General features: G+C 42.1%; 2 protein-coding genes and 1 long non-coding RNA gene across 5 annotated transcripts; all 3 read left to right on the top strand.

Moving 5' to 3' along the window:
- The first annotated feature begins 15,421 nt into the window (after positions 1–15,421).
- Positions 15,422–17,347, top strand: LOC112842205 (uncharacterized). The gene is made up of 2 exons (XR_003213928.1): positions 15,422–17,100; positions 17,232–17,347. It is a non-coding gene; the product is annotated as an uncharacterized LOC112842205 (long non-coding RNA).
- Positions 17,348–29,713: 12,366 nt separating this feature from the next.
- Positions 29,714–39,702, top strand: usf1 (upstream transcription factor 1). 2 transcript variants are annotated; one of them, XM_005465478.4, is made up of 11 exons: positions 29,714–29,854; positions 30,517–30,578; positions 30,691–30,740; positions 31,576–31,688; positions 31,907–32,020; positions 35,077–35,215; positions 38,073–38,160; positions 38,258–38,316; positions 38,392–38,486; positions 38,584–38,712; positions 39,050–39,226. In XM_005465478.4, the coding sequence occupies exons 2-11, from the start codon at positions 30,571–30,573 to the stop codon at positions 39,137–39,139; spliced, it is 885 nt and encodes a 294-aa protein (XP_005465535.1). In that variant the 5' UTR covers positions 29,714–29,854; positions 30,517–30,570; the 3' UTR covers positions 39,140–39,226. The 2 variants fall into 2 exon arrangements, with proteins under 2 accessions (XP_005465535.1, XP_005465533.1); XM_005465476.4 differs by having other exon boundaries at positions 29,720–29,854; positions 35,062–35,215; positions 39,050–39,702.
- Positions 39,703–39,757: 55 nt separating this feature from the next.
- On the top strand, positions 39,758–54,492 carry gkup (glucuronokinase with putative uridyl pyrophosphorylase). 2 transcript variants are annotated; one of them, XM_025898167.1, is made up of 19 exons: positions 39,758–39,936; positions 40,902–41,008; positions 41,092–41,136; positions 41,230–41,383; positions 41,477–41,548; positions 43,005–43,093; positions 44,205–44,361; positions 44,525–44,602; positions 45,227–45,318; positions 45,390–45,495; positions 45,570–45,649; positions 45,734–45,802; positions 50,135–50,195; positions 50,303–50,319; positions 50,414–50,471; positions 52,353–52,445; positions 52,528–52,588; positions 52,834–52,947; positions 54,329–54,492. In XM_025898167.1, exons 1-19 carry the CDS (start codon positions 39,880–39,882, stop codon positions 54,442–54,444), a joined length of 1,626 nt encoding a protein of 541 aa, XP_025753952.1. In that variant the 5' UTR covers positions 39,758–39,879; the 3' UTR covers positions 54,445–54,492. The 2 variants fall into 2 exon arrangements, with proteins under 2 accessions (XP_025753952.1, XP_003459809.4); XM_003459761.5 differs by lacking the exon at positions 54,329–54,492 and having other exon boundaries at positions 39,760–39,936; positions 52,834–53,934.
- Positions 54,493–72,089: the final 17,597 nt, after the last annotated feature.

Raw genomic sequence — 72,089 nt, 5'->3', positions numbered from 1 at the left:
CTAATCATGGCAGCACAGGAACAAGCTCTGAGTACAAGATCCATAGAGGCTGAGGTCTATCACACCAGGCAAGACCCCAGGTGCAGGCTGTGTAAAGATGCCCCAGAGACAATCCAGCACATAACAGCAGGGTGCAAGATGCTAGCAGGCAAGGCATACATGGAACGCCATAACCAAGTGGCCGGCATAGTGTACAGGAACATCTGTGCCGAGTATAACCTGGAAGTTCCGAGGTCAAAATGGGAGACACCCCCAAGGGTGATGGAGAATGACCGAGCTAAGATCCTGTGGGACTTCCAGATACAGACGGACAAAATGGTGGTGGCTAACCAACCGGACATAGTGGTGGTAGACAAACAGAAGAAGACGGCTGTAGTGATCGATGTAGCGGTTCCAAATGACAGCAATATCAGGAAGAAGGAACACGAGAAGCTGGAGAAATACCAAGGACTCAGAGAAGAGCTCGAGAGGATGTGGAGGGTGAAGGTAACGGTGGTCCCCGTGGTAATCGGAGCACTAGGTGCGGTGACTCCCAAGCTAGGCGAGTGGCTCCAGCAGATCCCGGGAACAACATCGGAGATCTCTGTCCAGAAGAGCGCAGTCCTGGGAACAGCTAAGATACTGCGCAGGACCCTCAAGCTCCCAGGCCTCTGGTAGAGGACCCGAGCTTGAAGGATAAACCACCTGCAGGGGTGTGCTGGGTGTTTTTTTTATATATATATATAATAATAATAATGGATTGGATTTATATAGCGCTTTTCAAGGCACCCAAAGCGCTTTACAATGCCATATATACATATATATATATATCATAATAATCTGGCAATACATATAATATTGGCCATATTATATTGACATTACCACAATGAGATGATTTTAGTCTCATGAACAACATTAGCTAATTGTTATTTACTAACTAAACTTTAAATGACTGTTCAGTACAGAAATGAAGCCCAACAATCATGTTTTACAGTCACGTGGTCTCAGCCTCAGATGCTCAACTAATCAAAGTGATGTCATGACAAAAATGAATGACCAACAAAACATTTTTTCTCCTTCATTTCTGTCAAACAATGCTGTATGTACCGTTTCTCGCGGTTAGTATCATGGTTGCTAGGCAACCTGAGCAGCACGACGAAGGCTAGACCGTCCCATTTCACAAGCCTCTCACTTCAGCACTTCTCGTACTTATAGTACGCACCGTACGTAGTACGCGCAGTGTGCGTACTTCAAGCATGCAGACCCTGAATTGGGACACAGCCTTAGATCTGTTAGATGCTTGGGTGTAGTATCCACATAAAACCAGAGACTCTCCTGCTGGTATTGATCTGTTGAAGAGTAAAGACATGAAAGACAGACTGTCTGTCTGTACTTTAAACTGCATTTAGAATTTTAAAGCATTTTTCATCTTCAAATTTTCACATAAATCGAAGATCCAGCAGTTCCAGACATTTTCCATCTAATTTGAACACAACAAATGATTGATCATTCCTCCATGTGTCCTGTGTCTAAAGCTTTCCATGGGTAAGTTTGACTGCTGAGCTAATATCTTCCCTTTGCCCTTACATTACTGTTGTCTTGTTACTGGGAAAGAAGTGTTTTCATTGCATATGTTGCACTTATGTTCTCTTATAAAGTTATACAGTATCCTACAAATGTGGCACACTACTGGCAGACAATCAAATCAACATTTAAAGTTGAGTCACACAAAACTACATAATTGACAGCAAAAACTAGAATCGTATGATAATAATCACCAGATTGTGACCGTGTAAGTCCTGAGACAGATATGGATGGTGTAACATTCACTCGGTGTCTTGGTGTTCACAGTTCATTGGCCGAGTTTGACAAACAAACTGTGACTGAGTTCTGCTCATTCTAGGAAATGTTGGTCTATGTTGTGCAGTCACTTTAATATAAATATTACAAAACTACGATTATACATGGGTCACTTGATCCCCACAATTTAAAACAACAACAACAATGGTACAGTCTAAACTGCAAATGGATTGAGTTAAAAACTATTCAAACCTGTGCTGTATCAAAAATGTAAACAAAACCTCAAAAAGTTCCTCCTCCTTCTTTTAAAAAAAAAAAAAAAAAAAAAAAAAAGCTTCCCATATCCTCACACTTCACAAAAAGATTCTAAGGTGTCCTTGGTCCGGCTGGCACCACAGAAGACGCTGGCATGTGTGGATCTTGTTGTTTTGGTTTTCTCATTGCATGGTAGAGTGTGATCTTGCACTATGTGCAGTAGATAATTAAACATTACCCTATAGAGCCATGACTCTTAAACTGTTGAACTACTTGTTGTGCCACAGAGAATCGGACACCTTTTCCACTGTTTTTAATAATCATGCAGACAAAGAACTTCACTGAATACGAAATGTTTGTTTTTAAGCAATGCACAACCTTCTCTCTTTTTTTACCACTTAATTTCTGTCAAACATGTTGCTGACGTGAAAATGAAAATGAGCATGTAGATTTTTCAAAGATGTTGTGTTTGTAACCTTTTCAGTTGGATAGCACTGCATTGTTTTCAATAACATTTTGTAATGCACTGAATGATTTGTTGAAATAGGACTGGAATTTGTCCTTGGGGAAGGAGATCCAGGAAATGAAGACATAAGTTCATATCCATTAGTCCTGATGCATTAATGTAATGACTGCAACACGTATATCACTTCTACCTCTTCTTAAAGGCAATAAAGAGTTCTTTTACTGATGGCATGAAGTTGGCTTTAATGTTAGTTGTAAGGTCTTGGGGTTGTTACAGCTTCACCTTGATCACAAACTACGCCACCGTCGAACTAAAACATAACATAAAATGCAATGGAATTGTAAGACGGGTGAAATAAAGACATAAAATGATCTATATAACATACAAACATACCTCGCTGGCTGACCCATGCTTTGAGGCAGAAATGAGCACTTTACAGATACTTTTAAGAAACAACTTTCTCTGAATTAAATTCTCTTTCTTCAACTTGCCATGCTCACACATCAACATGGGCGTGCATCTCCCTCAGGTGCACCAGTGGAACCAACATGCAGTACAATAGTTCCTACTTGAGAATTTTCACAATAAATGACTTGATGGCATATAAAATATGCATAGTGCAAAACAAAATACATTAACTGAAAGTAAGGCAGTAAAAACGTATTGTTTCCATTTCCAAGGCTGAGAGAACATGCAGCTGCACTAGCTGAGAACACCAACGTGTCACAACATGAGGCAAAGCTGAGAGTGTGAAATATCTGAATTTGGTCTTTTCATTAATTCAGTATTATTTAATGTAATTAATTTTTGGATTATGATATGGGGTATGCCAGTCTCATCCTTTGATCACACAGTCTGGATAGATATCATTTACAGGGTTTATTAACTGTTGATGGTTACACTGTACCTGCAGATATGTGCATATCCTTTTGTGTAGATACTTATGTTATTGTGCATTACATACAGTCCCTGTGTAAGCACCTCTTAAACTTATTTTTAGCTTTATTTATCTTATTCTCTTATCTGAAGAATCTGAAAGTAAAAATCTACAAGCTGCCAATGAGAGATGCCCAACTGGGTTTCATAGTTCTGGTAACAGTGAGAATAAAGATCTATCTTACCTTATCTTATAAATATGTCAGAAATAAAGTCAGCAAATAATGTGTATGAACAATATTTCAGTGGTTTCTATTAAGGGCTGTTTGGATCTGCTGTAAATGTCCATCCAGACACCACAGAACACAGAAGTGCCTCGCCAGGTCAAAGCTGATTTTTTAAACATAAAGGAAGAATGTGCAGGTGTTTATTTTTCACATTGTCTTTTGATGAATGTAGACCAGAGTCTGTCACTTCATGGTGTGACAAAATTATTTTAACCACCCAACTTTTCCTTGGGGAAATCAAGTGACACCAAAAAAGACCTTAAACATAAATAAATAAAAATGTGCAGCAGTAAATGTAAAGATAATGTTCAACTGTGGTACCATCAACACCTATGGATGCGCGTGTGCTTACTTAGTGCATGGAGAGCTTTATCTGTCACACACACACACCAAACTCTGGTGAAAGTGTCATCTGAGTTTGTGCCTCTTGGGATTTTGGTAGATTAAAAAAGTAAATAAAGTGCTACCCCTCGCTTTGTAGTGGAGGCATATAAGTGGATGTTATAGGGTGCAAAAGTGGAAATATATATTAGAAAGAAAGTTTAAAAAGAAAGTAAAAATACATATCAAGCGTAAATAAATCTAGAAATCTAATAGGAATAACTGAATAAATAACTGCCTACAAGAAAAATTAAATAAGTGTGGGTAGATGAACTTTTTTGCCACTTTATAAATTGCCTGTATTTTATGCATTTTGCTCAAAACCTTAAAGTCTCCATATAAAGCAAAAGCAAAAAAAAAACTTCTTCTGTTTTTAACAAGCAATTTCAATATCAATCCTCTAAATGCCGAGTGGGGGGCAATATGTGTGCACTGCAGCAGCACTTAAACTCAGTGTTGCCAACTTAGCGACTTTGTCGCTATATTTAGCGAGTTTTCAGACCCCCTAGCGACTTTTTTTCTAAAAAGCGACTAGCGACAAATCTGGCGACTTTTTCTGGTATTATTGGAGACTTATTTATGACGACTTTTTGACGTGAAAACGCGTGTCGCTCTTACTCTCAACAAGCAGCGGGTGCTGCCGTGGGCACCTCACCCGTGCCAAAGCGCTCACAGGCGGAGGATAGTCCTCCCCCAGCTGCTATCAGGGCAGGAGATGTTTACACCTATGCGTCCAAACTGCAAATGAATCGCGCATGAGCGAAGCCGCTGCTCCCGCACTGACTGTAACGCAGTCAGTTCTTCTTTTACTGTTATGCTGTTTTGTGGATCACAAGGTTTAAAACTACTTATAAACACACACACTCACACACACAAAGTAACTCCACCAGATGAGTGCCAATTTCGGGTCACTTTTGCCGGTCCAAGCCCGGATAAAGGAGCAGGGTTGGAATTGTGACATTAAAAAACAATAATTACTAAAAGAAATTTAATTTGTAGTTCTAAATAAATTCTAACTGCATTTAGGACGTTTTTTAAATCACTTTATGTCTCTTCCACGATGTTATTTCTCTCTCCAACAAGGTATGTTACAATTACATTAGCATGACCAATTATGCAAATTGGGCGATGACGTCATTTAGCGACTTCTAGCGACTTTTAGGACAGCCAATAGCGATTGGATTTTCCTTACTGAGGAGTTGGCAACACTGCTTAAACTCCACCCCAGCTGCTGCTTTCATCATGCCCGACCCTGCCCATTACACGGATTTTTTTCCTTTCCCTTTTCATTTCTGCCATCCAACTTTTGCAAATCACTCAAGGCAACCAAGGAAGACCAAGGGTAAGACACACTACACTTACACTCACATACATCACCCACTAATTCAGGCAGAGCTGTCCTGTGCGCCTATTCAGCCGACACGTGTGATCATGTGCACATTTCAGCTGTGACAACATCCAGCAAACATTTCTGCCTTGAGTTACCATAACGGGTCGGTCTTTTCCTCGTGGCTTGATTTAAAAATAAATAAATAAAAAAAATCACAATTAAATTTTGAGACGTAACTTCCCCTCGGCTCGACGCATCCCTCTTCTTGAATGTCACTTGCTCCTTGTTAGAATTTTTTTTGCGGCAGAAAGGCTTCATGTTATTTTTCTTATACTTCAGCCGAAACTATTCTTATAGATTGAATCAGACATGACTATACGTCGTACCCGGAGCAGATTCGGGTTAGTTTCAAAGAGCCAAAGTTGTGTTGTTCTGTCCTGGCAGCGTTTGAAGCGTTTGCACATTACCATCGCGCTCGTTTGTTTGCAAGTTTGTTTGCGGTTTTCTTTTTATGCTCTTTACGTGTCGTGCAGATACTGAAGACGCTTTGTGACGCAAGTATTGGCAAACCCAGTACTGAATGTGGATTTGTGTTCTCCTTGGGTTCTTAGGAGAACACAACATTTCAACATTTATGTTTAGGTCCTGATCGTACCTGTGTTTAAGTTACTGAGCCCCGTTTTCTCTGCATGCTATGTGATGCTGCAAAGGTTGTATTAATGAGGAGACCCTGAACCCCCAAACAAACCCATGAGCTACGATAAATGAAGGTGGCTGTAATAACCAGTCCCCTTCTCTCCGGTGCTCCACATGTTTAGTTCGGGTCCATTCTGTCTCATTAAAATTCTACATTATAGCCATTTATCTGCACTAATTACACACTGATGTTACACGGTGCTCTGCTTATCAAAGCACATTATACAGCATGTCTCAAGCAATTTTTTCCACACAATTTTTAAGTCTATCTAGCTAACAATCAGAGACAACTTGGGGATCAGTAAGCTGCCCAAGAATGGGCTCAGAGATTGAACCATCAATCTTCCAGTTTAATAGATGACCTGCTTTGAATTCCAAACACTCGCAACAGCAGTTAGCACAGCCGCATCAGGCACGATTTTTAAAAGTTTTTCCACGTTAAATTCAGCACAAGTTGCAGTAAATTGCTTGGGGAGATTACTTAGGAAATCCCTTTTTTTAAAATTTTGCAAAGTACTAAAGAACATATGTAGTAAGTTCTAAATGTCAGTTTTACAGCTTGAATTATTCCTTTTTGTTTATTGGCTCTCCTTCATGAAATAACCTTTGGTGCCATTTAAACTTTACCCAGATTATCTGAACATTGTAGTTCTTCACTTGGAGAAAAGCAGAGTATTGATGCACTACCCCTACGACAATAGCACCATTTGTATATTGTGTTTTATGAATTAGTTATCACCCCTTAGTTACCCACCTTCGAATAATTTATCGATTCTGTTTTTGCTATGAGCAGGACTGTGCCACGTAATATCGTCTGCAATAATACCAATATATATTTGTCATATCAGTGGGATGGAGTGCCCTTGTGCACAAAACAATAAAACAAGGCCAGAAATGTCTGAGAGTGAGAGCCACTGCACTGTCACCGTCTTCCACATGTAGTTTTTTGTGAGAGTGCTTCTACATCTTCTTCTTCAGCATGTAAGGATAGACTAGACTTGTAGCCATATACGGCCTTGTCAGTTCTCAGAAGAAGTGCAACCTTGTACTCATGTAGAAAGTACAGTAAACCTTAGCTGAGCACGCCTTGTAGCCCAATCCTACTTAACCACACTTGATAATGCTGATATTGGGTGTCAAATTAGATGTCACTGGGCTAAAGAAACAAAAGCACATGCATTTATGTTTTCCATGGCAAACATTGGATGGTCACAGTTTAAACCATGTTTGCTGGGTTCACTCTTATTTGATGGTTTTTATATTCCTATAAACTACCAAAGATGTGTTGTGACTGACTAAAATCCTTTCTTAATTCAAATTGTAAAAAACAAATGTTTTAAGGTAAAGACTCGATAAAATATCACTGATATGTTAAAATAATAAATAATATTACAGATACTACTTTTTTTTTTCAAGGCAACACCACCACCACGCTTTCTGTTTTCTGTCAAACACTAGATCTGGAAAATGCAAGTCCCAGTGGGTCTTCTCTTCCTCTTCATGGGTAAGCTTACTTCACTGACGTCTGAATATGTTAGACTATTTGAATGATCTGTTTAGACATATAAAATAATATATAGTACGTGTAAATCTAGGTACTAGTGAATGAATGTCTAGTTGTGATATTGAAGAAGACACTAAAAGCAGTCTGTTGCTCCTGTAACAATCTCATCAATCAGCAGAACAGCCCTTAATCATATGTGAGAGACTGGATTATGTCATTGCTAGGAAATGGCTCTATTCTGTTCTCAGTGCGTACGCATGTTGCTGTTGCTTTGTGACTGCAGAGCATTTCTATAAAAATTGGAAGTTTGTTTTATTTTCACACCTCTGACTTCGGTGTAATGTATGTGCTGTACCCTAGCAAAGCTCTCCACAGACATTAAATAAACTGGTTTGTTGCCAAATGACAATAAAAAGAAACGCATTGCTTCAGCTTTAAAGGTAATTTGAAAAGAATTTCACATATTTTAACTCTTGGGCTCAACAACCCATAAGAACCATTATTAGAAAGCTGAAAACATTGTTTCCAGTCATAAGGGGCGATCGTGGTTCATGGGGTTGGGAAGCTCATCTTGTAACCGGAACGTTGCCGGTTGATCCCCAGCTCTGTCTGTCAATTTTATATAAATGCAATCCATTGTAATCCATTTTATATAAATGCACATACATGCCATCTGAGGAGCAGGTGCATTGTGAGGTGCAGTGTGATCAGTGATGTTGTACATTGAGTGGGGGGGTGCTGTTGCTTTTATAATAAACAGTGTTATAATAAATACAGTTTAAAGAGTAAATTAAAATACCAGCTGAATGACATTTATAACAAAAAGGCAGAATATGCCTTATTTAGGCTTAAAACAAAATTTTATGAAGGTGGCGAAAAGAATGGTAGACTATTGGCAAGGCAACTGAAGAAGCAAGATAATTTAAATAATATATCTATGATTAAGAAAGACAGCCAAGTGGTAACCTCATCAAAAGAAATAAATTCAATTTTCAAATCATTCTATCAAGATTTGTATACTTCTGCTGGTGCAGTTAATGAGGGGGAGGTGAAGACTTTTTTTCAGGTCTACAATTACCTACTCTTTCTGAGGAACAGAAAACAAGACTGGATGCACCTATAACTGAAGAAGAGGTCAGAGCTGCGATCTCATCAATGAAAAATGGGAAATCGCCAGGCTTGGATGGCTTCCCGATTGAGTATTATAAGAAATATATTGATATTTTAGCTCCAGTCTTGCATAAAGTTTATCTTGAGGCACTAGAAATAGGCTCCTTACCGAGTACATTTAATGAGGCACTAATCTCCATTATTCCTAAAAAGGATAGGGATCTATCGGACCCAGCAAATTACCGGCCAGTAAGCCTTTTAGGCGTCGATTGCAAAATTTTGACAAAGGTTTTGGCCTTCCGCTTAGATCAGATATTACCAGATATCATCAATGGTGATCAGGTTGGTTTTATTAAGAATAGGTCTTCAGGTGATAACATTAGAAGACTTATTCATCTCATGCACAAAAGCAAATCTAGTCTAGCCCCGGTTGCGGCCTTCTCGCTGGATGCTGAGAAGGCTTTTGATCGGGTAGAATGGGGCTTTCTTATTGACAACCCTTGCAAGGTTCAGGTTTGGGCCTGGATTTTGTAACTGGGTCAAAACTGTATATGCAAGTCCAAGGGCAGCAGTTTTGACAAATGGATTGGTGTCAGAGTCTTTCCATCTCACTCGCGGGACCCGGCAGGGGTGTTCTTTGTCCCCACTGCTTTTCACAACATTTTTAGAACCACTGGCCTTAACTATTCGAGCTAACAGGGATATCAGAGGTGTTCATGCAGGGGGTATGGAGCACAAGTTATTTCTATATGCTGATGACATCTTAGCAGTATTAACGGATCCCATGCAGTCTCTATCAGCGCTACTCACATGTGTTGAGTCATTTTCAAGGTTGTCAGGTTATAAGATAAACTGGGACAAATCGGAAGGCATGCCACTATCAGAATCATGTCATTCTAGATGCATTACTCCATTCAATTTGAAGTATTTACCTTCAGGTATGAAGTATTTAGGAATATTATTAAACCCCAAACTGGAGGATATTATGCTTTCAAATATGGAACCTCTCCTAAAGATAAAAACAAATCTGGATAAATGGGGTAAATTGAATCTTACACTGTGGGGTAAAATTAATGTGATTAAAATGATGGTGGCCCCACAGTTCAATTATGTTTCCATGATGTTACCTGTAAGAATTTCTTTACATATATTTAGTCAATTTGAGAAGCTAATTAAGGATTTTTTGTGGAATAACAAGAAGCCAAGAGTGAATATAAAGAAAATGTGGGCCACTAAAGACATTGGGGGAATGGCCCTCACAAATGTGAAGTTGTATAATTTAGCTTTTGAAATGTCAAGACTGGCCAAGCACTGAACAGGTTCGGACTCTGAGCTGAGCTGGATGAAGATCGAACAGGAACTAGTGAGCCCTTTTACACCCTTGGATGTTCTCTCACAGGGCTCAGCAATTAATGGACAAGACTTTCATAATAACCCAGTGCTCGGGTACTCTAAGGCTGTTTGGGTAGAGGTGCACAAGATGTGTGGAGCATCTCATTTAAGACAACCTTATACCTCACTATGGAACAACACTGCTGTACAGATTTGGAAAAAAAACGGTGTTCTGGAAGGAATGGCTTGTCAAAGGCATACACAGGATAAGTGATCTTTACTCAGGGGGAGTGTTTATGTCATTCGCTGAAATAACCCAAAAATATGGTTTGATAGGAGAAAATAATTTTTGGAAATATTTACAAATAAGGGATTGTATTACCAAAGGAAAATTTACTCAAAACACAAATATGGTGGTGGAGTTTTTAGAATTGTCCAGTACAGCACATAGAGCAGCTGTTTTCTACAAACTGTTTAACAATCTAGAAAAAGAGATATGTGAAAACTTGAGGATTATATGGCAGAGAGATTTGAGTTGTGCAATTTCTAAAGAAGATTGGTGTAGAATTTTGTCATTCTCTGATAAATATATAAGAGGCCAGGGGTAAATTTACTCAGTACAAATTAATACACAGATGGTACTTCACTCCGTCCAAACTTTATAGAATGGGAATCAGTCCCAGTAATATATGCTGGAAATGTAGTTCAGATCCAGGGACATTTATGCATGCTATTTGGGAATGTGGGAAAGTTTATCCCTTCTGGCAAAAAGTATTGGACAAAATAGGAAGGTGGATTGGTTTAATAATACCCTTGTCACCAAGACTGTGCTTATTAGGGGATCGGTCGGTGTTGCCTGGGGTTTCAAAATATGACTTTGTGGTTATAAAGGTGGGGGTGATTGCAGCGGCCCGAGCTATTCTCAGTGTATGGAAGGAAACATCTCCTCCAGAATATAATAGGTGGAAAGAAAATATGCTGAAAATGGTGTCGTATGAAAAATTCTTGGCTAGGATTAATGACGATAGGGAGGGTTTTGACAAATCATGGGGACGTGTTTTTGGCTGAGATGGTTGAAATTTATTTGGTCAGGACAATTATCTTTAGTTAAATTTTATGCTTGCTGTGTTGTATGTTTGTGTAGGCACTCAGTAACGGAATAACTTAAGAATTTGATTGTATTGTCCTTTTTTTGTGTGTGTACTGATAGTTAGTAAGTATTGAAAATGGATCCGAAATGCAAAGTTGAATTAACCATGGGATTGGAAGCTGTCTTTTTGTTGTTGTTGTTGTTGTTGTTGTTGTTGTTGTTTGGTTTTGTTTTTTGTTTTTTTATTTCTTTTTTCTGTTGCTGTTTGGTTTGGTTTGTTTTTGTTTGTATAAAGGTTAAAAACAAATAAAGACTTTAATTACAAAAAAAAAAAACAGTCTAAAGAGGTAAGGGTGTTGGTTGCATTGAAGTATAAATAGAAATACGATTTATAAATAAGGTGTAATGTCCATGAGTTTTGGCAGTGCAGTTATCCTCCAATCAGGGTGGAGGTAGGGCATGTTTGACAGCCTGTGGGTAAACACTTCTGTTCAGTCTGTTTGTCTTTCACCTGATGGACCTGTAGCATTTACCAGAGGGAAGGGGGGAAAAAGTGAGCGTCCAGGGTGCGAGGGGTCTTTGATGATGATGCTGGTTTTCTGCTGAAGTCTGCCAGTATAGATGTCTCTGAGGGGGGTTAGTGAAGTGCCAATTGCCTGCTCTGCTGCCCTCACCACTTGCTGCAGTTTCCTCTTGTCCTCTGCGGTGCAGCAGTTGAACCAGAGTGTGCAGCAGTAAGTCAGAAGGCTCTCGATGGTGGCGCGGTAGAAGTTTACTTGCAGTCTTTGGGGTAATTGGGCCTGAAGTAATTTCCTGAGGAAGTACGGCCTTTGTTGTGCTTTCCCTACCTGGTGGGAGATGTTTGTGGACCAGGTAAGGTCGGCCGAGATGTGGACTCCGAGGAACTTAAAGCTTTCTACCCTTTCTACCTCCTCCCCATCAATGTAGAGGGTAGAGTGCTCAGATCGCTTTGTTCTTCTGAAGTTGATTACCACTCCTTGATCTTGGCTGTGTTCAGTCATCATTCAATCCTATGATGGTGGTGTCATCAACAAATTTTGTAATGGTGTTACTGGTGTGGGTTGGAGAACAGTCATGGGTGAAAAGTGAGTATAAGAGGGGACTGAGGACACACCCCTGTGGGACACCCACATTCAGAATGAGGGTGGAGGTGGTGTGCTCTCCCATTCTGACGTTCTGGGGTCTGTTGTTCAGGAAGTCCAGTATCCAGCTGCACAGTGAGCTGCTGGGTCCTAAGTTGCTTAGTTTATTAACCAGTTTGTGGGGTTGAACTGTATTGAAGGCAGAGCTGAAGTCCACAAACAGCATTCTCACATAGGTGTTACTACTGTCCAGGTGAGTGAGGGCTGTGTGAAGAGCTGTTATTATTGCGTCCTCTGTCGACCTGTTTGCCCTGTATGCAAACTGGTATGGATTGAGGTCTGAAGGGATGGCAGCTTTAATGTGTGACATGATGAGTTGCTCGAAACATTTGGCAATTATAAGTGTTAAAGCAACTGGACGATAGTCATTCAAGCAGCTCACTGTGTTCTTCTTGGGCACTGGAACGATGGTGGCTGACTTAAGGCAGAATGGTACTACAGACTGTAGCAGTGAGAGGTTGAAAATGGTGGTGAAAACCTCTGCTAGTTGGTCTGCACATGCTTTAAGCACTCTGCCGGCTACACCGTCAGCACACTTAATGGTCCCTTAATACCAACTGGGAATCATTTAAATGCCACAGTGCGTCTGGAAAGTATTCACAGCAAAACCTGAAAAAATCCACTGAGGCGTATGTTGTCTGTCAGATGTTTCTACAACTTGATCTGAGTCCACCTGTGGTAAACTCAGTTAATTGGACATGCTTTTGAAAGGCATAGGCCTGTGTATATAAGGTCTCACAGTAGAAAGTATTTGTCAGAGGTGTGAGGTGCTTGACTCAAGGAGGCAGGTCTGGAGAGCTGTGTGCCTTCAGTGCAATGTTGCCAACTCCTCAGTAAGGAAAATCGCTTTTGGCTGTCCTAAAAGTCACTAGAAGTCGCCAAATGATGTCATCGCCTAATTTGCATAATTGTTCATGTGTCTGTGAAGGTTCTCAGTCGTCCAGGTCATCATAGACTAAGGAGCTTGGAAAGAAAAGCGTCTGGACTTCTTTGAGTTGCTTGGAGATGTTTCACCTCTCATCCGAGAAGCTTCTTCAGTTCTAAGGGTCAATTGGTGGGGAGTCCCAGATTTAAACCCAGTGGGAGTTTTCCCCCCAAAGAGGGACAAAGGACCCCCTGGTGATCCTCTAATCACATGAGCCAAGGTGTGAAAGTGGGTGTGGGTCCCAATCAGCCAGGGTTTCGGGTGAGCTCATTGTGAAACTTGGCCCCACCTTGTCATGTGATTTCCTGAGGTCAGATGGCCCAGGATGTGAGTGGGCGTTAAGGCGTCTGGGAAGGGATCTCAAAACTGGATTATAGATGGCAGACAGTTGGTGTCGTAAACCACCGCCTCTGTTCAAAGATGGTCGCTCACAGTGGACATAGATGGCCTCTTTCACTCCTCTTTCAAACCATCTGTCCTCTCTGTCCAAAATGTGAACATTGGCATCCTTGAAAGAGTGACCTTTATCCTTAAGATGCAGGTGGACTGCTGAGTCTTGTCCCGTGGAGGTGGCTCTTCTATGTTGTGCCATGCGCTTGTGAAGTGGCTGTTTGGTTTCTCCGATGTAGAGGTCTGGGCATTCCTCGCTGCACTGTACAGCATACACCACGTTGTTAAGTTTGTGTTTAGGAGTCTTGTCTTTCGGGTGAACCAGTTTCTGTCTGAGTGTGTTGCTGGGTCTGAAGTACACTGGGATGTCGTGCTTGGAGAAAACTCTCCTGAGTTTCTGCACAGACGCCTTAACGCCCACTCACATCCTGGGCCATCTGACCTCGGGAAATCACATGATAGGGTGGGGCCAGGTTTCACAATGAGCTCACCCGAAACCCTGGCTGATTGGGACCCACACCCACTTTCACACCTTGGCTCATGTGATTAGAGGATCATCAGGGGGTCCTTTGTCCCTCTTTGGGGGGAAACTCCCACTGGGTTTAAATCTGGGACTCCCCACCAATTGACCCTTAGAACTGAAGAAGCTTCTCGGATGAGAGGTGAAACATCTCCAAGCAACTCAAAGAAGTCCAGACACTTTTCTTTCCAAGCTCCTTAGTCATAATTGTTCATGCTAATATAATTGTAACCTATGTTGTAGGAGAGAAAAATAACATAGTCATAACAGGACTATCCTCTGCCCATGAGCGCTTTGGCACGGGTGAGGTGCCCATGGCAGCACCCGCTGCTTGTTGAGAGTAAGAGCGATACGCACTTTCACGTCAAAAAGTCATCATAAATAAGTCTCCAATAACAGCAGAAAAAGTCACCAGATTTGTGGCTAGTCACTTTTTAGGAAAAAAAGTCGCTAAGCAGGTCTGAAAACTCGCTAAATATAGCAACAAAGTCGCTAAGTTGGCAACACTGCTTCAGTGTCAACAGTGTGGATTTTGTAGTTAATTGGTGTTTTGGCTTTAAGGAGTGAGTGAGGTTTCACAGGAGAGTTGGCTGAAGGTAACAATCTCCTGCAGGTTTCGTCTCATAATCCAGGGTATGGCCTTGATGGAAGGAGAAAAAATGAAGGGAACAGTATGGATGGTAGGTAAGAGGAAGTGATTGGTGGTCCAAGTGAAGAGAATGAGTGGGGAAAGGTGGGGAAGGGTGGAAACATGCGCAGAGCAAGTGAAAGGAAGAGGAAAAAGAGAGACATGAGGGTAGTACAGAAGAAACCGACATGTCAGAAGGCAAATCTGTGAATGTCAGTGCAAGCTTTGAAGAAGAGGGCGTAAAGAAAATTGGTCCACTTAAGTTAAGAAAAACACTTAAAGCACAAGTTGGACAAATCAAAAATGCTAAGATTTTTGAAGATGGGAATTTACTGATCAACAAACGAGGATCCTGCAGAAAGTGACAGATGCAGAGGCGTGTTGTTGAGCAAGAGAGACAGAGTGAAAAACCCATGATAGGGAAGAAACGAGTAATGAAAAAGGTTGTGGACATGGTTGAAAGAAATGTCATAGTTCACCTGATATTCCTCATATCTAAACTAAGTAGTTGGGCAAGTCAAGAAGGGGAATGTGGTGGTTCAATTTATACCCATATTAATCCTACAGTGGAATGCAAGGAGTCTTTTGTCAAACGGTCAAGATTTTAAACAGTTTATATACAATCAGACAGAAAAACCTGGCATAATTTGTATACAGGAAACATGGTTGAAGCCTTTTTTTGGACTTTATTTGGATATATTGCAGTCAGATGTGATAGGAAAGAAGGGAATGGAGGTGGGTGTCTTTCATTGAGTGAGGTATTCCATATAAAATAAAGGAAAGGGGATTTGGACTATGTAGGAATAGAGGTATGGATTAGAGGGAAGGTATATTATGATCAGTCCACTGATAATTTGTTTAGGGATGACTAAAACAACACCAATATGTGCTTTACAAGTAAAATCCAGAGAAATATTACAAGGCAAGAGTTAAAGGTTAATTATTGGATAAATTTGAAAGTTCATAATAAAAGTCATCCTATTAGAAAATTGTTGGGAAAGAGGAAAGGATAAAAAAATAAAAATAAAAAGTTTTGGGTGGGTTGAGGATAATGAAGCTAGAGCATTTAAAGTTTATTACAAAGAATTCAGTCAGACAGTACAGTGGCTTTCAGGCCTACATGGACATGGCAATACATTAATGTAGGCAGATCATTATTGGATATAAAGAAGAGAAAAATTACAACAGATATTTGTCAAGAATGTTAGAAAGGAATAGAAATGTGGGGAAACCTGCAGTCAGCTGAGACTGAAGTAGTCACTTGGATGAGCGACGAAACATTTCTTCCACTGAAAACGTCCAGATGAACAGAATCAACTGTTTGGGATTTACTCACCTGGATGACTGAGGATTATCTACAGACCTCGGAGACAGGATCGTAACGAGGCACAGATCTAAGGAAGGTTACAGAACAATGTCTGTAGCCTTGAAGGTTTCAGTGAGCACAGTTTGGAACCACCAGGACTCACTAGAGCTGGCTGCATAGCTAACAGGAGGGACCAGGGTAGAAGGGCCTTACTCAGGGAGGTGGCCACGAATCTAATGGTCACTCTCACAGAGCTCCATTGTTACTCTGACAAGAAAGGTGAACATTCCCGAAGGACGTCTCTCTTTTTTTTGGAAGCAGAAACTGGGAGAGGCTGGAGGGAAGGATGTACACAGCAATGGACGGAGACATCCTTGATGATAACCTGCTCCAGAACGCTCTGGACCTCAGGCTCAGACAAAGTTTTATCTTCCAACTGAACAGTTTTTGGAATAAGGCTGTAACGTGACAAAATGTGGAGCAAATGAAGTGCTGTGAATACTTTCTGGATGCACTGTAGGCTGTGGAGTTTAAATGATTCTCAGTTGGTACTAAGGGACCCAAAGTGTGTGCAAAGATTAACCCATCTGTAATAGGGCGGCCCTTAGCGGCTGGAAACACAGTGAGTTGGACGAAGGCAAGTGCAGTGGAACAAAAGTATTTATTTGCCATACAGCTCTCCTTACAACAATTAACTCCGAGCTTCTTCACAGCACAATATATCCTCCTCTAATGACAACCAGCAGCCTTAAATATGTTCAGCTGTCACAGACCAAACCATTATTCCACTCTTAGGTAAATTCTTAAATCCCAACCTTCCACCACAGTATACAATATATCAATTAGAATAAATACATAAATACATTTCACATTTTCATATTAATAAATAGTTCACACTTTAATTTTACACCAAACCCAATATTATAAAAACCCAGAAACCCAAGCACAAAAAGATTCACCACACTCTCTTTACCAATGGTCTCTCCTGGAACCTTTAAATGGTGTCTGGACCCCCGGGGAAACATTTGCCCAAACACCCTGAAGAGGACACAGGCAAGAAAGGTGAGTAATCATTATCTTACAAACACCTATTTGCGCCACTTTTCTTCCTAGATTTCACACACACTTGCATTAGTTTTCCTTACTGGTAAACCTTAATCATAATCTCAATCACCATTCTTCTCTCCTGACAGACAACCACCACATTCCTTGATGAGGAGCAGCTGTGCAGGATCTGAAACAAGGCTACCAACTGATTTTAAAATTCCCAATAAATAATCAATAAATATTTAAACTTCTTGTGTGCAAATGTTTTACTGTGCAAATCCATGCTTAAAGTGCAATGCTAAATAAAGTGCTTGATAAGGTGCTTTTAATAAAGTGAAAGGTGTGCTCTAAAGTGCTATACAGATAATATAATACAAATACATTTAGTAAGGAAGTCCTCTTCCTTACACCATCCCTACACAATTACACCATGAACACCAGCCTGAACTGTTAATGTAATGATACATGATATATGTGGTTTACACTGAGTTCTGAGCCTACCATCCAAATCCCACAGAAGAAATCGAGACTGCGTATTGTTTGCGTAACAATGCAGTTCAACGCCCACTCACATCTTGCATCAGGTGATCTCAATGTCCCGTGATAGATTAAGGCAAGGTCTCACAATGGTTTCACTCGAAACTCTGCTGATAAGGACCATATCCCTTTTCACACCTTGGCTCATGTGATGAGACACAACTCCCACTAGGGCTTAACTACCTGGGACTCTCCACCATCCAGTGTTGGAACTGAAGAACCTCTTCGAATGAGAGGCGAAACATCTTCAGGAAACTTAAAGTAGTCCAGTCGCTTTTCTTTCCAAGCTTCTTAGACTACCATGACCTTGATAACTGAGAACCTTCACACACAATACTTCTGTCTGTAAAGCAAAATTGTCATGTCCAAATTTCCGTTTCAGAGCTCTAGACTAACTTTTTGACATGGGCGCAACGGTACGCCTAAGTTAGGCGTACCGGCACAAAAGTTAGGCGCACTCAAATTTTTCAACCGCATCGCTTAACACCGCAGTTTTACATGTGCACTTTCTTTGGGGGGGGAAGTCCATACAGACAATATTCATTTCTAAATTATTAACTAACAAACTTGTGCTTAAATTGCTTTGTCAATATTGTAGAAAATATTAAACTTAATCATCATCTTGGCTCCTCTGACGACCTGTTTGCTGCTGCTGAAAGGCTGTGGGGAGAGGGGACACTTGGGCAGTGCATTTATTGCAGCATATAATGCGTTTTCTGGATACACGGTGCTTTTTCAGCATTCAAAGATTGATGGCACCGTGTCAGAGCTGGCTATGAATTTCAGACGGATCAGGCCTTAACTTAACACAAAAGTTATCAATAGTTCTTTTCATCTTTTCTTATTACCCACAGCTACATCCACTCTGTCAGGCCTAGGCTGCTCACTAGGGCTGGGTATAGGGCTGTGCGATATGACCAAAATCTCATATCCCAATATTAAGACATCTATCGTCCGATAACGATATAAATCACAAAAATGTAACATTTTCTGTAAATTCTGTGAATGTCGGGCAGCTTGACTTGCGTGAAGTGTTTCCAGCTGGGCGTCGCGTACCTGGAGTCAAGTGTTTTAACTGATGCATGAAACGATACATTTTTAAACATAGGTTGTAACGGCCACCGTTTTCTTTGTATTTATTACACGGCATGCTGCGGGGGAAAAGCCTGTTCTAACGTTTGAGTCTAAGGTTTATTTTTTAGCACCTGACGGCTCTTTTTTGCTTCTTATCCGTAAATACTCTGCATCTTTCACGTGATTCAGTTTATTTTGAAAAGTCTCAACAGGATCTTGAGCTTTATTGTGAAAGGTTTATGTGGAAAATAAACAAGCGGACACGAGGTGGTTTTACCGTCGTTGTTGCTAACGACAACGCATAAAAACAAGCGCTTTTACGTCCGTAGTGTGGTTATATTAAATATAAGAGAAAGAGAGAACTTTAAGAAATTAATATAGCCGCTACAGTGACCATCAAAACGATGAAAAAATATTGTCGTAAACAGTTTATTTTGCGACACCACGAAACAAACGATAGCGTAAAATGAAACGATAGACGTTTTTATATCGTCATCTGATATATATCATTATATCGAACAGCCCTAGCTGGGTATCATCACTGATTTCTATAATCCATTCGATTCCAGTTCTCAAAGTCCTGATTCGATTCAATTTAGCCTCAGACAGTCAGAAATATTATAATTCTGATCATTTATCAGCACTGATACATGTGAGACTTCATCAGAATTGTGAACATCACAGCAGATGCCTTTGTGTCAAAGTAACTGAGAATAAAACACAGAAAAACATGAAGGAGATTTTCCTGGTCTGGCGTTTTATAGCAGATAACCTTAAAAATATTCTGCAATTTTGCATAATTTTAAGAAGTTTAAATTTCTTCAGTATTGAACAGCAGAAATTAGGCTTTCTTGTCCGAGGTCATTTAAGTGAAAAAAAGAAAAAGAAAAGACAGCGGCCGACAGCGCTGTAAACAACGGTAGACTGGTGGGTAATAAGCGAATAAATAATGCAGAAAACAGAGATTTGAGACGGGAAACTGTTCTTGAAGTACACACAGAGAGCTGTGTATGAAGTGTGATATATATATATATATATATATATATATATATATATATATATATATATATATATATATATATATATATATATATATATATATATATATATATTTTTTTTTTTTTTTTTTTTTTTTTTTTTTTTAATTATTATTATTATTATCATTGTGGTGGAAGCAAAACAGCAAAACTTAGAGGGAATTCATGACGACATTGATCAAATGTGAAGCGTAGTTTGCTGCTTCTTTTGCTGCTGGCTCGGCGAATTTTGGTTGGAGAGACAAAACCTGCAGCTCAGAATCAGCGCAAAAAAGACGGAAACACAGCGCGGACCCAACGCGTCAGAATCGCTGAGCTCCGACAGCGTGTCCGTGTTCGGGCCATGGGGTGAGAAAGCCGAGAAAGACGAAGCTGATTCTGATGCGTCGGGTCCGCTCTGTGTTTACGTCTTTGTGTGGAATCCGTTAATGAATTGATATCGCTTTATTCAAGCTACTCACCTCTCTCTTCCACCTGCACTTTCAACTGGACCACGGCCAATCAGAGAGGTCCCGCCCCTGACTATCTCTGATTGGTTTAGTCCACGATAGGGACATAATGGCCGTTTATCAATGCCCAAGTACGCGAGTACGTACTCGCGTGCTCGGTGAGTACGTACTCGCCGAGAACGCACGGGAGTACGTACCCGCCGAGAACGCGAGCACGGACTCGTGGGATGTTTCTCAATTCTCAAGTACGCGAGCACGGACCTGTGATTTGTACAGTCGGAACACCTGCGTACGTGATGATGTCACAGGTCCGGAGGTTTTACTGCCGTCCCCTCCTAATTTAACTGTGAGTAACATGTTATGAAGCTTAACTTTAATCACAGCCAAACCGGTTTACTCAGGAACAAATAAAACACTGAAATAAACCAAACATTAACATTTAGAAGTGATCTAAGTGACTTATATATCATTTTTAACCTCAGTAGTGAAACCTCTATTAATAAAAATAGTGTACATGTACATACGTGTACATACCTTAATAAAAACAAGCAGGTGAGATGTTAGAACGCTTTTATTTTTATTTTAGTGGACACTTAATACTATAGACAGCTGCTGGGGTTTCTTTAACCTGAGTAGAGAGAAGTCCGCGAGCGGGGGGGGGGGGCGATGTGCCGGGAGTCCGCTGTTGAGTTTTGGACGAAATGCATTCTGGGATATATAGCTGTCCCAAGTCTACACTGATGCATGCTCGATAAAACGGGCGGATCGAGAACACATCCGGGACTTTTTCGCGTTCTCGGCGTGATGCGTACTTCGAATTGGAACAGTACTTGGTCTCCGACTGATGACGTTTCACGAGTACACGAGAACGCAAGTACGCACAAGTACGCATATTGATAAACGCCCAATGTGTGTCTGTTGTTGACCACACGGAGAGTTGCAGAGATTTGATTTGATTTTTTTATTTTTTTTCTTGTTACCCGAAAATATTTGGTCGCACCGGTGCAACCAATTTTTTTTTTTTTTTTTTTTTTTTTTTTTTAGTCGCACCACTGAAAAATTTGGTCGCATTTGCGAACAAATTGATCGCACTCTAGAGCCCTGCGTTTGTGTTAATGTGAGCGCTGTAGTGATTATGGATGTATTTATTCATTTTCTCACTTAAGAGATTGTCAGGTTTGCTGGTAGCTTTCAGTCTACGAACAAGAGCAGCTTGAACCCTCTATAAGAATGGAAACTATTGAAATAAAGTTCCTGAACAGCTGAATGTCCTGCTGTCAGCCAAGGCTTTTTTTTTTTCAAAAATCAAAGTGAGATTTTTCTGAACACTGAAGCAGGACTGGGCAACTCCAGGCCTCGAGGGCCGGTGTCCTGCAGGTTTTAGATCTCAATCTGGGTCAACACACCTGAATCAAATGATGAGTTCATTACCAGGCCTCTGGAGAACTTCAAGACATGTTGAGGAGGTCATTTAGCCATTTAAATCAGCTGTGTTGGATCAAGGATAGGGCTGAACGATTATGGAAAATAATCTAATTGCGATTTTTTTTGCCCCAATATTGCGATGCGATTATTTTTTTAAGGTCTTTGTCTTCTGTATTATTAAACAAAGACAAGCAATACATCATATAGTATGGCCAATACTATATTACATTAATTTTAAACTGTTCTTTCCTGGAAGACAGACCTCTGTTATGATGACATGAGGTGATGCATGAATTGATGACTGACATTTTTATTTAACTTCTTCAATCACAACAGTATATTTGAACATACACAATAGTTTATTTTTAGCTTACAAACATCTGAGCATAAAGTGCTGACAAGGAACCCTGGTGTAAACATTAAAATGAAAGTCGGTACAATGTGCAGATTGCAGAAATATACATAAAAAAATTATGTAAAAATAAAGTAAAGAGTAAAATTAGTGTTAGACATACAATTGCAGTTATGATGCAAGGTTTCACCATTTCTCTCTCTCTCAAATTCAAAGTTGCTTTATTAGCATGACTATGGGAACAGTGTTGCCAAAGCTATTGTTACATACATCATGACATACAAGAACATAAGACCATAAGACAAAAACAAAAAAGAAAATACATAAGAAGTGGTGGGTACATCAGTGTGGGGTTGACATAACATATCTAGAATTAACAGCAGTAAAGAACAAGATAAATAATAGTGTGGTGTGTTTGTGGGAGAGAGTGATACACAGGCTCGCGCATACATGCATGCACGCGCTCTCTCTCTCTCTCTCTCTCTCTCTCTCTCGGCAGTAACTTACCAATAGCAAGATGTAATCTGTGTCCGAAACACTGGAGCCTGGTCCATTCGTTCAGCTGTGCTGCTTTCACCATATTTGACGCGTTGTCCGTCGTTATGCAGACAAGGTTGTCTTCAGGGAGATCCCAACACGCAAGCCCCTCTCTCAGGCCAGCAGCAATGTTTTCCCCTGTGTGGTCTTCGGGGAAGTAGGCCGTTTGTAGGCTGCGAGCTTCGAGGTGGAGGTCTTCGGTAATGTAATGCACCGTCAGACTTTGATAGGGCTCTGCTGTACGGCTTGACCACATGTCTGTTGTCGCCGCAAAAAACTCAACAGCCTTTAACTCCGCTGCAACCCTCCGCCTACATTGCATATGTAGCTCGGGTATTGCAGTCTGACTGAAATACGTGCGGGAGGGCATTCTGTACCTCTTATCCAGTGTAGTTACCAAATTATTGAACCCAGGCTTGGTCACCGTATTGACGGGCATCATGTCTTTCGCGATGCAGTGGGTTACTGCTTTGGTGATTTCCACGTGCCGTTTTGAAGTGCGTTCATATGGCGTAACACCTTCAAACAGTTCGGTCAGTGATCCTTGCCGAGTAACGTTACTAGGTTTATTCTGCACACTACTAGATTTTTTTAGCCATACATCTATCATACTCTGTTTTGTGCTGAGTCTTAAGGTGCTGGTACAAATTCGTAGTGTTTCCCCGAGATGTAGAAACTCTACCAAGACAGGTTTTACACAGTACCTGACTCTGTGCGACATCATCTCTTTTAAACCCAAAATATTCCCACACGGCTGATGTGCAGTTCCTCTTTGGTACTAGCATCCCCGCAGGCTCTGGTTCTGTTGAACCTGAGGCCATTGTGTAGGCTACAGCTTTGCTTGCTAGTTCACTCTCGGTAGACTGTTTCAAAACTTTGCTCCCCGTGTCACGTGACCAAAGTGCAGCCTCTGTGGTTAGACAATCTCGTTTGATCATATCACATGTTTTACTCGCGCATGTCACGTAAACAGAGTATAATCACAGCCTTTGCGGTTAGAAAATTGCACTTGATCATGTCGCGATATTATCGCAAATGCGATATATCTTTCAGCCCTAATCAAGGACACATCTAAAAAGTGCAGAACAGCGGGCCTCGAGGCCTGGAGTTGCCTTCCCCTGCACTAAAGTGTGTGAGCTAAATAATAGTTCATCAGCACTAGAAGTTATAAATTTAACACCTGTACAAATTAGTTTGGGGGAACTATTAGAACTGGAGTTTTGTATATACATCTGAAAAATGTCTTGACTGTGTATGACATGATGTATCCAAACATCTGATTACAGGTTCCATCTCTGCCAAAAAGGTGGGGGATTTTGGTGTGTTTACTGCTTGCATCGACACAAAGGAAAATAACAGTCTCAGGTTCGAGCCTTCAGTGTTAATGCCACTATCACATCGAATGCATATGCTGTACTGAACCATAACATTAAATGGAGTGTGCCTTTATATTAACCATACCATTTGATCTTTTCAAAGATTGCAGTGCTACTATCAAGACTGTTCACACCCTCCCTATAAACCCTTCAGCTGTGAATTCAAGACATCGAATGGAGGTATACTAGCTACAATGAAAAACGTGATGTGCAAGAATTATACTGTCCCATTAACAGAACACAGTCCTGGCGAGTTGCAAGAGACTGGTAATGTGACAAACTTCACATGCACACTGACAAGAAACAAGAGGACTGAAACGAAGAATATCACCATAGACTACAAGACACAAAAAGAAAAACGTAAGTATTCATTACCCAGCACCCTAACTTTGCCCCTAGATTTCTTAGCAAGATAACCCAGAATGGGTTCCATGTTAGGTTAGGAGAGAAATATGTTTTTACAAAGGAGATCAACTAATCAATAATCATTACTTTAGAGATGCAACGCAGTTGTAAAAAGCCTAGTTGGAACTACCACAAAGGTCATTTTGAGCACCTTGGGAAGTGTTGAATGCCTGTTTATAGACAGACATTGTCCACTTTAGGATTGCATGTGTGCAAAATTTCACAAGCATATAGCCACCTTTAAACTGTTGAGCAAATTTCACAGGTGGGCAGAGACTCATAGCAAGGATTTAGTTCAGCAGGTGATCACTTAAAGGTCAGTGGCTCAGCCAGTCTTAAATCTTCACTGTAATCAAAATACAAGAGAGAGTGATTTATTTCCTGATTTCCTGTTGGCTATAAATTGCTAATACTACCCAGTCATATGCAAAGTGTTAACAAATTGTTTTTCATCCATTGTGTTTTTTTGTTTTCTTTTTGTTGATTTGTTTATTTCCATTTTAAAAACTTACAATAGCTAAAACTGGAAAATGAAATCAATATTTTGTGCCAGTATTGAGCCCCAACTGTGCTTGTCAGTGTAATAATTTTGTTTAATTAACACAAATATCAAAGTAAGTTGATACTTGCCAGTGTCCTAGTATTTAAAATGGATTTATCAATAATTATTATGTAAAAAAAAATTTGAAAAGTGCTCTAATGCATTCAAAGCATTTTGAATATGTTCTAGGCTTTAGGGGACGATGGTTAGCATATAATTGACAATTTCCTGGCAAACCAGCTTCCAGTTTGGATTCAGGAGACAGACACTATCTGTACTTTTAAAATTCAAACTTTCCTTTTTGCTAAAGCATAAAGTTAGGGCTGGATAAGGTGACCCTGAATCCTCCCTTAGTTATGCTGCAATAGACGTAGGCTGCTGGGGGATTCCCATGATGCATTGGGTGTTTCTTCTTCACTCACGATGTGTTAATAGACTTCTCTGCTGAATCGTACTTGTTATTAATCTCTGTCTCTCTTGCCTGGCATGTCTTTATCCTGTCTTCCTTCTCAGATGGCCCCGCCCCTCCCTGAGCCTGATTCTGCCGGAGGTTTCTTCCTGTTAAAAGGGAGTTTTTCCTTCCCACTGTCGCCAAAGTGCTTGCTCATACGGGGTCATGATAGGTTTGTAGCTTAAACCTATTCGTTGGAACGTTGAAGACAATTTAATTACACAGCAAAGCAAGACACGAGTAGGCAAAGTTCTTTATGTTTCCGTGCACGGGAGAGAACCGGACAAACGCCGTTCCTTCGCTTGACCCCAGTTTCTCTCGTCCGCTCCCCCGTAACACTGCTCTTTAATTGGGGTTACATGAATATGCATAGGGTCATTAACATATGACGTCTTAACATATGATGTTTTTTTTTTTTTCACTGTATGTATTATTGTAGGGTCTACCTTACAATACAAAGCTCCTTGAGGTGACTGTTGTTGCAATTTGGCGCTGTATAAATAAAATTAAATTGAATTGAAAAATAGCACACTCGATAATTAATCAGATATCAAAGAAAATAACTGCCAGGTTTAACAATTCTGAATAACTAGTGCTTGCAATGTTACTGATTTATTTATTTTTAATACATCTTTACAGTAGAATAGATCTGCAGGTGAAAGACAGAATTTGTGGTTAAAATAATCTAAAATAAATGAGCTCATGTCTTTTTCTAATCACGTTTCCTCGATCCTAAAGCTTACCAGATACAACACTGAAATGAATGAGTGTTGTCCACTCATGCATGGTGTGGAGTGCCGCAGTTGAATCCATGCAACTTGATGTGTCAAGAGAACAGATCAAAGAAGTTAAAAGAACTCGAGCTCAATAGAAATGCAGTTAATTCATTCAAAATCCAGCAGAAAGCCTTAACTGTGTAGCAGCAGCATCACTGTCAGGCTCCATCAAACGAGATGAGACGTGCTCTTCTTATCCTTACAGAACGAATCCCAAAGTGCTGTGCTGCAAGCCCAACCTCCCTGTGGCCTGTGGTGCTCCTCACTCTGTGGAGAGTGGTTGACTCCTGATGAAGGAAGCATGAAGGACTGTCTCTGACCGCTTTGACTAACACAGATGTATCTGTTCCATTTAGCCATTTTAAAATTTAAGAAACTTTCTAAAATACATTTCTATGCAGGCTTCCATTACTTGCTTGATCCCCAAGTACATGCAGTAATGCAGTATGTTAACATATAAACTGGATTCCAACTATGATGTATGATAATATGATATATTAAAGACTTATGAATTAGAAGTATTAACTCACTTCCGTTGTGTCATTATTGCTTTTTTTTTTTTTTTAATAGGACGTTTGGCCGTCATTGAAACCAGCTCCTGCTGCACATCGCAACACAGTATTCAAAAGCACCTTAGTTTTCCAGCGTTAAGAGTTTGTGGAACAACCTAGATGTGAGGATAGGGAAGCTCAGCGTCACAAAGATCTGATAGCAAGGAAAATGAGTTCACTGAGTGGGCGAAGCTGTATTTTTGTCCTTCTGTGAGCTCCAAAAATGTTGGGACACCGTGTAAAATGGAAATAAAAACAATGCAATGATCAGCAAATCTTAGAAACCCATATTTTATTTACAGTACAGCATAAGATATACACCAGATGTTTAAACTGAGACATCATACTATATCAGGAAAATTGCATATTTTAAATTTGATGCCAGCAATACGTCATAAATAAACTTCCAGAAGTCTCTTATGGACTGTTGTTAAAAGACAAGAGGGTAATTGCTGCATTGAATATAATATGGCTATGTGGGATTCTGTTTTATTACAGTGTTCCAGCTTTCACTGTGGGTTATGATATTCACTGTTCTCTGAGCTTCTTGCAACCTTTCATGAAAGCACTGAGTCTAATTCTTACCTTTGTGTAGTACAGAAACTGACATGTTTGATTTTGCTTGGTAAATTCCTCTAAGCCAGATTGTTGATTGTTAGTAGGTAATTACTCTTAGCCTTTGCCTTTACAGCATGACTGCCATGCAGAAGTGTTTCTCTATGTAACCCTGAATTGACTTAAAAATAAATCTAGAAAAGAAAGGCATGTTCTGCAAAACACCGGGGGGAGGGGGCTGGAAACATAAGTAGCTACTGGATTGTGACTGTAGTTCTTTAAATATGTCCTGTGGAAGGCAGGATGGGACCTGCTGGTTCTGCCACACAGTCAAAATGATCTGACTCTTGCTCTCCAGCTTCACAGGGCTAAAGTGTAGTGATGTAAAGCGCTATACAAATACAGGCCATTTACCATGTCTGTGGTCAACAGAGTTGTGAGCTTTCTTGTGTTTGTCTGTGTTCCAGCAGGAGACAAGACGCTACCCAAGGTCAATGCTCATACTTATCTGAAACCTGTGAGGAGCAGCACGGCTTGTGCTTTGATTTTAGCATAAATGCACATTTAAAATCGCAAGCCAAACAGGAACCACATAAAACATGGGTCTTGTTTTATCTGCAGTGACCTAAGATGACTGCCATGAGTAGATTTATTACATATCAATAAAATCTGTGGAAAATTGATCAGATGTCTTTAAAAAAAAAAAAGGTCATGTTGTAATATAATTTGACCACTAGGTGATGACAATAACCACGTGAAGTATCAAGGTCTGTGAGACGTGGACGTTACGTTTTTAAAAAAAAAAATATATATATATTATTATTATTTGAAGCCAACGGGAGAAAACGTTTTTAGTTGTTTAGGGGTTTTTTTTGTTTTGTTTTTTTTTCTCATCAAAAGAGCAAGTATCCTGTTTACTAACACGCTGACTAACCGCTCTATCTACAAAAAGGGCTTTTTGGATATTTCAGGAATGTAACAGTGGCGGTGTCCGGTGCTTCTTTCCTTTTCTTTATTTCTTTCGCCAGTCCTCGAGACCTACTGACCTGCAGCGTTTAGATGCATCCTTGTTCCAACACACCTGAATCAAATGAATAGCTTGTTACCAGGCCTTTGATGGCATGCTGAAGATGTGATTCAGCTGTGTGGGAGTAGGGATGCGTTTGAAAGCTGCAGGGCAGTAGCTCTCAAGGACTGGAGCTGGCGATCCCTTCTTTAATGGAGTGGGGTGCTGAGAACAGGTTCTTATGTTCCAAAAGGCGCTTTTTCGAATCTCTGGGGTTTTGTTGGGATGTGTTTTTTTGTTTTTTTGTTTGTTTGTTTTTTTGTTTTTTTCCTGTTTGTTGTTCCTCCACGCCGACATTAAACACCACAACTTTCACTGAAAGCAGTGTGGCGCTGTAAGCTGGCGACTTCGCCACGGACGCAGAAGCCTTTAGAAGGCATTTTACCCGCCACCACACCCGCACTGGTTTAGCTCAGTGGTTACTTCTCAGCACCTTTGAACCGCTTCACTCTCGTCAGAGAGATCGAACCACGGGCGCTGTCCAGTGTTTTACATCTATTTTTCTTCCACTCAGAGTGGATGAGGAAGTGATTCCTTAAGCTTAACCCTCCAGTTTTGTGCACACGCCCCCTTACTTTAGTGTTCCCGGTCAAAATTGACCGGTCTGTTTTAACAGCTCTTAAGTTAGCATAACAAACATTTTTCACCACAAAATTTAGTTCAGTGGTCGTTCAGTGAGTGGGGATGGGGGCGGGGTGAGTGGATTGCCATTCATGTCCCTGCCGGGAACACCACAGATGTAACAAGGTTGCTTAAAACACTCAAAATTCAATAAAAGAGGTGATCATCGCCTTTTCAAGTGCATAGTGTGGAGGATGTCATAAGGCTTTCAGGCAATCGGATATTTATGAGTGTTTTAAGTTGTAAGTCGGTCAGATTTGACACGACAGGACTTTGCCACACACAGACGCCTTTAAAAGGCTCTTTTCCCGCTACGGCTTCCGCGCTGGTTTAGCTCAGTGGTTACTTCTCAGCAATGTCTATGCTTTCCAAGCCTTCGTCAGAGGGTTCGAACCACGGGCGCTGTCTAGCGCTTTTACCTCGCCTGGCCCGAGCACTCTTTTTTTCGTTTGAAAACGTTCATAATACATCACGCTTAGTATTACATCGAGTAAAAACTACTAGAATAATAATAATAATGCATTTTTTATTGCAACTAAAACGGCATTTCCGCCAGAATACTGGAGACCCATGTTGATTTCTGTCATTGTTTATTTTGAATGTTGACCCTCTGCGGATGTAGTGAAGTCATTGAAGGATAAAGACAACACTGAAGTGACCGAGGGACACCCCACAGACGCCTCCATACGCTCTGGACATCCGAGCTGAACAGTGAACCCTCCTGGGCGCAGAGCACACACTTTCAGGTTACCTGTGTCAAGCTGGTACACGTTAGGACTTCCGTGAGGTCCTCTTTCATGAATGCACCAATTTACTCTGAATAGTGACGCAAATATATCTTTGGAAGTTGTGTAACATAGACTCATTAGATATTGCTGACAGACAATTTTAACGGAAGTGTAGTTATTTGTATATAGCTGTTACTGATCTGGAACCAGCCGACTTGATCTCCTGTGGCGCATGCGTAAAGCTGAAACAGCTCTGTTGACAAATATCGGAGGAGGGACCACTGCGGCGTAAGTAGATCTTTGTTCAGTCTGGAATATCTTGGCTATCATTTAGAACTAAGCGCATAATTTTGACATTAGAATGTTTATATAAAAACGTCGTCTTTATAGCGAGGGCAGACACTGTTTTCACCGAGGCAGCAGGAAGAGGAGTGCTTTGTTAAACATCTGCAAAAACCGCTGGGGCCGTACGGTAATGTAACAGAAAAGACAGGATCCTCGTCGAGTCGCAATGAGACATTAGATTTCCGGCAGAACTGTCAAATTAAAAGCGCCGATTTGGCGCACAAGTCGAAACTTCGCTCAGTCATAGCAGTAAAATACAAATATAAGCTAGATATAACGTGCTATAGTGTTAAATGTAACACTGACTACAACAGACACCGACGTTGAACACTTCAGTGACTTGCCTTGTTTGCTGCCACCAGTATTGATGCTTTAACTTTGAAGGCGACATCTGCTCGTTTCCTGCAGACCGTGACATTCGCACGGTTTCTGCTCCTTCGGCGTTAACTGCTAGCTACCGCCAACGTTTTTCTAATGTCGTTTTAGCTGCAGTCTCCCGCTTTAAGCGCGTGTTCGCTCGAACGACATCATATCGACACACGATATTTTATAGTCGTGAGCAAAGTTTGTCCCACGTCTTTGTCAAACTCATGAACTTGTTTCAGTCTGGCTGTGGGAGCGAGTGAAGGCGGTCTCCTCGTCCAAGAGCTTCCCGAGCAATGAAGAGGTGAGTGGGGCGTTTAAACGCGCCATTGTTACACAGTTACGACAAAGTCAAGGACTTGTATTTAACAGGGGAATGAGCTAATTTATGTATCCTCTGTTTCCAACGTGCGAAGTCAGCAGAAAAGCCCTGAACAAGACGGCACTGTTACCGTCAACGAGGAAGGTAAGAAAGAAATACAACTGTGTGTGTGTGTGTGTGTGTGTGTGTGTGTGTGTGTGTGTCACTGCCTTTAAAGTTTTCCTATGAACACTGTACTAAGGGAGTGCCGAGGTACTTGTATGTGCTTTAAACAATCCGATGCAGACTCGAGCGGTTCTGCCTGAGAGTACAGTTGAGTTGATGGGACTTGGAGTCTCCTTTGTCCTGCTGCTGACAAAGATCCAGTCAGTATCTGCCAACTGAAAGCAGACTGAACTTTCATTTTGACAGTTATGATGAGTTACACAGCTATGTGGCCAGCTGGCTAGATATCTCGTCCTCACCAGCAGTTATTAAGTGAAACTGCTTCATTACTCATTAAGAGCCGATCAAACAGGCAGGCACACACGTATTTTCACTGCTGGCACATGGCTATGGATACAAGGAGCTTTTAGGTTGGAGGAGGTGAAGGAAGTGAGTTTCCTTCTTTACACACAGGTTTGTGGAGAAGCTTAATATTTAGCTAGCAGGTTAACCTGAATTCCATGTGATTGTAGCTGTGTAGTTTATCTTAAATAAGGGTGACTCCAGGATACACTAAAAGACAAAGAGGGATCGCATTAATAATGGATTAATAAAGGAGTGACTTCAGCTGACCTGGAGCGACATGATTGTGTTGTTACTATAACATTTCCTTTAAGTCTTTGCAGTTTTGTAATCTTCCAGAGCATATCTGGTTGTTTGGGACAGCCAAATCATAAGTAACACAGTTTCAGTCTTTTTAAACTGCTGCTGTGTCCTCAGACTTATTTCTGATGGTTCTAGGGCTGTCTTACATTTTATACGTTTGCTTCTTCAGGGTCCGTAGCTACCGCTGAGGATCCAGCAGCTATTGCTACCATTCAGTCTGCTGCCACCTTTACTGACCAACCCATCAAATATCTGTTCAAGACAGAAGGAGCGGGTGGACAGGTAGGACGGAGTGCTGAGAGGAAGGACTTACTTTCATTCTGTCACTGTTTGCTTGTTTGTTTTCTGACACTTCTAATTTGAATGTAGTTCACCTAAGCACAAATGCACAGGTTCCATCTTAGAAGTTCAGGTAGATTGGAGTGTGTTCTCCTGAGGTTTACCTGTCACCTCAGAGGTAATGAGATATCAAGCACTCAGTGTAATGCGTTGTGTTGCAGGTGACCTACAGAGTGATCCAGGTGGCAGATGGCCAGTTGGAGGGACAGACAGACGGAGCTGCAGCGGTCAGCCTGGTCGCTGGTTTCCCCGCGACCACTCAGACTGTCACACAGGTGCCAACAATAACTGACAGCTAACTGTAATCTTAGGAGCTTGGAAGGAAAAGGTGTCGTAAACCACCACCTCTGTTCAAGGATGGTCGTTCACAGTGGACATGGATGGCTTCTTACAGTTCTCTTTCAAACCATCTGTCTTCTCTGTCCAAAATGTGAACACTGGCATCCTCAACAGAGTGACCTTTGACCTTTGCAGATGTACAGCTGAGTCTCGTCCTGTCGAGGTGGCTCTTCTGTGTTGTGCCATGTGTTTTTGGAGTGGGTGTTTATGATGAGTTACACAGCCATGTGGCCAGCTGGCTAGATATCTAGCGAGTGTAGAGGTCTGAGCATTGCACAGCATATACTGCAACGTTTAGTGTACGCCGTGCAACTGTCTGCCAGCTACAATCCAAGTTTAGGCTACGTCCACACTAGCCCCGATAGATTTGAAAATGGCGTTTCGTCTGAAAACGCTCGGCATCCACACTAGCGTTTTCAGTCGTTTTCACAGAGTTGTGCGTCCACATTGAAACGGCTGAAAATGCTTACTTTCCAGTCCTGCGCATGCGCAAAAGCGAGTGAGAATTAAAGAATTTGAAGAAAAGCTGTCTGGAGCATGTACAAACTGATATTAATCTTTTTTAGGGCTGTCAAAATTGAGAGCAATCAAAACAACCGCTGTATAATGCCCTCCGCTATCTTTGTTTAATTGGTCACGTGACTGCATTACATGACTAAAATGCGTCATCGTTTTAGAAAGTCTGCATTTTCGAGTGTCCACACTGCGACGGGACAGCTGCGTTTTGAATGTATTCGTTTTCGAGAGCGTTTTCAAAACGCTGCGTTTTTCCTTGGGGAAACCGCTGTTGGTGTTGACGGGAGGCCAAAACGGAGAGAAAACGATGCGTTTTCAAACAAAAACGCATTAGTGTGGACGTAACCTTAGAGATCCTTCCCAGGCACCTTAACAACCACTCACGTCTTGCACCAGGTGATCTTAATAAGTCACATGATAGGGTGGGGCAAGGTCTCACAATGGTTTCACCCGAAACCTAAGGATAAGGGCCCACGCCCTTTTTCACACCTTGGCTGCTGTGATGAGTAGGGCTGCACGATTAATCGTTAGAAAATCGCGATCTCAATTCATACTTATGTGCGATCTCATTTCCAAATGACAACAATTTAAAAAAAAAAAAAGGAAAAAAAAAGACGACGACGATTGTACCGCATTTTGATCCGGGATGTAATCTGCATGAAAACAAGCGCTCACTCTTCCTGCTCAACAAATGCATGGGCGGAGCCTTATACCACGTGATACAGAAGCTGTGCCGTGTGATGCTCAAATTGGCAGGGAAAAAACAACGGAGAACACGCCAGGGATGACGAGAAAGTGACAGGAGAAAATCCGTCCCAGTCAACCACCCAAACATCAACAACGGGAACCTTATACAGCGCTTCCCTATACACGTCGAACTCCCGCAGGCACAAAGAAATTACGGAGGCTATTACTTATCACCTGACCAAAGATATGGCTCCCATCAACAGTGTGCAAAACGAGGGATATAGGAAAATGATCAACACCCTAGACAAACGCTACACAGTGCCGTCCCGCAACTATTTTTCTATTGTTGCACTACCTGCTCTATACACGCAGTGTCGAGCAACGGTGGAGACGGAATTTCAAGCAGTACAACATTTTGCCGCAACCACAAAATGTGAGGCATTTATTGTTTTTATGTTTATTTATTGTTTTTATGTTCAGTCTCAACTGCTACGAAGTTGATGTGCAGTTAATAAGTGCAATAAATATTTATACTGGAAAAGAAAATCGTGAGAGAATCGTGATCTCAATTCTAAGCAAAAAAATCGTGATTCTCATTTTATGCAAAATCGTGCAGCCCTAGTGATGAGTCACATGATCAATAATGGGTCAACGTCCCACTAAATCCCCTTTTCCATTAGTACCTACTGGGATTGGCTGGTTTGCCATTACAATATAGTACCTCCAAGAATATACCTGCTGATCGGTCTGTGGCACAGCGTGTCGTAAACGAGCGACACTCCTGACAGGCCAATCGGTGGTGTGCAGTCTGACCACGTCACATTTTAGCTTGGAACCCCGGCCGAGCAGGTACTAAAACAAGTACCTGGTACGAGGTACTATGACCTAATGGAAAACCTTGTTGATTCGAGCAGGAACTAATGGAACAGGGCTCAAGTCTTGGTGTTAGAACTGAAGAAGCTTCTTGGATGAAGAAATGTCTTCAAGAAAGAAGTCCAGACACTTTTCTTTCCTTGGACTACCATGACCTGGATGACTGAGAACCTTCACAGACACACTGACCACTAACTGAATAAGAATACCGTTCTAGTATTTCCAAAGGTGGTTAAACATGCAAACACATGGGCAGACTGACAGAAGCGAGGTATCGGGTTCGATCCCCAGCGCCATCCGCCCCTCTGGCCAACACCAGTAGGCGGTAGGTGAAGTGTCTTGCCCAAGGACACAACGACCAAGACAGACAGAGCTGGGGGTCGAACCGGCAACCTTCCGGTTACAAGATGAGCATCCCTTGAACCACGATCATCCCATCGCTTTAAAGGAACCCATTTGGTTCACTTCCATCTACAGTTTTATTCTGGAGTGTCACTGGGTAGCTCTGCATAATTCAGTTCAAAATAATACTAATAACACCCGCCCTGCGGAGGGTCATCCTCTGTCTGAGACAAGCTGCACGAGCACCCTTACTTCCCTCTCTGATTGGCTGCCCTTCGTATGCAGAGGGTTTGAGCAGGAGGTGGGCGGAGCTTCTGTGCTCAGAGCTGCTGCTGTGGGTCTGAGATAACTGTATCAGGGTTCATTGCTCAGTGATGTGTAAAAAAAAAACTGAATCATTTAGAGCGTCCTAAAAAGCTAAACTGCTGGCTCACAAAAGAGACGTGTGCTTTGATCCAGTTTCACAGGAGCCTTTATGGCTGTGCCACTGTGTATGTGAGTCACTGAAGTCTGTGGAATTGGATATTATTCAGTCATATTTACTGTCTTTACTGTTCAGGCTGTCTTCTCACAGTCAGAGGCATTGGAGGGAGATGGCAGCGCTGAGACACAGTACACTTACTACCCTGCCACCATCGCAGATGCCACCACTGGTACCATGGTAACCACCGTGCAGGCGTCTGACACGCTTCTGGGCCAGACCACGCCCACAGGTAATCACTGCATCAGGCCTGGATGTTTGTGTGCTCTTCAAAAATACACTGTCACTGCTCTTACTAAGTTCGTGTAAGACAGGGGTGTCCAAACTTTTTTCACTGAGGGCCACATACATAAAAATATAGGAGGGGCGGGGCCACTTACTAGAAATTAGGTATATAACCTTAACTGTAGTGTATTAAAGTTAGAAAAATCACTTAAAAGTGGTCAAATGTGTTATATTGTTGAATATAATTAAAAACAAAACTGCCTTCATCACAGCTTTCCATAAATGGATCTTTAAGCTTTGGTAGCTCATTCTCAGAACAGCAGCAGATTTCTTCTTGGACAGAAGATTTACAGCACAGAGAAAAAACAATAAAGGGGAAAATGGGACGGGGACATTTCAAGCTTGTTATTTAAGTTCTTAGGCTTAGCAACACACCTGTTAACGTTCGTTTGAAACGGTTATCAACATTAACAGACTGAACTGGACTTAATAACAGGAGTGCATATAATTTTAGTGAATTATTCTGGTGAGTATCAGCTGCGCTGGGTATGTAAATCGGGCCATCCAGCCACGGTGCTCTCGTACGCCACTCATGCCAAAAATCCGGACAAATGTCACTTGATCAAGGAGCAGATCTGCATCAGATGAAATCAGCTGACTTTGCGTGTGCGTGCGCTGTGCACAGCGGTGTGTACTCTGTGTGTTAACAAGAAAAACGCATATAAGAAGGTGGTGCGCAAAAGCAGGGTAGTGACAGAATTGATGCGCATTATTGATATTTGAAGCATGTGTACCTGCACATGCATGCTTATTAACACACGGGTACTGTGGAATATATTTTTTACTCACCTAAAGCGCTCGTGCTCTCGTCCACTCCCCGCAAAAAAAATTAGCAGCTGTGCGGCGTCTGTGGCATCAGTGCTCTCATCGCATGCAATGGAGTAAAAATCAAAAGCACAGCTTTATCAGACAGCTGCAGTTTAATGTTGGCTGACAGTCTTCAATGCGTGGCACAACTGGATTTCTGGACATGCTGACGTTGTTGAAGTCCTGCACTTTTTCCGGGCACATTATTTCGGTGACTTTAACGAGGCCGTGTTTTATGAGGTCTCCATCTGAAAAAGGCTCGCCATGTCTTGCGATGAGTTGGGCGACCTCATAGCTGCTATTGGAGCCTTTTCCTGGACAATTTGAGCACGAAAAAAATACTGTTGCTGACCCCGCAGGATAGCTACCCTTTGCTTTAATTCCTGCTCTCGCTCAGCACCAGTGTAGGATGCATAGGCCTGATGTTTGGTTTCATAATGATGTCGTACATTATACTCTTTCATAACTGCCACAGTTTCAGTGCAGATCAAACAGACACACGTCCCCTTGAATTCTTTGAAGAAATATTCACTCTCCCACCGTGTCTGAAATTTTCTGCACTCACTTTCTACCTTTGGCCTCTTTGGTTCTGCCATGTTCAGTAACTTGGGGGTAAATTTCTTCTGTGATTGTCCTTTTTGGTGGAGCAACTGCCTTGATCAACAGTAGCTCCCCCTGGTGTTAAAACTAAGAAGTGCAAAACACTAACACTAACACTCAAGCAAAAGTTGAAGTGCGGGCCATATTCTATTCTATTTATAAAATTACTTGAGGGCCAATTAAAAATGGCCGGACTTTGGACACCCCTGGTGCAAGACATCCATGAGTCAGAAGGCTGAAGAGGTCAGATTTTTCCATAATTTAAAGGCTTTTGTGTTGCAAATTCTTCGTCTTATCCATTATAAAATGTTTTTCATGTGCAATTACAAAGTAGAAAAATCCAAATCTTCACCTTATTTAAATCTACTGGCCACATTCTCACGATTTTTAGCACACGTTTGATTTTCAGACCTCTCAGTCCCATCATGACCACTGGTTCATTTTACTGTGACATCATTGTTTTAGTGCGATTTATTCATGTACTACCCCCAGTGGTAGGTGGTCGACTGGTCTGCGTACAGTGCTTTAGAACATGAATTTGTCCCCTTACCAATTTTAGTTTTTGCATCTTTGTCACACGGAAATGTTTCGGATCATTAAACTAAGTTTTATATTGGGCAAAGATAACCAAAGTAAATTTTTTTTAAAAAAGAAAAAAAGATGATTTCATTGTTTATTGGAAAAAACGTTATCCAGACCATTCCCCCCTCTCTGAAAAAGTAACTGTCATCACGAATCAACCACAGTCAGACCTGCTCAGTCCAACTATCGAACAAAGTGAGCAGCACATGGTGCCACAATCTAAAGAAACAGCTGAGAAACAAAGTCACTGACGTCTGTCAGTCAGGAAGGAATTATGAAGACATTTCTAAGGATTTCTCAGCACAGTGAGAGCCATCATCCATGGATGGAGAAAGCTATGCTTCCCAGGAGATGTTGGCTACACAGATCACCCCAAGAGTGACTCCTCCAGGAGCTCACAAAAGACCCAGAAATCCACCTAAACAACTGCAGGCCTCACTTGTCTCAGAGAAACTGCTGTTTGTATTTACTCTGGTTATTTTTGTCTAATATGCAAAAATGGAATAAATCATGAATAGGTGAGAACGTTTTCACAGCGCTGCATATGCAGAGCGAGGCAGTGAGAGACACTGGGGACATTTCCTGCTGAGCAGTACCAGCACACTAGTCTTCACCTATAACTTCATTAACTTCTCCAAAGTTGAAGAATCAGCGTTTTGACATCCAACACACATGTGAAACTTGCAGGGAGCAGAAGATGCTGTGACGCAGAAGATGCTGTGACACAGCAGTCTGCAGCAGTCACATCGTTTTCTGATTGAAAAGCATGAATCTGGTTACACCTGTCCTCTGAACCTGACTTTATTGATTTACAGGGCAGCTTTATGTGATGATGTCACCACAGGAGGTTTTGACAGGGTCCAATCAAAGGACGATTGCACCTCGAACTCAGCCGTACATCGCGTAATTCCATCTCACGTTTCCAGAATTCGAGCACTTGATATTTAACTTCCCTGTTAGCTGAAGCGGCTCAGTATCTTTGTTGTAACGTGTTTTGTAGGAAGCAGGACGCTCCGCGGGCCTCCAGAGATGAGAAACGGCGAGCCCAGCACAACGAAGGTGAGTGCAGACGTGCAGCAGGAACTTGATGTGGTTGTTGTGAACGTGTAAATAAGCGAAATGTTTCACCGACAGTTGAGCGGAGGCGCCGGGACAAGATCAACAACTGGATCGTGCAGCTGTCAAAGGCCATTCCAGACTGTAACGTCGACTACACCAAGACGGGACAGGTGAGCGTTGAGGCACGCAGTAAAGGCGAAGTTGAGCCCAGTGGGCTTCCAGCCCGTTTGAGCAGAAGCTGAAGCTTTATTGTAACTCCTGTTTCAGAGTAAAGGGGGGATCTTATCCAAAGCCTGCGAGTACATAAAGGAGCTGCGACAGAACAACCTGAAGCTTGGGGAGGACGTCAGCGTTCTGGATCGTCTAAGAGTTGACAACCAGCTACTGAGACAGGAGGTGTGTCTGCTTGAAGACTAAAGCTGCCCAGTGTCCCAGTAACTCTGCTGCTTTGTAGCATTCACCTGAAGTTTGAACCAGGACTGCTTCCATTCCAACTACATATATAATACTTCATTTGATCAAACATGTCTCACAGAATGGCAGGCTGCACTTTCTGAAAGGCTTTAAGAAGACGTGAACACATCTAATTACTGCTCCATTTTCTCATGATTTATTAGTTTCCACTGTAACCTCTATCAAAATACAGTCGTCATAAAGTCATGGTGTTTTATTCCCGATGCAAATGTAAGCCGTTTATTCATGCCTGCTGCATTCCTGCTGTGTCCTTTCTCAGGTGGAAGACTGGAAGTCCAAGAATCAGATCCTGAGGAACCTCTTGCGACAGCACGGCATTGTGGGATCGTCCAGCACAGAGTCTCAGTGAGAAACCTGCAGTCATCAACCACATGTGGGCCAAAGGTGTACTTGAAATACTTTGGAGATACTTCATTTGTGATCAGTGTGCATGAAACGGGGGGAATAAGTGAATATTGTCATTAATATTCAAATCCAACTTCTTTGCTAAATGACATCTTTAAATGTTGTTTTCCAAGCTTTTTACAGCATTCTTTTATCTACAGTACAATCATCATATTGATTTAGCGAAGCCCTCATTTAACGCCTCCCTGCACAAACATTATGATTGTTCATTACCGTTAGCCTCCAGTACAGTAAGCTCACGTTTCTTTTCCTTTCTGTGTATCTGTGTATTACATGCACTCATTCATATGTTCTTGTTGTTTATCACTTTGATCAGTCGATGCTATGAGTTTGTTATCCAAGAGTCTGACTCTTTGCTTTGTATTTTTACTGTGTCATGAAGCGTCACTGGGGACATATATTACATTGCAACAATGTAACTAACTAAATAAATTGGAGGGGGGGCATTGCATAGTATGTAGGGTATGTATGTCTTTATAATAAAAACAAATATTATGCTACATGTCACGAGCCGCTCTCAGCTGTGATTATTAAACCTTATGAATTGGTTAAAAGACTTTTATTTTGAAGGCTCCGCCCGGAAGTGAGCGTCTTTGTGGACACGGTTTAAGCTCATCGCGTAGACGTTTCCTACACACACGCTCAGTGTTTAAAGGTTTCAGAGGAGCCCCGGGACTGGCCGCGATGATCTGTATCCTGCTGGTAGCCGGTCACGGCACCGTGTTAGAGACCCAGATTAAGGTGAGTCGGTTGAACGTTGCGGTAACAACAGTGCAAAGTTCACGTTAGTCATGAAGCTGCCGCTCTGGGCCGAACTGGCTTCAACAAGCGGACACTTTACCGCTGCTTTGACTCTGGCCAGTGTTTGTACGTCCCTTAGCATGTTTACGAAATATTAACCATGTAGTGGGAAATCCGGCTGACAAACCAGCGCATGTTTACAAAACCATGTTCATTTTCAACAACGTGTCTGCAGCCCCCCCCTACAGGCCGTTGTGATGATAACATGGCAGGGTTTTTCTAAAGCGGAGGTGTGCGATAAAGTACTGATGGGACATTCAGCAGACAGACGCCAACGGAGATGGCTTATTTGAGTGAGTTTGGCCACCGCATGTGTGTTGTCCACTACACGCGTGTAACTGGTGTAAAAAAAAAAAAAAAAAAAAAAAAAAAAAAGTCATTCCTGTCACGAGGTAGAAACTTTTCTATTTTTTATTTTTCCAAGTAGAAAGTCTCGTTTACATGAAAAACGTATTTTCAAGAGAGATTTTACAAAGAGAGCAGCAGAAATGGCAACAATCACATGACAGTTCATTATGGGACTGCAGTAATTCTAACGTAGGTACAACAGGGCTAATGTCGATGTACTAATGCAAGCAAAAAAACTCAGAAAATCACAGTATTTCATGTGAAATTAATAAAAGGTGCAAAATGAGAAAACATTGAGGTAGTGTGCGGCGCTTTGTCTCTAATCACAGTTTTAGCTGCTTTCACAAAACCTCTGATGACAGAAATTGTTGAATTGGTCCAGTATCCAAGTAAGCCACAGACATGTTACCACAGCGTAGCCCATGTTGTTCATGTGTTGTTACAAAGGTGATAATTAGGCCTGCTGATTTAAACCAATAGCCATGTTTCATGCTGAATGGGGGGGCTCTGTTAGCAGGTTGTGGTTTTTGTGTAGTAAATCTTTCTTCTGCTGCCAGAGTGATGAAACAGGCCTGTACAGCCACCTGAGCGGGGTACCAAAGGCCTTGCTTCCTGGAATTGGAGGAAAGAAGATCCTTGACTTCTGGTGGGAAACTGTCAACATGTGCGTGAGCATGATCCACACGTGATCCGGAGAGCTTTCATGTTCCCCTACATCTCACTGATGGTGTCTGTCTGTGTCTACAGGCGCCAGCTGTTCACAGAGGTCTATCTGGTTACCAATGCTGATAAGTGAGTGGCAGTGATCGCGTGGATCGGTTGGTGTTTGGAAACTTTGCCATAGCTTTGCTTTTCCTACCATTCCTGTTCTCTGAACATGACCAGGTATAAGCACTACGAGCGCTGGGCCACAGCTACCGACTTCCCTGTGGAAAATGTCATAAATGACGGCAGTACTACGCTGGAGGATCGCCTCGGGGCCGTGGCTGACCTGGAGTTGGTCGTGCGGAGCAGGAAGCTGCAGGACGACATCATGGTGGTACGATTGCTCTGTCCATGGCTAATGGACTAAATAACGCTGAACAATCTCACCGCCTGCTGTACAGACAGCGTTTCTTCTCTGTGTGAGCAGATTGCTGGAGACATGCTGTGTGCAGACCAAAACTTTGACATTGCTCAAGTTATTCGCTTCTTCAGGTCAAAGGTGAGATTTATCTCGTGTGAACTGACACCAAGCCTTGTGTTTTCATGACAGACTGTGTATAAAAGATGGTCACAGTGATGTTACCTGTTAGTCGGTGTTAAAATTTTAACATTTGATGTAGTCTTTTGAGTGGACAGTGTGAACTTCTGTGTAGCAGTGGTGTGGTAGGGGATACTGCCGTGTATCGTATGGCCGACATTGCTTCTTTGACTGACATCTGCTGATATGATGGCGTTTCCCAGTGTCAGTGGGTGATATTTAGCTTGTGTCAGTTTTGCACTGGCCAAATGTTCAAAGTTGAAGTGATGAAGCACCTGTCAGCTGAAACAAAGGTGAGCACATTAAGCCATATACTGTATTAGATCATATTGCTATTTCAGTGCACGCTAGAGATGAGAAGAAACATGGGAAATATGTTTGCTTGTGTTTTATGATATGGCTGCTGTGGTGTTACTTAAACCAGACACATTAGAAACAGCCTTCAACCATGCTATGAATGTTGCTGCTTGTCCACCAGAGGGCAGCCTGCCACTTCCCTGTTGGCAACAAGTAGCCCATTTTAAACTCCATTATCATATTATCTTCATAAGGACTCATAAATAACTCAACTTTAAGGATATATCTTTATGTTTTATGTGTTTAAAAAAATCTGGCTGATAAGTCACATTTTTAAATCACCAAATATCGGTATTGATCTTAACAATCGTCTATCAGTCCGAGCGCCGTGTTGGGTTAATGGTTTGTAACACTGACAGCACTCTGACTGTGAGGTAGAACTCCAAATGACAACATTACACTTTTATTTTCATAGAAATCAAACATTTGTCATAATGAGGTTAATTTAAATACAAAGCAACAGTGAATGCAGCGCGGTGGCATGGAGGTTAGCGCTGTTGCCTTACAGCAGGGGTGGGAGCTCCAGGCCTCGAGGGCCGGTGTCCTCGATCTAACACAGGCCTGGTAATGAACCAGTCATGTGATTCAGGTGTGCTGGTATCTAACACCTGCAGGACTCTGGGGTTCCCCACCCCTGCTTCACAGCAACAAGGTCCTGGGTTTGAATCCACTGTGTGGGCGGGGCCTTTCTGTGTGGGTTCTCTTCAGGTACTCCGGCTTCCTCCCACAGTCCACAGACATGCAGTTAGTGGGGTTAACTGGTGACTTTCCCATAGGTGTGAATGGTCGTCTGTGTCTCTGTGTTAGCCCTGCGACAGACTGGTGATCTGTCCAGGGTGTACCCCGCCTCTCGCCTCTGTGGCAGCTGGGATAGGCTTCCCCTGTGACCCTGATAAAGATAGTGAAGGACCATGGATTGATGGGATGAATTCCACAGGTTGATATGGGCTTAAGAGATAACAGTTCAGAGCTTTTGTGCAGCAGTTTTGCTCATAAGCCATTTTTGTGGATTAAGGATGAATTATGTGTGCTAGCTCACCATGCTGTGTCTCCGCTGCAGCCCGGAGAGCTGATCATATACTACGAGCTGGAAGAAGGGGAGAAGAGCAGCTCCAGAGGCATCGTAGAGGTCTGCCCTGATTCCCACAGGTGAGGTTGGTCTCAGAAACATTCCTTAGAAATACTGGTCCATGTTGACATGAGAGTTGTTGGCTGCACAGCCATGAAGCAGATCTGTTTGTTTGATCACATTGAACTCAGTGTCCTGCTCAAAAAGATGATTTGAGCTTTGTTGTGTTATCCTGCTGGAAGCAGCCGTCAGAGGATAAATACACAGTAGTCATAAAGGGATGGACACGGTCGGGAACAGAACTATACATGATGCTTAGCTGCTGCTGAAAATATCCCCCACAGCCTGACAGCAGCTGCCTCAACTGACTGGACAGCACAGGATGGATCCAAGCTTTCATTAACTTACACCAAACCGTGAGCCTACCATCCAAATGTTGTGACACTCATCAACAACAGGAAAGGTGAAATATATCCTCAGTGTCTTGTTCTTAGCTGACAGGAGTGGCAGCCAGTGTGGTAGACCCTGGGTTTCGAACATGCGGCCTGGGTGTTTATTTGGTAGTTCATTGAAAGACTTCAGCTAGTTTAAAATCTGCGTTCACGTTTGCAGTTTTGTCTTCTTGTACAATATTTTAAAAAACAAACAAAACATTTTTGGAAATATTTGTGGCTGTTGTCTTGTTTGTTTGTTTTTGTACTGCTTGAACACTGAAGTGGTCCTCACATGAGAGGAGAGTGGCAGCAGTGACCCACAGCTCATGTAAGCGTGAGACCTGCTGTAACCATCTGCTCTAAGGTTTGACCTGTCGTCCTTTCACAGAGGCTCTTCTGTGGTTCAGTCACTGCGGCTTTCCCATCAGCTCAAAGGAAAATATTCAGACTGCTCTGACCTCTGACATCAACAATGCATTTTCACCAAGAGCCCAGCTGCTCACTGCATGTTTTGTCTTTTGCGCTTCGTTCTCTGTAAACTCTGAGCACTGAACAGGACAATCCCATCAGACCAGCCTCCCTGGCACCAACAGCCGTGTCAAAGTCACTTAGGTCACCTTTCATCTCCATCCTGATGCTCAGTTTGAACTTCAGCAGGTCGTCTGGCCTAAATACAGACTTACGATTGGCTGTGAAATATTTGTGTTAACTAGCAGTTGAGAGTGAATGCTTCATCTGCTGCACTTTTCTGAATCAGGGTAACTCGCTTCTTGGAAAAGCCACAGGAAGGGCGGACGGCGTCCCGGCTGGCCAGCGTGGTGTTTTACTGCATCCAGAGGGACACGCTGTCCTACATGTCGGACTTCCTGAACCAACAGCCTCAGACCACGGGCAGGACTTTCGGACAGTTCTGGGTTCGTAAAGCTAACGTGAAACGTGCTTCGTTTCATGCAGGCAGCAACACGCAGGAACTGCCTTTTATTCTTGTTGCATCGTTGTATGTAAACCCATCAATCTGTCCACCATCATAACAAACTAATAAAGTTCAGACTGACTTTGATGGCTGTTTCTCCTCAGGAGTGGCTCATCAGTGAGAAGCAGCGCCACGTGTTTGGTATGAAGCTTCCTACTGGCTTCCAGCTGATCGGACAAGTGGTTTGTATTCTTGCCTCAGCTCGACACTTCCCTCCACATCGATGCAAACAAGCCGGACACGAGTGCTCGAGTCATTTTATACTGGAGTTTGTCAGCAAATGAGGCCACAGAGACCTCTGGCGTCTGCATTACGGCTGTTTGCAGTGAACAATAAAGATGAGTAATGACGTTTAACCTGCAATGTTGTGGCCACAGGAACAAACAGTCTCAGAGTCGGTTATCCTGCAGGTCAAATGAATAAAGTTCAAATCTGAGCTGTTTTGGCATCAGTTTGGCAGTTTCTCAAACATGTAGATTTGATAAGTTGTCAGAGAACATTACACCCAATCAGACATAATGAACGTCAACTGCACAGTCAGCCGTGTTGGATCTTTGTCAGATAGCACTGAGTGTAGACCGAGGAGCGGGTGAGGTAGGTGAAGCTGAAGCCATCAGACGCAGGTGATAGTAAGGGCCTGATGTGGAAGAACATGTTCAAACCAAGAGGCACAAGTTGCTGAAGCTTTATTGTAACTTTTACATTAATGTAACATAAATCTGTAAGTACATTTCTGCGTACAGTTACTTTACATTCTTTTTCTGGTTAAATTCAGTCTAACACCATATTCTCTCACAACATCTCAGGGACTGTCAGACTACACCAAGTGGCTCACCCACTACTCCACCAAGCAGCAAGGCAGCCCTGCTAAACCTATTACATGCCGGTCATATGCCAGGTAAGAAAACGCAGACACACAACTGGCACACGTTGGTATAAAATACTTCCCAAATCTCTGATGGCTCCCAGGGTGGGACTAATGGGGAATCCCTCAGATGGCTTCAATGGAAAAACAATCGCCATGACCATCGCTAACTTCTGGGCTGAGGCTACTCTGCTGGACAGCCAGACTTTGGTAATACAAATGAACACATATTCTTATGAACTAAAATGTCTCCGCTCTGTCCTAAAGTGATGTGACCTTTGCAGGTTTTAGTGCCTCATCCACTCAACGACCCCACAGAGTTTGGCAGCCTGCAAGATCTGTTCTGTATCAGCAGGAAGGAAGGGTGTGTATGCAGCCAGCTGACTGAGCTAAAGGAGGGATGGAGGTGTCATAGTGAGGAAATCTTTGTCTTTATTACTGATTGCAGGTACTTGGGGGGTCTTCGACTGCTACAGGCGACATGTAAGAAGTTTTACCAGTTCTGCTCCAAACAAGGGTGAGGGTCCCTGCTGCTATCAGTCTGTGTAGATGATCTCTGATGTACTCTGATTCATAAGAGCTACAACACTTCATAACAAAGCCTCGTCTTTTATTGAAAGCAGGTGAAGAATTACCTGCTTTGAAATAAGAGCTTGTAGAGAAAATGTGATAATACAGAAGGTAGGTAATTAATAACAAGGTGCTAATGTCAAGACCTCACATGCTTACACAGTGGAGACTAGTGGACAGTTGCAACACTTACAAGGTACATCTGAAGGCAATACTAAGATCTGATGCTCAGGGTGGACCTTACTTTTCTTCAAAACGATGTTAGATGTATTTATATCTCTGTGTGACTGAAAAGCCAGTTTTGCTTGTGTAACCTGTAGAAAAGTTGATAATGAAAACTCGCAGCTGTTGAGGTGAACTGCATTTACACCGAGGTGTCAACAACGAAACCTGTGACGTGGACGAGATTTACCAGAAAAGTCTCCACAGCTGAGTGTCAGCATGTGGACAGCAAAGTTGACTTGGACAAAGCAACCAGTGTCAGTCGAAGCTATGTCACAGCGTGCTAGCCAACCACCGTCTGGATGTAGAAAGATCAGTTATACTTCTTTGCTGTGTGGATTTATTGGATTGACCATGTTAGCCATCTATTGTCTCTCAGACATGACTGAGCTTGTGTAACAGGCTGTAGATTATACGGTTAGCCCAGGGGTCGGAAACCTGTGGCTCAGGTGGTTTGGGAAAATATGTATAAGTATTTAGCTGAAGTGTATTTTATTTGTGTTGGTTCTTTTTTAACTTGTAGTTCTAAATTGGAAGATTATCATGATTTTGAAATACAAACCGGATTCCAAAAAAGTTGGGACACCAAACAAATTGTGAATAAAAACTGAATGCAATGATGTGGAGATGGCAAATGTCAACATTTTATTCAGAATAAAACATAAATCACGGAACAAAAGTTGAAACTGGGAAAATTTATCATCTGAAGGGAAAAATGTGGTGATTCAAAATGTCATGGTGTCAACAAATCCCAAAAAAGTTGGGACAAGGCCATTTTCACCACTGTGTGGCATCTCCCCTTCTTACAACACTCAACAGACGTCTGGGGACCGAGGAGACCAGTTTCTCAAGTTTAGCAATAGGAATGCTCTCCCATTCGTGTCTAATACAGGCCTCTAACTGTTCAGTCCTCTTGGGCCTTCTTTGTCGCACCTTCCTCTTTATGATGCGCCAAATGTTCTCTATAGGTGAAAGATCTGGACTGCAGACTGGCCATTTCAGTACCCGGATCCTTCTCCTACGCAGCCATGATGTTGTGATTGATGCAGAATGTGGTCTGGCATTATCTTGTTGAAAAATGCAGGGTCTTCCCTGAAAGAGATGACGTCTGGATGGGAGCATATGTTGTTCTAGAACCTGAATATATTTTTCTGCATTGATGGTGCCTTTCCAGACATGCAAGCTGCCCATGCCACAAGCACTCATGCAACCCCCATACCATCAGAGACGCAGGCTTCTGAACTGAGCGTTGATAACAACTTGGGTTGTCCTTGTCCTCTTTGGTCCGGATGACATGGCGTCCCACATTTCCAAAAAGAACTTCGAATCGTGACTCGTCTGACCACAGAACAGTCTTCCATTTTGCCACACTCCATTTTACATGATCCCTGGCCCAGTGAAAACGCCTGAGCTTGTGGATCTTGCTTAGAAATGGCTTCTTCTTTGCACTGTAGAGTTTCAGCTGGCAACGGCGGATGGCACGGTGGATTGTGTTCGCTGACAATGGTTTCTGGAAGTATTCCTGAGCCCATTCTGTGATTTCCTTTACAGTAGCATTCCTGTTTGTGGTGCAGTGTCGTTTAAGGGCCCGGAGATCACGGCGTCCAGTATGGGTTTACGCCCTTGACCCTTACGCACAGAGATTGTTCCAGATTCTCTGAATCTTCGGATGATGTTGTGCACAGTTGATGATGATAACTGCAAAGTCTTTGCAATTTTTCGCTGGGTAACACCTTTCTGATATTGCTCCACTATCTTTCTGCGCAACATTGTGGGAATTGGTGGTCCTCTACCCATCTTGGCTTCTGAGAGACACTGCCACTCTGAGAAGCTCTTTTTATACCCAATCATGTTGCCAATTAACCTAATTAGTGTTAATGGGTCTTCCAGCTCTTCGTTATGCTCAAATTTACTTTTTCCAGCCTCTTATTGCTACTTGTCCCAACTTTTTTGGGATTTGCTGACACCGTGAAATTTTGAATCAACATGTTTTTCCTTTAAACTGATACATTTTCTCAGATTAAACTTTTGATCTGTCACCTACGTTCTATTCTGAATGGAATATTGACATTTGCCATCTCCACATCATTGCATTCAGTTTTTATTCACAATTTGTTTGGTGTCCCAACTTTTTTGGAATCCGGTTTGTATAAAAATAAAATGATGTTTTATTATTTTTCGTCGCTCAAAATAAGAGTCACACTCGCGGAAGCAGGTATACCCGCCGAAATGTCGCGCATTTATCGAGACTTTCAACCCCGGGTAGGCCATGTATGGAGAAATGTAAGAAAAGAAAAATGTCTGAAGAAAATAGAACATTTAATGATGCCTGGGCCGATTGATTTGTATTTACTTCTGACAAGAGTGGCCTACCAGTATGCCTGATTTGTGGATTGTCGATCTTCGGATCCACATACATATGTGAGCAGCTAATCTCCACCATGAACTATGATAAAAACAAAAACCGCTCACGCCTCACAGACGACAGCTTACAGTCCTGCGTAAAGATGAAGTGACTTCGTACAGCCCCGGTCTGCAGACGCTGTGTGCAGAGGTTCAGGAGCAGGAGTCGCATTGTAAACATATCACGGCTCTGTTTGCATGAACATGCTTGACAGCTTCTCTTTATTGACCACTTTTCACACACTGTTGCTGTACACATGCAGCTGGCTTTAGCTTTCCAGCACACAGCCCGACACATAACACAACAGCAAAGAGAGCACAGCCTTTAAGGCAGCGAGGTGTGATTGCCTATGACGCTCAGGTGCGACCACCTCTCCTGCAGCGGCACTGCAGGCCACGCCCCGCCATACACATTAACCAGGTAGAATAAATATTTATGCAGATATTTTGCGAATATGTATTATTCATTTTTTTAGGAGCATAGTGCTTTTTTCCAATTTTTTTTTTTTTTTTTAATTTAGGTCAAGGCTCTGCTACACGCTCCGAAAGCCCAGAGGCGATATAAGGACGACGGCTCAGTTTTTGTTTGCTACATAGATAATTTAAGTTCCATGTTATATTTTTTTAAGAGTTCAAAATGTGTTCATTACATAAATAAAATTTCCTTTTCTTTGTAGCACTTCATGAATTTCATAAGCAACACACTATAGTTGTTTATACAAAGCATGACGGTAAAAAACAATGTATGCAGTGTTATCTTCATTTTAGATGTCAAAAAGTATTTGCGTCTCCCAGTGTTTTCTTTTCCGTGGAAACCGGGTCCAAATGGCTCTTTGGGTCTTAAAGGTTGCTGATCCCTGGGTTAGCCTGTTAGCTGTAACTGAGCAAATGTGTCAAATCATTCGTCTTAATATTTGAATGCAGGTGTTTTCAGTCTGTCTTCACAAACGTTTGTGACCGAGCGCAACCTTGTGCTGAGTTCACTGAATGTGAGTGTGCTGCTATAACACAGGCCGTCAGAGATATCGACGATGAACTGCAAGTTGTAATGCTGCAAAGTGGAAGCTTTTTGGGTTTCTACCTGTTAAAAGGAGTTTTGTCCTTCCTACTGTCACCACGTGTTTGCTAATAGGGGTCATTAATATTGTTGTGATTCCTTGAATTGAAACTCTGTGCGCTCCTGTGGGTGTAAGTGGCCCTTTTGTCTGTATGGGCGATATTTGGATGAATTGGCCAAACTTACCCACTCACATCCAGTCGAGACGGCACCTGTGCTGGCAGACATGCTGGTGTTAGCTAACAGTCCATTCATGAACTGATGGAGTTTGATCGTCAAAGTGAAGCTCCTCCTGGAGTCCAAGAATAAACATATGGAAATAAAAGTCCCATTTTATTAAAGTACAAATACTCACTTACTTTCAGTAATACAGACACAACTGTAAGTGACTGCATGAGTTCACTGTTGAATTTTCTGAGAGTGCTATGGTTGTAGTCAGGGCCGTGCGGAGACGTTCAAAGGGGTGGGTGCTCAAGCCCCGCCCCCCACACGTGAACCCTGAACCACCAGAACCCTGTGAGCTGTTTACAGGTTTGGATCACACAGACTGGTTTTCAAAGCTAATGCTCGCTCAGTGCTCTGCATTCCTCTCTGCAGGATTGCTTTGACGAAGCAGAACTTCACCCTGAAGTACGACACCAACATTCCCCGACAAGTGGTGAGGATGGCTTCAGATACTTACCGAGTGTAACACGTTAACAGTTGTGGCCTGTTTGCATCTAATTCAGTCTAATGATGATGTCATATATCTGTGTTTGTGTGAAGGGCCTTGCTGGAAGCAGGTGAGTATTTTTGCTTGATTTTGAAACGGCGTACCGTAACTCAGAGGTCATTTTGTGCACTTTGTAATATTTGACTTGTTTACGATTCTCACAGTGCCATCGTCTCAGCTACTCTGAAGTGTCTCATGAAGTTCTACAACATCACAGATAATGTAAGGACGTGTGGCCAGTCTACCCACACACATATGTCAAATACATGGAATTCAATGGAAAGGTGGAGTGTGGACAAAGAAAGGTGTATTTGAGTTTTAGAGTGCAGATCTGGGTCTTCTTTTCAAACAAATCAATTTTATTTATATAGCATTTTTTTAAAACAACAACTATTGACCAAAGTACTAAACAACAGAATAATCAGAATTTAAAAGGAAAGTAAAATCAAGAATAAGAAAACGATAAGAATAAAATGATGACAGACTCATACAGACTTAAAAGCTAAAGAGTAAAAATGGGTCTTTAGACGAGTTTTAAAAGTATCCAGTGTTGGAGAGCTCCTGATATGTAAAGGCAGTTTATTCCACAGTTTTGGAGAAGTCGCAGCAAAAGCCCCATCTTCTCTGTGTTTTAATCTACACCTAGGGACAGCTAGAAGCATTTGGTCCGCAGACCTCAAAGATCTCGCCCGAGTATACCAATTTAAAAGATCAGAAAGACATATAGGAGCTAGTCCATGCAGTGTTTTAAAAACAAGTGTCAAGATCTTAAAATCAATTCGAAAACTAACAGGCAGCCAGTGTAGCGAGGCGAGTGTAGGGGACATGTGCTCTCGCTTCCACGTGCCAGTAAGAAGCCTTGCCGCAGCATTTTGAACCAGCTGTAGTCGGCCAATAGTTGACGAAGTAACACCAGAGTAGAGACTGTTGCAGAAGTCGAGGCGAGATGAAATAAAGGCATGGATCGCTTTCTCAAAGTCTCTGAGACAGAGAAATAGTTTCACCTTTGCAAGTAAGCTGAGGTGAAGAAGCTGGTCTTGATCACATTATTTATCGGTTTATTGATTGTTAAATTACTATCAAAAATCACACCTAAATTCCTCACAAACGTTTTTTTTATAATTTTCTAAGGTGCCAAGGTCATAATGGTCACTAGGGCCAAAGACAATGATCTCGGTTTTCTGTTCATTTAGATTGAAAAAATTTGAAGCCGTCCACGCCTTAACACAGGGGTGTCAAAAGCCAAGCCTCGAGGGCCGGTGTCCTGCAGGTGTTAGATCTCACCCTGGGTCAACACACCTGAATCACATGATTAGTTCATTACCAGGCTTGTGGAGAACCTCAAGACATGTTGAGAAGGTCATTTAGCCATTTAAATCAGCTGTGTTGGATCAAGGACACATCTAAAACCTGCAGGACACCGGCCGTCGAGCACTGGAGTTGGACACCTGTGCCTTAACATCTTCCAGACAATCGAACAGTGTCTTCAGAGGGTTCACAGATTTGCGTTTCAGTGGGAGGTAGATCTGTGAATCATCTGCATAACAGTGAAATGAGATACCATATTTTTTTTAAAATAGAGCCCATAGGAAGAGAACCGGGCCAAGAATAGATCCCTGAAGGACCCCACAAAAGAGCAAGGTCCTTGGGGATGAAGTGTCTCTGAATCTAACAGAGAATGATCGATTAGATAGGTAAGATTTAAACCATTGCAATGCAGTCCCTTTAATATCAGCATATTGTTCCAGTTGAGAGATAAGAATCCTATGATCCACCGTATCAAAAGCAGCACTGAGATCTAGTAATATTAAAATGGCGGAATCTCCCAAGTCTGTAAAAGTTAAAAGGTCGTTAGAAACGTTTAACAAAGCAGTTTCAGTGCTACGATGCGTTTTAAAACCAGACTGGAAGACTTCACCGATGCCGTGATTATCTGAAAAGGTCTGGAGCTGGAGGAGGACGACTTTCTCCTGAACTTTTGACAGAAAAGGCAATTTGGTCTATAATTTGATAGAACTGTAATAAAACCATACTGCACTGAATGTTTCCCAGAGTGTCCCTCTGAGTCATGTTTGTTTGGGTTTTTTTTTATTCATGCCACAGGATCTTCCTAAACCAATCAGAGCCAACTTCATCCTCAATGTGGAGACGGATGAGCTGTTCATTACTGCTGGGCTGCAGGACCGAGTTGTACAGGTCAGTCTGATGACCCACGGTGTGTGGACCTGCCTGTGAGTGTTAACTGTGAAGTTACAGACGTTACTGTTGTGTCTTGCAGGTGTACGAAGGCTTAGTGTACATGGATTTCAGCAAGGAGTTCATGGAAGAGCACGGCTTCGGTACTGACCTCCCTGTCAGCGTGCCATAAACTTTATATCCTGTAAAATACAAGTTGTTGCTAAATCATGTGTGTGTAGTATTTCCACATGTACGTTGCATCTGGAGAACTTTATAATCTCAGACTGACTGTGTGATGTTAGATCAGGACTTTTGCAGAACTCACAGCTTTTCTCATTGTTTGGATTTGTTGTCATTTTGATGCTCAAACTGTCTTCATGTGTGTCTGTGTGTTTTCCATTATCAGGAAGCTACACTCCTATGGACATGAGTGAACTTCCACCGTTCTGGCTGGCCTACCTGAGTGACCCCAGTGATTCTGGCCGTATCCATAGCAACATCCGACAGCGCTGGCTCAGTGGTATGTTTCCAAATCAGACGTTACAGGTGCTCAGCAGATGAATCCTACTGATGGTGATGATCTCACTGTTTCCTGCTGTACTGGTGCTCTGTCGTCATCTGCTGTACTTCACCAGTATCAATACTGTTTCACCATCAGCTCAGAATGAATGAGTCCAGTTAAGGTGACCAAAACTAGTGACATTCCCACCACACTCTTATTTTGGAGTAATCCCACTATTTAAACCCATTTCTATAATCAGTGTCATGTGCCGTTCACTGAAGGGAAAGTCCATGTTTTCTACAAATAAACGAACCAAAACCCTCCGAGCTCAGCTCCAGGTAATCTCAGCTTCAGACCGCTCTGAACACTGTTTGACTTTTTTTGTTCTAATTGTCTCAGTGTGATGTCATAGAGAGGTGATATCGCTAATATGTTCATCTCAGACACTAGAAGCTGTGCACACCTGCTGCTTAATCTTTGTGCCAATCAAAGTTGGATTAAGGGGAGCCAAAGCAGCTCGTTTCAGGTGAGGGCCGACCAATCACACAGATCCACTGTACAGAAACTGGCTGTAGTTGAATTGCAGGCACAGCGGGGGATTCTCACAGGATCATCCTCAACGAGTAGAAGTGAACCGAGGGAAACAGTGAAGCTAATTAACAAGACTAGTCATGATTTTTATCAGACAGCATGAGTAACGTGTACAAACTGAAATGAAACAGCAGCTGTATCCTTAAAAACCGTGCACCCTGTGTTTAAGGCCTTGATTTCCAAACCATGGCTCGATGTAAGCTGCTCATATAAATGCTGCTGCTGCTCACGTCACTGAAAGATCTTTTAAAAGACATTGAATTATGTCCGTGGTCTGAATGAACAACATGTTAAAAACAACCAGAATAAAACATTTCAGCAGCATGAGAGCTCATCAGTCAGACAGAGCCACCCATGAAGTCGCTGTCCCAGTGTAAGGAAGAGGACTCCCTTACTACATTTATTTATATTGTATTATCTGTATAGCACTTTAGAGCACAGCTTTCACTTTATTAAAAGCACCTTATCAAGCACTTTATTTAGCATCGCACTTTAAGCATGGATTTGCACAGTAAAACATTTGCACACAAGAAGTTTTAATTATTTATTGAATATTTATTGGGAATTTAAAAAAAAACAAAAAAACAGTTGGTAGCCTTGTTTCAGATCCTGCACAGCTGCTCCTCATCAAGGAATGTGGTGGTTGTCTGTGAGGAAAGAAGAATGGTGATTGAGATTGTGATTAAGGTTTACCAGTAAGGAAAACTAATGCAAATGTGTGTGTGGGGGGAATCTAGGAATAAAAGTGGTGCAAATAAGTGTTTGTAAGATATGATTACTCACCTTTCTTGCCTGTGTTCTCTTCAAGGTGTTTGGGCAAATGTGTCCCCGGGGCTCCAGACACCAGTTAAAGGTTCCAGGAGAGACCATGGGTTAAGAGAGTGTGGTGAATCGTTTTGTGCTTGGGTTTTTGGGTTTTTATAATATTGGGTTTGGTGTAAAATTAAAGGGTGAAATATTTATTAATATAAAAATGTAAAATGTATTTATAATAATAATAACTAGAAAGCGAAAATTTCAGAAGAAATTTTATGTGTGCCTATGCCGCTGCTAATCACTGTAGTTGCCATTCATACGGCTACAGAGAGCAAAACTCAGAAGAGCAGCCATTCTCCACCATGAACTATGGTAAAAACAAACACCGCTCACGCTTCACAGATGACAGCTTACAGTTTTGTGTAAAGATGAAGTTACTTCGTACAGCGCCGATTTGCAGACGCTGTGCACACAGGTTCATGAGCAGAAGTCCCATTGTACCACGGCAGACCCGACAATGTTTGCATGAACACGCTTTGAAGCATTACATTATGGACCACTTTTCACACATGCATTCACTTTTTGTTTTTTGTTATTTTTACACAGTGTTCTGAATTATGAACAATGGTCTACAGCCAATCTTGTGTATTATTATACAAACTTTGGTTGTGAGATTCAGATAACTATTTAATAAAAGCTAAATATTTTATATGAGAGTAAGAAAGAAAAGTATATCTTTGTGTCCACCTTTCTCTGTTAATGCCCTAGCTGCCACCCCCCCCCAAAAAGCTTTGCTAGATCCGCCCCTGCACAGTTACCAGCTGTCAGCTACACAAAAAAGGAGCTTGGTCTTTGTCTCTCAGAAACAACTCATAACTTCCCTTCAACTCATTCATGTCACCTAAAGTGTAAACCTGTTTCTCCATCACCAGTTCAGCTCTGATGATTCAGTAAGGACATCTCCTGATTTCATCTTCATGCTCCAGCAAACATCAGCTGATACTAGAAATTAAAATCAAAAGAATTCTAACAACAGCTGATCAAGCTTAAACGTGCTGCTGTTGTTTAGCGCGATAAATAAGAGCGAACAGCCGATCATTGATCAGTTTCATGATTGACGTTTCAACACGCGAGAGAATGACAGGGGAGGCTTCGTAACGACAGAATAAATCATAATGTTTTCTCTGAATGTGGGACGATTCCGTTTGTACGGCACGGCAACTCTATGAACTAACCCTAATGAATAAAATAAAGTCCAACGTCAGTAACTTAGTGCGCACACAGCTGTATATAAACTCCCGTGGCAGTACGATTGTAAAAGGTCAACGAAAATAAATTACACCTAAACTCGGTTTATATCTGACCCAAATAGAGTGCAGTTCATAACTTCTTACCTGAAATTCAGTTCACCTCACGCTCCTGCCTTCGGTTTCCAGCATCATCGGCCCATATAAACGAAAAATAAGTCCAGCTAAAACACATACTGTCGGCGAGCGACCGGGTGCTGACACGAGTTTCACCCGCCTCAATATAAGCCAAGCCTGGGTGCTTTTTCACGAAGGGTCGCTAGCGGTGCTAGCTAACTATGCTAGCGGCGCTAGCTAGCTAGCTAGCCGGCTATCAGCAACATATAAGAGAACTGCTGCTAAATAAACTACACCTAAACTCGGTTTATATCTGACCCAAATAGAGTGCAGGTCATAACTTCTTACCTGAAATTCAGTTCACCTCACGCTCCTGCCTTCGCTTTCCCTGATCCACGATTGACCTCCGCGTTAGGAAACACCGGTCGATCGGCGGTCGCGGCATGTCCTTTCTGTCATACACCGGTGGATAGCTGCCCACTGTTGTAGCTCCGCATTATAGCACCACCAAACAACTCAGTTATTTTTTCCACATCCAGCTGTAACTCCGATTCTGTGCGAGCATTTGCGAGAGACCGGGGAGGTGAAAGGAGAGAGAGAGTCCCCTCGCTGTCCATTTGCAGCCAAGTGCGGCAGCTAGCTAGGTAGCCGGCTAGCTGTCAGGCAGGACCGAGGTCGTCAGAGCACTGTCGCTAATAATGGGATGTCTTGATAAAACAAGCAGATATTTGAAGTTTACACACCTACATTCTCGCCTGAAAATATCTTAAAAGTTTATTTTGTGACCTAGAAACACTAATAAAAGACATATAAAACGAAGTGGTGGCCGCCATTGTTTAACTCGGCAGAGGTGTGCTATGAATTGTGGGATATGGAGTTTTCCACCAAGCATAGAAGCCATTGTGTTTACCGTGACTATTCAATGGTTCGCGCAACCTTAAAATCTCCAATGGTTCCTGAAAGCAGCGAGGCTGTGCGCGCCATTGATATTGTCATCATTACAGTATCCAAATAAGGGTAGACAGGCTGTACCACTCCCGGCATACCACTAGAGAGAACCAACACACCACAAATGAAGTTTGAAATTTGTTTCAATGGGACCAAAAGATGGCGCCAACACACCACAAATGAAGTCTGTTTATTTGGCGCCAAAAGATGAATTGGCCTAAATTTGCACTAAAATATTAATATTTAAAAAACTATAATATTCATAAACACCAAAAGTCATAGCACACCATTCCAGATCCAGCCGCACAAAATGAGGTAACATATATGAAGCTTGTCTAAAAACTGCGGGTCGAGATACACTGCAAAATTTCAGGCGGAAAAAGGAAAATAATAATAATAACTAGAAAGCGAAAATTTCAGAAGAAATTTTATGTGTGCCTATGCCGCTGCTAATCACTGTAGTTTGCCATTCATACAGCTACAGAGAGCAAAACTCAGAAGAGCAGCCATTCTCCACCATGAACTATGGTAAAAACAAACACCGCTCACGCTTCACAGATGACAGCTTACAGTTTTGTGTAAAGATGAAGTTACTTCGTACAGCGCCGATTTGCAGACGCTGTGCACACAGGTTCATGAGCAGAAGTCCCATTGTACCACGGCAGACCCGACAATTTTTGCATGAACACGCTTTGAAGCATTACATTATGGACCACTTTTCACACATGGTTGGTTTACCCACACAGCCGGCTGTGCATTCACTTTTTGTTTTTTGTTATTTTTACACAGTGTTCTGAATGATTAACAATGGTCTACAGCCAATCTTGTGTATTATTATACAAACTGTGGTTGTAAGATGCAGATAACTATTTAATAAAAAGCTAAATATTTTATATGAGAGCAAGAAAGAAAAGTATATCTTTGTTCTTTCTGTCCCCCTTTCCCTGTTAATGCCCTACCTGGCCCCCTGGCAAAAGCTTTGCTAGATCCGCCCCTGCACAGTTACCAGCTGTCAGCTACACAAAAACAGGAGCTTGGTGTATATTTGTCTGTCAGAAACAGTTCATAACTTCCCTTCAACTCATTCATGTCACCTAAAGGGTAAACCTGTTTCTCCATCACCAGTTCAGCTCTGATGATTCAGTAAGGACATCTCCTGGTTTGGACCAGCCGCTTCTACAGCTGTGCCCCAGCAAACATCAGCTGATACTAAGATAAGATAAGATAACCTTTATTAGTCCCACATGTGGGAAATTTGTTTTGTCACAGCAGGAAGTGGACAGTGCAAAAGTTATGAAGCAAAAATTAGAATAAAATAAAATAAGAATAAATACAGTACACAACTGTACAGAATAGAATAAAATAAAATACTATATACAGTAGAATAAAATAGAATAAAATATACAATAAGATAAAAATAGAATACAAATGCTATATACAACTGAGTAAAAAATACAACGATGCCAGGAAGATTATTGCACTTAGTGTTATTGCACATGTGTGTGTTTGATCAGTTAAAGTCTTTGTTGTGGAGTCTGACAGCAGTGGGGAGGAAAGACCTGCGAAATCTCTCCATCCCACACCGTGGGTGCCGCAGTCTCCCACTGAAGGAGCTGCTAGAAATTAAAATCAAATGAATTCTAACAACAGCTGATCAAGCTTAAACGTGCTGCTGTTCTTTAGCGCGATAAACAAGAGCGAAAAGCCGATCGTTGATCAGTTTCATGAGTGAAGTTGCAACTGGCGAGAGAATGACAGGGGAGGCTTCGTAACGACAGAATAAATCGTAATGTTTCTCTGAATGTGGGACGATTCCGTTTGTACGGCAACTCTGACGAACCAACCCTTATGAATATAATAAAGTTCAACATCAGTAACTTACCGCGCACACAGCTGTCGTGCTAGCTAGCATGCAGTACGATTGTAAAAGGTCAGCACAACGAAAATAAACTACACCTAAACTCTGTTTATATCTGACCCAAATAGAGTGCAGTTCATAACTTCTTACCTGAAATTCAGTTCACCCCTCAGCTCCTGCCTTCGCTTTCCCTGATCCACGATTGACCTCCAGGTTAGCAACCACCTTCGCTTTCCCTGATCCACGATTGACCTCCAGGTTAGCAACCACCGGTCGATCGGCGGTGGCCTGCCCCACCTCCTATGTGTGGTTCGCGGCATGTCCTTTCTGTCACACACCGGTGGATAGCTGCCCTCTGTTGTAGCTCCGGCTAGCTCCACCACCAAACAACTCAGTTATTTTTTCCACATCGACCACCATCATCGGCCCATATAAGCGAAAAATGAGTCCAGCTAAAACACAGACTTGGCGAGCGATCGGGTGTTGCAACAAATTTTAGCCGCGTCACTATAAGCCCAGCCTGGGTGCTTTGAGGGTCGCTAGCAGCGCTAGCTAGCTATGCTAGCGGCGCTATGCTAGCGGCGCTATGCTAGCCGGCTGGCTATCAGCAACACATAAGACAACTCTTGCTAATATGGGATGTCTTGATAAAACGAGCAGATATTTGAAGTTTACACACCTATATTCTCGCCTGAAAATGTCTTAAAAGTTTAGTTTGTGACCTAGAAACACGAATAAAAGACATAGAAAACGAAGTGGTGGCCGCCATTGTGGTGTCCGCCATTGTTTGACTCGGTAGAGGCCTCTGTAGAGGCGTGCTATGAATTGTGGGATATGGAGTTTTGGGCCAAGGATAGATCTTTTCGCCTGTACTACTCCGGGTATACCACTAGAGAGAGCCAAGACACCACAAATGAAGTCTGTTTCTATGGCGCCAAAAGTAGAATCTTTCTAAATTTGCACTAAAATATTAATATTTAAAAAACTATAAAAGTCATGAACACCAAAGTCGTACCATAGTAGTCCAGCTCCAGCCGCACAAAATGATCTAACATATGTAACCCTATTGTCAAAACTGTTTGGCAGAGGAGCGCGGGAAAATTTTCACTAAAATATTAATATTTCAAAAACTATAATAGTCATAAACACCAAAAGTCATAGCACACCATTCCAGATCCAGCCGCACAAAATGAGGTAACATATATGAAGCTTGTCTGAAAACTGCGGGGCGAGATTCGCTGCAAAATTTCAGGCGGAAACTGAAGAATAATAATAATAAATCCGACGAATAGTAATATGTGTGCCTCTTGTCATAGGCACACATAATAATAATAAATCCGACGAATAGTAATATGTGTGCCTCTTGTCATAGGCACACATAATAATAATAATAAGAATAATAAATCCGAGGAATAGTAATATGTGTGCCTCTTGGCATAGGCACACATAATAATAATAATAACTAGAAAGCGAAAATTTCAGAAGAAATTTTATGTGTGCCTATGCCGCTGCTATTCAGTGTAGTTTGCCATTCATACAGCTACAGAGAGCAAAACTCAGAAGAGCACCCATTCTCCACCATGAACTATGGTAAAAACAAACACCGCTCACGCTTCACAGATAACAGCTTACAGTTTTGTGTAAAGATGAAGTTACTTCGTACAGCGCCGATTTGCAGACGCTGTGCACACAGGTTCATGAGCAGAAGTCCCATTGTACCACGGCAGATCCGACAATGTTTGCATGAACACGCTTTGAAGCATTACGTTATGGACCACTTTTCACACATGGTTGCGGTACCCAAACAGCTGGCTGTAGCTTTTCAACTCACAGCCCGACACACACCCAAAAAACAGCCGAGAGAGCACAGACTACGCCCGAGAGGCGTGATTGCAGGTGCCGCTCAGGTGGGTCCACCTCCCCTGCAGCGGCACTGCAGACCACGCCCCGCCACACACATCAAACACGTAAAATAAATATTTATGCACTTTTGCATTCACTTTCTGTTTTTTGTTATTTTTACACAGTGTTCTGAATGATTAACAATGGTCTACAGCCAATCTTGTGTATTATTATACAAACTGTGGTTGTAAGATGCAGATAACTATTTAATAAAAAGCTAAATATTTTATATGAGAGCAAGAAAGAAAAGTATATCTTTGTGTTCCCCTTTCCCTGTTAATGCCCTACCTGGCCCCCTGGCAAAAGCTTTGCTAGATCCGCCCCTGCACAGTTACCAGCTGTCAGCTACACAAAAAAGGAGCTTGGTGTTTACAGGGAGTGCAGAATTATTAGGCAAATGAGTATTTTGTCCACATCATCCTCTTCATGCATGTTGTCTTACTCCAAGCTGTATAGGCTCGAAAGCCTACTACCAATTAAGCATATTAGGTGATGTGCATCTCTGTAATGAGAAGGGGTGTGGTCTAATGACATCAACACCCTATATCAGGTGTGCATAATTATTAGGCAACTTCCTTTCCTTTGGCAAAATGGGTCAAAAGAAGGACTTGACAGGCTCAGAAAAGTCAAAATAGTGAGATATCTTGCAGAGGGATGCAGCAGTCTTAAAATTGCAAAGCTTCTGAAGCGTGATCATCGAACAATCAAGCGTTTCATTCAAAATAGTCAACAGGGTCGCAAGAAGCGTGTGGAAAAACCAAGGCGCAAAATAACTGCCCATGAACTGAGAAAAGTCAAGCGTGCAGCTGCCAAGATGCCACTTGCCACCAGTTTGGCCATATTTCAGAGCTGCAACATCACTGGAGTGCCCAAAAGCACAAGGTGTGCAATACTCAGAGACATGGCCAAGGTAAGAAAGGCTGAAAGACGACCACCACTGAACAAGACACACAAGCTGAAACGTCAAGACTGGGCCAAGAAATATCTCAAGACTGATTTTTCTAAGGTTTTATGGACTGATGAAATGAGAGTGAGTCTTGATGGCCAGATGGATGGGCCCGTGGCTGGATTGGTAAAGGGCAGAGAGCTCCAGTCCCACTCAGACGCCAGCAAGGTGGAGGTGGAGTACTGGTTTGGGCTGGTATCATCAAAGGTGAGCTTGTGGGGCCTTTTCGGGTTGAGGATGGCGTCAAGCTCAACTCCAGTCCTACTGCAAGTTTCTGGAAGACACCTTCTTCAAGCAGTGGTACAGGAAGAAGTCTGCATCCTTCAAGAAAAACATGATTTTCATGCAGGACAATGCTCCATCACACGCGTCCAAGTACTCCACAGCGTGGCTGGCAAGAAAGGGTATAAAAGAAGAAAAACTAATGACATGGCCTCCTTGTTCACCTGATCTGAACCCATTGAGAACCTGTGGTCCATCATCAAATGTGAGATTTACAAGGAGGGAAAACAATACACCTCTCTGAACAGTGTCTGGGAGGCTGTGGTTGCTGCTGCATGCAATGTTGATGGTGAACAGATCAAAACACTGACAGAATCCATGGATGGCAGGCTTTTGAGTGTCCTTGCAAAGAAAGGTGGCTATATTGGTCGCTGATTTGCTTTGGTTTTGTTTTTGAATGTCAGAAATGTATATTTGTGAATGTGGAGATGTTATATTGGTTTCACTGGTAAAATAAATAATTGAAATGGGTATATATTTGTTTTTGTTAAGTTGCCTAATAATTATGCACAGTAATAGTCACCTGCACACACAGATATCCCCCTAAAATAGCTAAAACTAAAAACTACTTCCAAAAACTTTCAGCTTTGATATTAATGAGTTTTTTGGGTTCATTTAGAACATGGTTGTTGTTCAATAATAAATTATTCCTCAAAAATACAACTTGCCTAATAATTCTGCACTCCCTGTATTTGTCTGTCAAAATAGTTCATAACTTCCCTTCAACTTATTCATGTCACCTAAAGAGTAAACCTGTTTCTCCATCACCAGTTCAGCTCTGATGATTCAGTAAGGACATCTGCCGTTTTTACAGCTGTAGCTCCAGCAAACATCAGCTGATACCAGAAATTAAAAGCAAATGAATTCTAACAACAGCTGATCAAGCTTAAACGTGCTGCTGTTGTTTTGCGCGATAAACAAACAAGAGAGAAACGCCGATCATTGATCAGTTTCATGACTGAAGTTTCGACAGGGGAGGCTGTCATAAAGTTCAACATGCGCACACAGCTGTATAGAAACTCCGTCGTGCTAGCTAGAACGCAGTACGAGTTATTGTACGTGATTGAAAAAGTCAGCACAACGAAAATAAACTACACCTAAACTCGGTTTATATCTGACCGAAATAGAGTGCAGTTCAAAACTTCTTACCTGAAATTCAGTTCACCTCACGCTCCTGCCTTCGCTTTCCCTGATCCATGATTGACCACCGCGTTAGCAATCGCCTGCCCGGCCTCGTATGTCTCGTTGGCGGCATGTCCTTTCTGTCACACACCGGTGGATAGCTGCCCTCTGTTGTAGCTCCACCACCAAACAACTCAGTTATTTTTCCACATCGACCAGCATCATCGGCCCATATAAACGAAAAATAAGTCCAGCTAAGACACAGACCCTTGCCGAGCGATCGGGCGATTAAACACATTTTAGCCACCTCACTATCAGCCAAGCCTGGGTGGTTTTTCACGAAGGGTCGCTAGCCGCGCTAGCTAGCTAAGCTAGCGGCGCTAGCTAGCTAGCCAGCCGGCTATCAGCAACACGTAAGAGAACTGTTGCTAAATAAACTACACCTAAACTCGGTTTATATCTGACCCAAATAGAGTGCAGGTCATAACTTCTTACCTGAAATTCAGTTCACCTCACGCTCCTGCCTTCGCTTTCCCTGATCCACGATTGACCTCCGCGTTAGCAAACACCAGTCGCCTGCCTCGTATGTCTCATTCGCGGCATATCCTTTCTGTCATACACCGGTGGATAGCTGCCCACTGTTGTAGCTCCGCGTTATAGCACCACCAAACAACTCAGTTATTTTTTCCACATCCAGCTGTAACTCCGATTCTATGCGAGCATTTGCGAGAGACCGGGGAGGTGAAACTACAGAGAGAGTCCCCTCGCTATCCATTTGCAGCCAAGTGCGGCAGCTAGCTAGGTAGCCGGCTAGCTGTCAGGCAGGACCGACGTAGTCAGAGCACTGTCGCTAAATATGGGATGTCTTGATAAAACAAGCAGATATTTGAAGTTTACACACCTAGATTCTCGCCTGAAAATATCTTAAAAGCTTATTTTGTGACCTAGAAACACGAATAAAAGACATATAAAACGAAGTGGTGGCCGCCATTGTTCACTCTGTAGAGGCGTGCTATGAATTGTGGGATATGGAGTTTTCAACACAAGGATAAATCTTTTCGGCTGTACTACTCCGGTATACCACTAGAGAGAGCCAAGACACCACAAATGAAGTCTGTTTATTTGGCGCCAAAAGATGAATTGGCCTAAATTTGCACTAAAATCTAAATATTTCAAAAACTATAAAAGTTATAAACACCAAAAGTCACACCATACTAGCCCAGCTCCAGCCGCACAAAATGATCTAACATATGTAATCCTAATGTCAAAACTGTTTGGCAGAGGAGCGCGGGAAAATTTCACTAAAATATTAATATTTAAAAAACTATAAATTCATAAACACCAAAAGTCATAGCACACCATTCCAGATCCGGCCGCACAAAATGAGGTAACATATATGAAGCTTGTCTCAAAACTGCGAGGCGAGATTCGCTGCAAAATTTCAGGCGGAAACTGGAGAATAATAATAATAACTAGAAAGCGAAAATTTCTGAAGAAATTTTATGTGTGCCTATGCCGCTGCTAATCTGTAGTTTGCCATTCTACGGCTGCTTAGGGCAAAACTCAGAAGAGCAGCCATTCTCCACCATGAACTATGGTAAAACAAACACCGCTCACCTTCACAGATGACAGCTTACAGTTTTGTGTAAAGATGAAGTTCTTTGTACAGCCCGATTTGCAGACGCTGTGCACAAGGTTCATGAGCAGAAGTCCCATTGTACACGGCAGACCCGACAATGTTTGCATGAACACAACTTTGAAGCATTACATTATAGACCACTTTTCACACATGCATTCCACTTTTTTTTGTTTTTTTTGTTATTTTTAGACAGTGTTCTGAATTATGAACAATGGTCTACAGCCAATCCTGTGTATTATTATACAAACTTTGGTTGTGAGATTCAGATAACTATTTAATAAAAGCTAAATATTTTATATGAGAGTAAGAAAGAAAAGTATATCTTTATGTCCACCTTTCTCTGTTAATGCCCTACCTGGCCCCCTGGCAAAAGCTTTGCTAGATCCGCCCCTGCACAGTTACCAGCTGTCAGCTACACAAAAAAAGGAGCTTGGTGTATATTTGTCTGTCAGAAACAGTTCATAACTTCCCTTCAACTCATTCATGTCACCTAAGGTAAAAAGTCAGCACAACCTGTTTCTCCATCACCTGTTCAGCTCTGATGATTCAGTAAGGACATCTCCTGATTTCATCTTCATGCTCCAGCAAACAATCAGCTGATACTAGAATTAAAAGCAAATGAATTCTAACAACAGCTGATCAAGCTTAAACTGCTGCTGTTGTTTAGCGCGATAAACAAACAAGAGAGAAAAGCCGATCATTGACTGTTTCATGACTGAAGTTTCAACAGGCGAGAGAAGACAGGGGAGGCTGTCATAAAGTTCAACATCGGTAACATCGTAACTTAGCGCGCACACAGCTGTATACAAACTCCGTAGTGCTAGCTAGCACGCAGTACGAGTTATTGTAAGTGATTGAAAAAGTCAGCACAACGAAAATAAACTACACCTAAACTCGGTTTATATCTGACCCAAATAGAGTGCAGGCCATAACTTCTTACCTGAAATTCAGTTCACCTCACGCCCTGCCTTCGCTTTCCCTGATCCACGATTGACCTCCACGTTAGCAAACACCGGACGATCGGCGGTAGCCTCACCGCCTTGTATGTCTCGTTCGCGGCATGTCCTTTCTGTCAACCACCGGTGGATAGCTGCCCTCTGTTGTAGCTCCACCACAAACAACTCAGTTATTTTTCCACATCGACCAGCATCATCGGCCATATAAACGAAAAATAAGTCCAGCTAAGACACAGACCCTTGCCGAGCGATCGGGCGATAAACAAATTTTAGCCACCTCACTATCAGCCAAGCCTGGGTGGTTTTTTACGAAGGGTCGCTAGCCGCGTAGCTAGCTAAGCTAGCGGCGCTAGCTAGCTAGCCAGCCGGCTATCACAACAGTAAGAGAACTGTTGCTAAATAAACTACACCTAAACTCGGTTTATATCTGACCCAAATAGAGTGCAGGTCATAACTTCTTACCTGAAATCAGTTCACCTCACGCTCCTGCCTTCGCTTTCCCTGATCCACGATTGACCTCCGCGTTAGCAACACCGGAGATCGGCGGTAGCCTCACCGCCTTGTATGTCTCGTTCGCGGCATGTCCTTTCTGTCACACACCGGTGGATAGCTGCCCTCTGTTGTAGCTCCACACCAAACAACTCAGTTATTTTTTCCACATCGACCAGCATCATCGGCCCATATAAACGAAAAGTAAGTCCAGCTAAGACACAGACCCTGCCGAGCGATCAGGCGATTAAACAAATTTTAGCCACCTCACTATCAGCCAAGCCTGGGTGGTTTTTCACGAAGGGGCGCTAGCTAGCTAAGCTAGCGGCGCTAGCTAGCTAGCCGGCTATCAGCAACACTTAAGAGAATTGTCGCTAATATGGGATGTCTTGATAAAACGAGCAGATATTTGAAGTTTACACACCTACATTCTCACCTGAAAATATCTTAAAAGTGTATTTTGTGACCTAGAAACACGAATAAAAGACATATAAAACGAAGTGGTGTCCGCCATTGTTTAACTCGGAAGAGGGGTGCTATGAATTATGGGATATGGAGTTTTGTAACAAGCATACAGATTTTCAGCCGTACTACTCCCGGTATACCACTAGAGAGAGCCAACCCACCACAAATAAAGTCTGTTTCTATGGAAATTGGCCTAAATTGCACTAAAATCTAAATATTTCAAAAACTATAAAAGTTATAAACACCAAAGTGTATACCATACTAGTCCAGCTCCTGCCGCACAAATGATCTAACATATGTAACCCTATTTTCAAAACTGTTTGGCAGAGAAGCGCGGGAAAATTTTCACTAAAATATTAATATTTAAAAAACTATAATAGTTATAAACACCAAAGTCATAGCACACCATTCCTGATCCAGCCGCACAAAATGAGGTATATATATGAAGCTTGTCTCAAAACTGCGGGGCGAGTTTCGCTGCAAAATTTCAGGCGGAAACTGAAGAATAATAATAATAATAACTAGAAAGCGAAAATTTCAGAAGAAATTTTATGTGTGCCTATGCCGCTGCTAATCACTGTAGTTGCCATTCATACGGCTACAGAGAGCAAAACTCAGAAGAGCAGCCATTCTCCACCATGAACTATGGTAAAAACAACACCGCTCACGCTTCACAGATGACAGCTTACAGTTTGTGTAAAGATGAAGTTACTTCGTACAGCGCCGATTTGCAGACGCTGTGCACACAGGTTCATGAGCAGAAGTCCCATTGTACCACGGCAGACCCGACAATTTTGCATGAACACGCTTTGAAGTAGAGCTGGGCGATATGACCCAAAATTCATATCTCGATATTTTTAGCTGGATGGCAATATAAGATATATATCTCGATATCTTTTAAAGCCATAAAGTAAGAACAAAAAGAGAGTTCTTAGTCAAAGCTGTGTCCCAGATGTCACACAGGCACTTTTATTAACATACAGCATAGATGTACATGAAAAAAACTACTCAAAATAAATTATGAGCATTTATTAAAGAATGATGCTCTATAAATAAAAGAAAACTATGTTGTTTTGTGCATAACAAAGAGCTCACAATTGTGCAGTCAAAATGTAAACTAACAGACGCTGAGCATAATAACAAAGACAGATTTCACAGCTGCTCTGTTCCCAACTTCTACTGCGTGACTGACAGCCTGGAGTTTGAAATCCGCTCGTAACCATGTCTCTGAACAGGAGCCATTTATGGTTCTTATACACACAAAATACGGTAATATTACGTTGAAGCACAGTACGTATCACTCCGCGAGGCTCTCGGTAGCTGTAATGCTCCGACAATCCATCAAGCGGTGCAGCTCCGTAGCTTAGCAAAGTCGAACTAAAACATTTATTGACAGACTGCTGAGCGCTGTGTATCACATAAAATCGGTTCACGGTCATCAAGCACAACCAGAATTCATACAAAAGGCACGCAGTCAACTTTTGAGAGAATGAAAGGATTTCAGGCCGTGCATGGCGTTAGCGTGGTTAGCTGTTAGCGTGGTTAGCTCGTTAACACGTTGACGCCGTCCAGGCCCACGCACGGGGCGATGCGCAGTAACTCATTAACGGAGATTTGCCGTGTCCATCTTGTCGCTGCCTGCAGGTGAAGCGATGGAGGAGGAGGGGAGCTGTGTTCAGTGAAGGAGAGGCGAGGTCGAGTAACGTGCGTAAAGACAAAAGTGGACGAAAGAGAGGCAAACTTGCGGCTCCGCAACTATAATTATGTAACATAGACTATATCGATATAAAGGATATTGTCACATCTTATATCTCGTATAAAAATATATCGATATTTTTAAAAACTCGATATATCGCCCAGCTCTACTTTGAAGCATTACATTATGGACCACTTTTCACACATGGTTGGTTTACCCACACAGCCGGCTGTGCATTCACTTTTTGTTTTTTGTTATTTTACACAGTGTTCTGAATGATTAACAATGGTCTACAGCCAATCTTGTGTATTATTATACAAACTGTGGTTGTAAGATGCAGATAACTATTTAATAAAAGCTAAATATTTTATATGAGAGTAAGAAAGAAAAGTATATCTTTGTGTCCCCCTTTCCCTGTTAATGCCCTACCTGGCCCCTGGCAAAAGCTTTGCTAGATCCGCCCCTGCACAGTTACCAGCTGTCAGCTACACAAAACAGGAGCTTGGTGTATATTTGTCTGTCAGAAACAGTTCATAACTCCCTTCAACTCATTCATGTCACCTAAAGGGTAAACCTGTTTCTCCATCACCAGTTCAGCTCTGATGATTCAGTAAGGACATCTCCTGGTTTGGACCAGCCGCTCTACAGCTGTGCCCCAGCAAACATCAGCTGATACTAAGATAAGATAAGATAACCTTTATTAGTCCCACATGTGGGAAATTTGTTTTGTCACAGCAGGAAGTGGACAGTGCAAAAGTTATGAAGCAAAAATTAGAATAAAATAAAATAAGAATAAATACAGTACACAACTGTACAGAATAGAATAAAATAAAATACTATATACAGTAGAATAAATAGAATAAAATATACAAAGATAAAAATAGAATACAAATGCTATATACAACTGAGTAAAAAATACAACGATGCAGGAAGATTATTGCACTTAGTGTTATTGCACATGTGTGTGTTTGATCAGTTAAAGTCTTTGTTGTGGAGTCTGACAGCAGTGGGGAGGAAAGACCTGCGAAATCTCTCCATCCCACACCGTGGGTGCCGCAGTCTCCCACTGAAGGAGCTGCTAGAAATTAAAATCAAATGAATTCTAACAACAGCTGATCAAGCTTAAACGTGCTGCTGTTCTTTAGCGCGATAAACAAGAGCGAAAAGCCGATCGTTGATCAGTTTCATGAGTGAAGTTGCAACTGGCGAGAGAATGACAGGGGAGGCTTCGTAACGACAGAATAAATCGTAATGTTTCTCTGAATGTGGGACGATTCCGTTTGTACGGCAACTCTGACGAACCAACCCTTATGAATATAATAAAGTTCAACATCAGTAACTTACCGCGCACACAGCTGTCGTGCTAGCTAGCATGCAGTACATTGTAAAAAGTCAGCACAATGAAAACAAACTACACCTAAACTCGGTTTATATCTGACCCAAATAGAGTGCAGTTCATAACTTCTTACCTGAAATTCAGTTCACCCTCAGCTCCTGCCTTCGCTTTCCCTGATCCACGATTGACCTCCAGGTTAGCAACCACCTTCGCTTTCCCTGATCCACGATTGACCTCCAGTTAGCAACCACCGGTCGATCGGCGGTGTCCTGCCCCACCTCCTATGTGTGGTTCGCGGCATGTCCTTTCTGTCACACACCGGTGGATAGCTGCCCTCTGTTGTAGCTCCGGCTAGCTCCACCACCAAACAACTCAGTTATTTTTCCACATCGACCACCATCATCGGCCCATATAAGCGAAAAATGAGTCCAGCTAAACACAGACTTGGCGAGCGATCGGGTGTTGCAACAAATTTTAGCCGCGTCACTATAAGCCCAGCCTGGGTGCTTTGAGGGTCGCTAGCAGCGCTAGCTAGCTATGCTAGCGGCGTTATGCTAGCGGCGCTATGCTAGCCGGCTGGCTATCAGCAACACATAAGACAACTCTTGCTAATATGGATGTCTTGATAAACGAGCAGATATTTGAAGTTTACACACCTATATTCTCGCCTGAAAATGTCTTAAAAGTTTAGTTTGTGACCTAGAAACACGAATAAAAGACATAGAAAACGAAGTGGTGGCCGCCATTGTTTGACTCGGTAGAGGCCTCTGTAGAGGCGTGCTATGAATTGTGGGATATGGAGTTTTGGGCCAAGGATAGATCTTTTCGCCTGTACTACTCCGGGTATACCACTAGAGAGAGCCAAGACACCACAAATGAAGTCTGTTTCTATGGCGCCAAAAGTAGAATCTTTCTAAATTTGCACTAAAATATTAATATTTAAAAAACTATAAAAGTCATGAACACCAAAAGTCGTACCATAGTAGTCCAGCTCCAGCCGCACAAAATGATCTAACATATGTAACCCTATTGTCAAACTGTTTGGCAGAGGAGCGCGGGAAAATTTTCACTAAAATATTAATATTTCAAAAACTATAATAGTCATAAACACCAAAAGTCATAGCACACCATTCCAGATCCAGCCGCACAAAATGAGGTAACATATATGAAGCTTGTCTGAAAACTGCGGGCGAGATTCGCTGCAAATTTCAGGCGGAAACTGAAGAATAATAATAATAAATCCGAGGAATAGTAATATGTGTGCCTCTTGACATAGGCACACATAATAAATCCGACGAATAGTAATATGTGTGCCTCTTGTCATAGGCACACATAATAATAATAAATCCGACGAATAGTAATATGTGTGCCTCTTTCCATAGGCACACATAATAATAATAAATCCGAGGAATAGTAATATGTGTGCCTCTTTCCATAGGACACATAATAATAATAAATCCGACGAATAGTAATATGTGTGCCTCTTTCCATAGGCACACATAATAAATCCGACGAATAGTAATATGTGTGCCTCTTGGCATAGGCACACATAATAATAATAATAATAAAGAATAAAGAGAAACAGGAACTCAATAGTGTGGATGCTTAAAGCATCCACACAATAATAATAAAGTAGAATAAAGTAGAATAAAAGAATAAAGAGAAACAGGAACTCAATAGTGTGGATGCCTAAGCATCCACACAATTACTGTGTATGTTTCCTATTTTATCTCTACTCTGTGCAGCACTTTGGCTCAACCTGTTTTAAATGTGCTGATAAATAAATGTAGATTTCTTTGAATCAAACAGTGGAGCCGAGCTTTGAGCTCAGTGTGTAACAGTGTGTGTATGAGAGCCATGTAATGTCCATGTGTGCATGCTGACTGTGCTGCTCTGACCCCTCCTCCTTTCAGGGTGGAGCCTGCTGGAGTCCGATGGTTGAGACCAGGTCTGAGGAAGTGTAAGTGTGTTTTTAATGGGATTCATGAAACAAAGCAGCACACATTCAACCATCTTCATCATGTCAGGAGTCATCATCAAGTGTCAATCAATGAACAGATGATGGATCAATAACTGCAGCTGGATTGTGTTTGTTCTCTCCATCAGATTCCTGTCAACTCACAATCGACACAAACACAGTGAACACAAACCTCCAACTGTCTGACAACAACAGGAAGGTGACACGTGTGGAGAGGTTCAGTCATATCCTGATCATCCAGACAGATTTGATGTCAAGTGGCAGCTGCTGTGTAGAAATGGTCTGACTGGTCGCTGTTACTGGGAGGTCGAGTGGAGAGGAATCGTTTGTATATCAGTGAGTTACAGAAGCATCAGAAGGAAAGGAAGCAGAGATGACTGTGTGTTTGGATTCAATGATCAGTCCTGGAGTCTGAGGTGCTTTAATGGTCCTCAGTCTGTCCTCCACAATAAGATAAAAAATCCATCTCCTCCTCCTCCTCCTCCTCCTCTGTCTCTAACAGAGTAGCAGTGTATGTGGACTGTCCTGCTGGCACTCTGTCCTTCTACAGAGTCTCCTCTGACACTCTGATCCACCTCCACACCTTCACACCACATTCACTCAAACTCTTTATCCTGGATTTATGGTCTGGTCTGGTTCCTCGGTGTCCCTGTGTTGTGCTGAGTGTAAAGAGTGTCTCCTGTTAGAGAAACACTGACTGTTGAACAGATAGTTCAGTCTGTACATGTCTGTCTCTTTCACTCACAAACACGTTTTCACATTCATGGATTCAATCAGTTGATGTTTGAAACTCTTCTAAATGATTCCTTGTAAATTCTTCAGTCACAAACAA

This window comes from Oreochromis niloticus, linkage group LG14 (genome assembly GCF_001858045.2).
Source record: "Oreochromis niloticus isolate F11D_XX linkage group LG14, O_niloticus_UMD_NMBU, whole genome shotgun sequence".
In the NCBI taxonomy this organism is placed as follows: domain Eukaryota; kingdom Metazoa; phylum Chordata; class Actinopteri; order Cichliformes; family Cichlidae; genus Oreochromis; species Oreochromis niloticus.
This window is presented reverse-complemented; position numbering and strand designations above follow the sequence as displayed.

What these genes read in the sequence shown, in the direction of transcription:
- usf1 (XM_005465476.4), top strand. An exon ending in CAGAAGGAGCGGGTGGACAG is followed by an intron (nt 31,689 to 31,906) that starts GTAGGACGGAGT and finishes GTTGTGTTGCAG; the next exon opens with GTGACCTACAGAGTGATCCA. An exon ending in GGGCCAGACCACGCCCACAG is followed by an intron (nt 35,216 to 38,072) that starts GTAATCACTGCA and finishes ATTGATTTACAG; the next exon opens with GGCAGCTTTATGTGATGATG.
- gkup (XM_025898167.1), top strand. Translation starts at nt 39,880, where the DNA reads ATGATCTGTATCCTGCTGGTAGCCGGTCACGGCACCGTGTTAGAGACC. An exon ending in TGTTAGAGACCCAGATTAAG is followed by an intron (nt 39,937 to 40,901) that starts GTGAGTCGGTTG and finishes TTCTGCTGCCAG; the next exon opens with AGTGATGAAACAGGCCTGTA. An exon ending in GTCTGCCCTGATTCCCACAG is followed by an intron (nt 43,094 to 44,204) that starts GTGAGGTTGGTC and finishes TTTCTGAATCAG; the next exon opens with GGTAACTCGCTTCTTGGAAA.